The 70,861-nt window shown below is 50.2% G+C and overlaps 1 protein-coding gene and 2 pseudogenes across 1 annotated transcript; 2 read left to right on the top strand and 1 right to left on the bottom strand.

The window, feature by feature from the left end:
* The first annotated feature begins 21,977 nt into the window (after positions 1 to 21,977).
* On the top strand, positions 21,978 to 25,457 carry LOC139585673 (serine/threonine-protein kinase pim-1-like). The gene is made up of 6 exons (XM_071418510.1): positions 21,978 to 22,032; positions 22,717 to 23,534; positions 23,660 to 23,710; positions 23,914 to 24,280; positions 24,926 to 25,102; positions 25,351 to 25,457. The coding sequence occupies exons 1-6, from the start codon at positions 21,978 to 21,980 to the stop codon at positions 25,455 to 25,457; spliced, it is 1,575 nt and encodes a 524-aa protein (XP_071274611.1).
* Positions 25,458 to 41,349: 15,892 nt separating this feature from the next.
* On the top strand, positions 41,350 to 43,340 carry LOC139585663 (zinc finger protein 501-like; annotated as a pseudogene).
* A 4,060-nt stretch (positions 43,341 to 47,400) lies between these two features.
* Positions 47,401 to 69,684, bottom strand: LOC139585672 (synaptonemal complex protein 1-like; annotated as a pseudogene).
* Between the last annotated feature and the right edge of the window lie 1,177 nt (positions 69,685 to 70,861).

Here is a 70,861-nt window from a genome sequence, read left to right as displayed (position 1 = left end):
AATTGAGAAGTCTTAAACCCCCGATTCTCCTCTGCCTTCAGTAAGGTGTTTTTGTGCTGAAGGAAATGACTTCAATGAGAAAATAATTTCAGCAGGGAGTGAGACCTTCTGGCAGAGACCAAGTGTTGCCAGCAGTTGCTCCAGGTGCTGCTGCCAACAGCCCCTGCAGGAAGGACCACAGCCCCCAATGCACGTGGGCTTTGGCTCCCTGTGGCACAGAAGCCCCCCGGGGGCACAGGTCTCTGGGGCAGGAGATGGGCACCAGCGCTGCCAGGGCTCGGGGGGTGGCAGCTCTGCTTGGGCAGGGACTCTGCCACACCTGCTGATGTCAGCACTCCCTGGGCCCCAGGGGTCAGAGCAGCATTCATGCCCTGGCCCACACGTTCCCTGTCCATGTAATACACCCAGGTTTAGGATGGCCACCAGCTGGGACGTGTCCCAAGGAGGCTGTGCCAGCTTCTCTGGAAGGTCCTGTGACCTTCCCAGCGCGGCTGCGTCGGCAGCCCTGGGGCTCCTTCTGCTGCCCTGAGCCCCCAGAGCCGGGCAGAATTTGCTGATGGTCTGAGCCGGTCCTAAAGACCCTGTTGGGCTGTCTTAGACACCTGGTGCCAGGGATTCCTTCCAAGCTGGGCCACTTGGGCAGGGCTGGGGGCAGCCCCAGGGCAGAAGGCAGTGTGTGCAAGGGCCCTGGCTGGCACACTGCGGCACGCTCACCGTGCCATGGAACGGAACCCGGTGACCAAGGCCCCTTTGTGACACGTGGGAAATAGAAGCTTGCCCGGCTGCTGGGAGCACGCAACGGGGCAGAACAGGACAGAGCCGTGCCGTGAGGAGCCCCTGCACAGCGCACTCGTTCCCGTCTGACCCGCAGCCTTTGCGAGGCCTTATTCCTGCAGCTGAGCTCCAGGCCAGGCCACAGGACTTGGTGACGCGTGGCCTTGCCGAGACTTCTCTTCTGCAGGTGCTCTCGAGGGCAGGGTGTGGGACTTGGTGCCCCAGAGGCATCTCCCATCCCTGCCACCAGTGCCCTCGAGGCCCGAGCACAATCGTTGACAGGAGTCTCCTGTCCTTGTGGCAGGAGACCACGAGACCAGAGTGCAGGACTTGCTGTCCTGTAGCCTTGCCCAGGCTTCTGTCTTGAAGGTGCCTTCCAGGCACAACTGCAGGACTTGCTGACTCGGAGCTTTTCCCAGGCATCTCTCCTGCAAGTAGCCACAAATCCAGGCACTAACATGGAGCAGAGACCCCTGAGAGCGCCCAAGGTGGCCTGGGGGGAAGAGGAGGAAGAAGGCCCTGCAGCTGCCCCAGCACAGGAGACCAAAGAGGTGCTGCCATTTGAGCTGCCGCAGGAGGGTGAGTGGCAGAGCTGGGCCACAGGCTTGGTGCCTGCAGCCAGCTTGGCGCCTTTGCATCCCATCCCATCCCATCCCATCCCATCCCATCCCATCCCATCCCATCCCATCCCATCCCATGCCATCCCCTGGGCCATGCCCATGGACAGGACAAAAAAGGGGCCGGGCAGACACCCCGCAGAGGCTGTGCTCCATCCCCTGGGGCATCCCGGGGCTCTCCCTGCCTGGGCAGCGCAGGGCTGGGCCGTGTGTTCTCCGGCCTCTCCCGCAGCCCCTCAGCTCTGGCTGCGCTCGCTCTTTGCCAGGTGCAGCCCTGGAGCGCACACAAGAGCAGGAGCCCGCCCGTGGCCTCTTCCGCAGAACAGCGCAGGTAGCTGCAGCCATCCCCACCTGGGCTGGGCCTGCTGGCACCGCACTTGCAGCATTGCCTGCAACATGCCTGGCTTCTTGCCCTTCTCCTACAGCTGGTTTGCAAATTCATCCAGAAAATTCGGGCGGAAGAGACCAGCACCATGGGCACTGGGCTCAGAGCCTATTCGCACATCTTCAAAACCAAGACCAGTGCTGCTCTGCTGGATATGCTCGTAGAGGAGGGCTTTTCCAAGCCAAAGCAAGTAAGCAGCCTGTGGCCAGGCTTTGATCCTGCCAGGAATTGCTTGCTCTCCCAAGCCATGCCTGCTGCTCACTGCAACTCTTGGAGGCCATGGCAGCGTGGTGGCAAGGGAAGCACTTGTCTGGAGAAGCTGGGGACATTCCTCCCTCTGGCAGCTTTCCAAGTCTCCCCGTGCCTTCTCCAGGTGCCTGCCATGGTCAGGTACATCCACCAGTGGCTCCTGGCCAATCAGTTTGCTGAGCACAGGCTGAACAGGAGCCTGCTGGATCTGACGGAAGCACAGCCCGCTGACGTAGTCGTGACGCTCCTGCGCGTGGCCCCGTCCTGTGACAGGTATGGGGCCCACGTGCCCAGAGGGGCTCAGGGCTCCCCAGCCCATCCGCCTGTACAGCCTGGCCCAGGTTGTACAGGTTGTAGCCTGGCGTGAGCAACAGACAGTTCCAGGGCCCTCTGGCTGCTCCCTTTGCCAGCCCTGGCACGTCAGGCCCCGAGCCTGCTGCCATGCTCCCTCGCTGCCCCTCAGGGGCCTGTCCCCACAGGCCTGGGCTGCCTGGCTGCTGCTGGCCAGTGGCATTGGGCAGAGGCAGAGCTGGCAGCCAGCTCAGCTCCCCACTGCTGCCCAGGCCCCGCTGCTGTGTCTGAGACCCCCCTGAGACAGAGCTCTAACCCCACAGAGCTGCTTTCACCATGTGGAAGAGCATCATGTGCTCGCCCAGGACTGCAGAGCCGGCGCTGCTGATACTGCTGCACGTGCTGGGGAGCTGGCCCAAGCACAGCACGGGCACCGCCGATGGGGACAAAACGGGTGTCTTTGGCCTGGCTGTGAGTTTCTCTAACTGGCCTTTGCTGGCCCCAAGGCCGCCTCTCCATCCCCCTTCCCCCAGTGCATCTCCCTGCCGCAGGCCCTGGCTTGAAACCTGGCCCAGGGGCAGCTCCAGGCCCAGCAGCTGGAACCTGGGGACACTTTCTCAGTTGTGTCCCTGATAGGGATCTCTTCAAAGTACAAGAAACTTCAGAGTTTCAATAGAACTGAGTTCTTGATGGTTTTGTGACATCACTGAGGGGGTGGTGGCATCACAGAACTGTCTGTGATGTCACAGAGCTGGCTGTGACATCACAGAGCAGGATATGAAGGCACAGAGCAGAGTCTGCATTAGAGGGTGGCTGTGTGGCATCAGAGAGTGGGTTGTGACATCACCTGGTGGCTCTGTGACATCATAGAGCAGGCGGTGACATCACAGGGTGACATTGTGACATCACAGCACTGCTGTATGACATCACAAGGTGACGTAGAGTTAACTCTGTGACATCACATGGGCAGTGTGACATCACAGAGGCTGTATGACATCACTGTGATAGCTGTGTGCCATCACAGGGGCTTTGTGACATCACAGGGTTTGTGTGACATCACAGGGGCTGTGTGAGGTCCCTGGGGAGGTCACTCTGCCCCGGCCCCCTCACAGTTCCCCCCAGAGCAGTCCAACCCTGCTCGTGCACAGTGGGGTCCCCTGTCCCCCCGGGTCCCCCCGCCCCCGGCCCCACAGCCTCCCCCAGAGGATTTTCCACGAGATCGACCCCAGAGCCTGACACGGGGACGGGGGGCCGGGGCCCTGGGGGTGGCACAGGGGGACAGGGACCCCCCGGCAGCGTCCCCGTGTCCCCCAGGGTTAGAGCCTGGGCCAGGGCTCCCTCACCCTGCTACCAACGAGGCCTTGAGAGCGCTGAAAAAATCCCCAGCAAGGGAGCAGCAAAAACCAGATTTAATCTTAAGGGACAGCACCACAGAGTTCCTTGGCAAGAGTCACTCTGCTCCTTACTGGACACTTCAGGCACACCAGGGAAACAAAGCAACCAGAAAACCAAACAGAATCCAGGCAATCAAACCAGAAATTAACCGAGAACTGTCCCTGTGTGTGTGTGTGTGACACAAGGACAGTGAGGACAAGGATAAAAGGAATACGGCGTAAAAGCTTAACAGAGCTCAAACTTAACAGGACTTAACTTTAACTGATACTTTCAACCTCACAATTTAGCAAAAGAGCAGAGCGTAACAGCATTTAACCTAATTTAAATCTATGACTTTGCAATTTAACAGAGGAATAACGCTTTACAATATTTAACTTAGCTTATAATTATATTAAAGGTAACAACTTAGCAACTAAGAACAACTCTTAGCAGCACGTAACTTCACTTAGACCTTGTGATTTAAGCTTCCCTACAGGCCTGACTGACTCAGCTATCCAAGGCACTCCAAGCCCTCAGAGAGCAGCATTTCTGCCACATTTCCCCAGCACAGGCACTCCTGTGTGCACACAGCCACAAAGAGTCAGTGCAAGGCACCTGGGAGCAATTCCCCAGAGGGCAGGGAATGCTCACTGCTGATGCTTTGGCATCTCCCCAGCAGGCAAAGGGTTGAGCCTGGAGGAGTGGGGGGATCGGCCCAGGCTCTGTGCTTGTTCAGGATCCCCGAGTGCAGCAAACGGGAGAGTTCCCGGCTCGGAGAGGCCCCACTCAGAGGGAGTCACTGGCCCAGGAGAGCTCCAAGGGCTCCTTTTGGAGCGCTGTTTGCAGGGCCCCAAGAGAGGGGCTTCAGTCCCAGCAATGGCTCATCCTGGCCGCACTGGGCACCAACAGCTTTCTTTGGCAGGGTGAGAACAGGGATCTTGTGCCACTGAGGGAACAAAACCAGTTCCCAGGGCTGCTGCTAAAGGAACCAGGAGCTGGTTGGGCAGCAGCAGTGCCTGGAGCAGACAGTGTTTGTGATGAGCTGCAGAGGAGCTGAGCCCAGGGGCTGTTGGCCAAGGTCGAGGCCCAAGGAGCATTTCTCAGCTGGCAGGGCGGCCTGAGAAGGGCAGGGGGGAATGCACCAGCACAGGGCCATGGAACCAAGGGACCATTGTGACACTGTGGGGCCCTGTGACAGCAATGGACCATTGTGACACTGTGGGGCCTCAAGGAACCAAGGGACCATTGTGACACGGGTGGGCCTAATGGAACCAAGGGGACGGTACTGACATTGTGTGGCTCCATGGAATGTAGGGATCATTGTGACACTGAGAGGCCTCATTGAACCAAGGGTCCATTGTGACACCAGGGGGCCTCATGGCACCATGGAGACCATTATGACACTTTGGGGTGTCATGGAACCAAGGGGCCATTGTGAGACTGCAAGACTCCATGGAAGCTAAGGTTCATTGGGACATTGCAAGGCCTCATGGAACCATGAAAAGACAATTAAGACACTTTACAGCCTCATGGAACCAAGGGGCCATAGTGACACTGAGAGGCACCATGGAATCATGGAGACCATTGTGTCCCTGGGGGTCCCCACAGAACCAAGAGGACCATTGTGATATTGTGGGGCCTTGTGAAACCAAGAGGCCTTTGTGACACTGCAGGGCTGCATGGAACCAAAGCTCCAGGGCGACACAGAGTGGCCTCCTGTCATCAATGGTCCATTGTGACACTGTGGAGCCAGAGGAGACCATTGTGACACAGCAAAGCCCCAGGGTCCAAAGGTCCATTGTGACATTGCAGGGCTCATGGAACAGAGGAGTCACACGACATTGTGGGGCCTGGGGAACCACGGAGACCATTGTGACACTGCAAGGCCTCATGGAATCCTTGGGACCATTGTGACACTGCGGGGCCTTATGACACCTGGGGGCCACTGTGACATTGTGGGACCCCATCGAACCTGGGGGCCAGTGTGACACTGCAGGTCTTCTTGTAATCAAGGGGCCACTGTGACACTGCTGGAACCCATGGAATCAAGTCACCATTATGACACTGCGGGGCCCCATGGGTCCAAGGCACCATTGTGACACTCTGGAGCCCCATAAAACCAAGGGAACACAGAACAGCTCTGGCTGGTTTGGCCTCCCATGGGCTGCCTTACTGCTCCAAGGGACCTTTGCATGTTGAGGGTCACTTCTCATCTGCTGCTGAAACACTGGGGGTCTGTCCTTTCCTTCCCAATAGATATGAACTGTCCTTCTGCTCCAGGCATCCTGGCCAGAATTGGGATTTCACCTCCAAATTTCCTTCAGCCCAGGGATTGTTCCCATAGGAATATTGCCAGGACAAGTCTGTCTAGCAGTGGTTTCACAATGGTCACCTCTCATCTGTCTCCAAAACACTGGGGGAGGCTCCATGCTGTTCTTCCCATGGGAAAGAACTGTCCTGTTTCTCCAGGTGCCCATGGCCGAGATTGGGTTTCCACCTCCAAAATTCCCTAAATCCAAAATCTGCTATTACTGACAAGTCTGGCTGGCCTTGGCCTACTGAGGCTCTCACCTGCCTTCCAAACCGTGGAGCTCTGTGCTTTCCTTCCTATGGAAAAGAACTGTCCTTCTCAGCCAGGTGCCCATGGCCACAATTGGGATTTCACCTCCAACATTGCCTGTTGTGACAGACTGGAGGAGATTGTTGGCTCCAAACATTTTGTGTGGGGGGGAGGAAGGGGCAGGTCCGGCCTTGCCCTGCCCTGTATGCCCAGCCCTGCCCTGCCCTGTGACCCCAATGCCCCCAGGGGCCTCCAGTGGGTTTACGGTTTCTACCTGAACCGCGGCACACTGAACCCCCAGCACCGCCGTCCGAGCCTGGGCACTGGGGCCCTCTTGGCTCTACTCAGTGCTGCTGCTGTACTCGGGGCACCCCAAACCCCAGTAGGGACCCGTGTCCCCCCACTCCAGGGATTGTGCGCGACTCACACTGCCCCGATCCTCCCCGCACCCGGAGCTCCGTTCGGGGTTTGCGTGCCAACTCACCAATTCGTCTGCCACCCTCAGCATGTCCTGAGGGCGCCTACCAAGCCTGAAGGGGGAAGGCCGACCCCTTGCCTGCCACTCACATTTCTATTCCTCCCACGCCCGGAGGGGGCCCACCTTATCCCCCTGGGAGGTGTCTCACACACTCAGGCTTCTCCTGCTTCCCTCCGTTTCTGGCCGCTCCCCTCGCAGGAGTCCGGAACCGCGGTACTCGGAGGCCCACAGCTGCTTCGGGGCTCCAAGCTGCCGGGCCCTGTCTCACACACACTTCTTTCGCTTGCCTCATACTCCTGACACCGCCTTTACTTACCCATGCTCCTCCACACTCTTTGCTCCTAGGCTGCTGCCGACCGCCCCAGATAGGGCCAGATATCCCGCAGGCCCTCAGTCCTCTTCGGGTGTGGCCTGTCCCGGACCAGTCCCCAAGACTGTTATGAATGGCCCGTGAGCAGCTCTTTAGTGATTTCAGCTTTACTGGAAACAGTCTAGGCAGGGGACCCATGGGGTGTGCGCACACCACCACTCCTCCCCAGACGGCGTGGAGGAGGAGGAGGTCAGCTCCGTCCTCCAGCAGAGTTGGGTCTGCTTTCCTCACAAGAGTCTCTGAGTAGACACCTGTTGGTTTCAGGTTCATAATATTTATACTGCTCGTGTCTCGCTCTGGTTAGGTTGATGAAAGCAAAAAGTTGTGACCAGGGTCTTTGACATTGTCTTATGTTCTCTTTGTTTAGAGGTGGTATTTTGATTCTGTATTTGCATGGTGGTTGGTTGTTCTAGGGGTTTTTGTTATGTAATCCTTTTCTTCTAAGTCTTATTTTCATATTTGAGAGTTTCATATTTGCTTATTAGCTGACGTAATCATCTTCTTTATGGTCTCGGGTGGTTTGCTATTTTAGATGAGAGTGGGAGCACTGGGGTTAACACCCAACAGTAAGGGGATTTACATGATTATAAAAACCTTTAAAAAAAAATTAAATCTAACACCGGCACTTTACATAACTAGAAATCATTAAACAAACAATCTATACCTATCATTGGAACTTTCTATTAACTCCTTTAACAATGTATTCTCTACAACACTCTGGGAGGTTGTGGAACCAAGGGGATCATTGTGGCACTGTTGGGGCCCATGGAACCAAGGGGCCAGAGTGCAAACAAGAGGCCATTGTGAGCCTGTGGGGTGTAACAGCCCAGAACACTGAAATGCTGCAGGTAACCAAAGGCTCCTTTACTCGAGTTTGGTGCACAGGAGGAACACCAGCCAGATATTCTCAAGAGGTCAAAATGACACAAAATTCTACTGGCAAAGTGCAAAAAACCAAGAAACTTTGGAAGAAGATTTAATGCAACATCCAATTACACAGAAAACACTTATCATAGCAGTGACTTCACTAACTTAGCTCATTTAACCTAGAAATTATTGAACACGTAAGCTGCTGAGGTACCCAAAAAATGTTGCATATAAAGAGCATTAGAAGGAGAAGAGAGAGAGAGACAGAAAGACAGAAGCTCTATAGAAAGACACACATATGACTATCAGTTCCTAGGGTTCCAGTGTGGGTGAGACACAAACCCCAGGAGAAGGCAGAGTCCATACCAGGGGCTGACCTTGTGCTCCGTGTTTTTAAGCCCCCGGGCCTTTGTGGGCCTCCCCCCAGGTGGGATTTCTGATGGCTCAGGCAATCAGGGCTGGGTTAGCGCTGTCCCCACTGTGTGACTGATTGACAGCTCATCCCACGGTGTCTCAGGACATTGATCTCATCCAGCCTCTGACAGTGACCATGGTGACACCGCGGAACCTCATGGAACCGTGGGTCGGTTGTGACCAGGTGGGTCCAAGGACACCACGGTGACACTGGGGAACCTCATGGGAACAAGTGGCCATTGTGACGCTGTGGGTCCCCATGGAAACAAGGGAACATGGAACAGGCTGATGCCTTCAGTTTTAGCTGTCATATCTCCAGATTCTGTACTGCATTAGTCTGTAACTCTGGACTTCATACAAAGTGTTAGCAAGTTCTCTTCACAGTGTAGTCAGACAAAACAATCCTTTTCCAGCCCCAGAACCAGATGCTGTTGCAGCTTCAGGCCCCAAAAGTGCAAACAATAGCAAATTGAGGAGAGCAAACTGGGAGGATGGGACTGCATCACCTGAGGCTGTAATTGGACATTTAACCCCAATATTTAAATGGACCAAACCTTATAAAAGTGGGAAAACTCCTGACCAGTCATCCATTTTGAGTGCAGCCTTGGCTGGGCTCTTGTCCTGCTCAAGGGGAATCCTTTGAAGGCCTTTTAATAAATCCCTACTTTATTCCTTTAACTCTGCCCAGCCTCTGTTCCAGGGAGCCTCTCCAGGCATCAAGCTGATCAGTGCCCAGAGAGCAAAGGATTGCTCAGGAAGTCTCCCTCACCCTCGGACAGTCCCATCTGACCAGGGCAAAAATCCAGTGGGGAGGAGAACATTATCCTGGGCCCTGGAAGGTGTGTTCTGCCTTTGCTTTGCACTTCCTTTCCTTGGACATTTGTGACATCCACTTTGAGGAACTGAGGCTCATGGAGTTGCCACCAAATCTCCCATGGGGCTCCTCAGAGTGCACAAAGCCCAAAGGAGCTGCACCTCGACCAGAATTAGCTTCAAGAATTAGTTTTGTCAGGAGTGGAATTAATGAAAAAGATTTCAATGAGCAATTACCTCAAATTATTTTTTTCCCCCATTTTCAAGATTTTCTCTCCTTAATTTTCTTTTCATAAGAAGCAATATAACATTATTTTCTAATTGATATTGAAGCAGGGTGTTCCCTAAGGAAGTCTTGATTGGTAGGAAAGGTCTTCCTTGAGGTCAGGCACTGCCTCTATGGATAAAACTTTGCTTCTCACATTTTCAATATTGCCATTTCTCTCCTGGGCCTCCGGGCACCTGCATCCCTTTTCACCTTCTAGAAGGCAGTAATTTGCGTCTCAGCTGCTTTTATTTTTTGGGACAGGAATGATGTTTTCTGTGGTGGCAAAACAGCAGCCAAAGCCTGACAAACTGAATCCTGACCTGAGCCGACAGAAGCCATGAGAAAGCTGACAACTCTTTGTGAGAACAGAGCTGTGCAGCAGTGAAAAACAACTTGTTTTTCCTGAGAAAGAGCTCTAGGACTGTGCAAAACAACCGACTTTCCCTGAAAAAGAGCTCTAGGACTGTGATAAACGCTAGCCACCTGCATAAACTGTTTTTTCACTCTTAGATAGAAAAATGCAAACTATCTCTCACAAACAACTTTTCCTGCACTTACACACCAGGGGTTTGAGTGACCAATCAATCACCTATGGGTAAACAATCTCCAAACACATTCTGCACATCAGCCCAACACAGGAGAAGCAAATGAGATAAGCATTGTTTTCCTTTTTCTCTGAGGCTTCTCAGCTTCCCAGGAGAAAAATCGTGGGCGGAGGGATTTTTTCAGAGAATGTGAATGCCCCAGTGTTAGAGATGAGTAATGAGATGGTTGGCTCTCCCAATTAAAGGGTGAACATGGTAAGTATGTTAAGAGAAGTTGTACAGATGTAGAGTTCTGTTACTGCAATGTGTCCCCCCCGCCCAGCATTGTTATCCCGGGATGATCTTGGTAGTGCGGGCATTTGGGGAGGGGCAGATTGTTCCTAAGAGGCACGGCTTAGCAACAGCTGAGCTCCAATCCAGTTCCAGGAAAGCAGTCTGCACCAATGGACAGCGACCAAGAGTCAAGAGACAGCCTTTGGGAGGAGCTAGGGCTGCCTGTTGCAACAGCAAGGATATAAAAGGGAGAGCAGCCCTTGTGTGGATGAGCCAGCCACGTGGTTACCAGCCACAAAGTGGGGGAGGCTCCCAGCACTGTCACTTTTTCCTTATTTAGTCCCTTTGTTGTAAGTTTTGTTAAGTTTTTAATAGACCTTTCAAAATTTTGAGACGTGAACAGTCATTTCTCACAGGGAGAAAAGGTTTTAAAAGAAAGGGGTTTTTTTAAATTATTTTTTTTCTTTAAAACCCAGGCCATGCCGACTTCTCTCACAGTGAACCACAGCCTTTCTCACCACCTGCACAGCCACCCCCTACTCAACCCATTCCCCCTGGACTCTGCACAACTCCCAACACACCATTTGTCTGGGGGAAAGCACAGACTGTGTCAAGGCAGCAGAGCCCAGACCTGGCCTGACTTCCCCAGACCACTGGAAAGGAGGAAATCCAGACCCACGGACACACACACACAGACACAGAGCAAAGCTTTGCTCAAAGGGTTTATTGACTATTGATTGATTATTCTTCAGGGGAAATGGCCCAGGGCTCAAAGGGTTCAGGGGGTTCCTGCAGGGATGATCATCTCCTCATGCCACTGGAGAGGAAAAAGGACACTGGTCCTTGCAAGCCTAAAAGACAAAGCCCAGAAGGTGACCTCTGGAGCCCACTGGGCCATGTCTGGGCTTTGTCCCCAGCCCTGTCCCTGCAGGCACGGCTCACCTAGGCATCCAGAGAGGCAGCCAGGCGCTTCTGCCGCAGGAGAGCCCGCAGCTCTTCAGCCACAGGGGGCTGGGGACAAAGGCAGCGTTAGAGACACACTGGGGGCACTGGGCTGCACTGGGAGGCAGGGGAGAGCAGGGGCGCCTTGGGGAAGGGGCTGTGGGGGCAATGGGGTGCAGGAGCTGCTGTGCTGCTGCCCAGAAGCACTGGGCCCTTGGCCAAGAGGCACAGCTGGGGCAGGGGCTGCGTCCTGGCTCATCCAGGGGCTCCTGGGCTGACAGGGATGGGAATGCAGCAGGGCCCTGGGCAAAGGCTTCCCTGGGGAGCAGCCCTGGGCCAGGGCACTGTCTGGGCTGTCAGGAGGGGTGCACTGGGCTCTGCTGGGACAGACTGGGATGGCCTGGGCTGTGCTGGCCAGGCAAGGGGAGGCTCTGACAGCGGCAGAACTCGTGGTACCCACCAGAGGCGTCTCCAGGACCGCGACATTGTCTAAATCCAACTGCAGAGAGACCAGGAGACCTCGCTGGTCACTGGGATGTCCCCGGTGCCAGCAAGGGATGGGGGGACACCCCTGCCCCCCAATGCCCTGAGGGGATGCCCTCCCATGCCAGCAGCCCACTCACCTCCCGCAGATCATCTTGGGTTCCTTCCAGGAGTGCCTGGAAAGGAGAACAAAGGCTGGGTCTGGACCGGACCTTGTGGGGCTGGGGGGGACACGGGTGCAGGGAGCAGGGCACAGGCAGAGGGATGGGAATTCAGGGCCTCCAAGGAGATCTGTTTGAGGTGGGGGGAGACCCAAAGACACTGATCTGGGGTCACTTGAGGGCCCAGGGGACAGGGCTGGGGCTGTGGAAGGAACAGGGTGTGAGGTACAGGGGGGGAGAAAGGAATTGAGGTGTAGGGACATGGGAGTGCAAGGGAGGGGCTTGGTGGGGACAGAAGAATGAGGACAGGTGGGGACAAAACCAACGGGACTGGGAGATCATTGGAGTATGGGGAGTGAGTCAGGGAATTCTATAGGAGGACCCTGCTGCAGTGGCCAGGAAGAAAGGCAAAGGATTTAGGGGGGACATGGAAGCAAAGGGCTCAGGAATGGTCAGTGGGAGGGCGTTTGGGGACTGTGAATAGGACACAGAGTAGGGACCAAAAGGGTGGGAAGGGAGGCCAGAAAGGAGGGCAGGATGTGGGGACAGCGTTTGGCTGGTGCCTCACCTTGGCCTGTGCCGGGGGGCACAGCAGGATGGAGAAGAGCAGGGCCACGCTGAGCACAGCCACCTTCATCTTCCTCTGGCTCTGGGCAGCGCTGCCTGAGGCTGCAGCAGGTGAGGAGCACCTTTATCCCTGCCGGGACTCCTCCCTGCACCCTCCCTGCCAGCCCCCAGGCCAAAGCCCGGCTTGGCACAGCCCCCAGCCCTGGCCACAAGCCCAGCCCTGGCACAGAGTCCACCCCACCCCACCTGTGGCACGGATCCAGCCCCCTTGCCCGGCATCCCTCCAGCTTCCTGCACGGGGCAGCTGCCCCTGGAAGGGCCCAGGCACCTGGGGGGCCAAGGGGGGCAGGCAGGGAGCCAAAGGCACCTGGGGACCCTGTGGGGACAGCCCCCAGTCCAACACAATCCATCCTCCAACAGCCCCCAGTGCCAGATCCCCCATCTCCTGCTGCCCCTCCCCTCCCAGAGCTTTCCCTGGGGGACACCCCAGAGCTGAGCACGGCCCCAAACCCAACATGTGGGAGAACAAGGGGAACAAGGGACATGGGATCAGGTGGCTGATTGGCATCTCAGTCACTGCAGACACTGGGGAGCACTGGGCAATGCTGAGCACCTGCAGACAAGGCTGAGGCCTGGGGAATGCCTCAGGAGTGACAATTCCCACATCCACACAACCCGATAGCCCTTTCCCTGCAGATGCCAAACCCCACCAAGCTCCATGCCCACAGCCCTGTCCGAGGGGAATATGCCCTGCCCTGCCCCTCATCCTGTCACACCTGCAGCCACCGAGCCCTCCCAGAGCACCTGGGTCATGGCCTTGGCTCTGGGCCCAGGCCAGCACTGGCCCTGAGCAGGATGTGCCCATCCCAGGGACATGGGGAAGTGGGCACCTGTCCCCAGGCAGCCACTCAGAGCTAATTGGGGTAACAGAGGTGCCCTGTGAGGAGGAGGGGTGTTGGTGCCCTGCCAGCCTCTCTGACAAGCCCTGTTTACCCAGGCCCTGAGGCACCAGGAGCACATTCAGACATCTTGGGCTTCCAGGAAGGAAAATCCACAGTGAAGTGGTTCCTGAGAGCTGTCCATGGCTGTGAATCCTGTTTGACATTCCAGGGCATTAGTGAAGGGTTCTGCACATCTCTTTCCCCAGGGACAATGTGCATCCATCAGAGAAGTGTTATGGCCCAGCTGGGAAAATATTTCAGGCCACTGCCTTGATTGTTTGCTCTGGAACTCACCCAAGGAGGCGCAGGGCCCATGGGGGAAAATTTTCCTCAGGGGTTTTGCTGCTTTGTGCCCTTGGAGGAGAGACCAGAGTGTCCTCGTGGGGGATTCTTGACCAGATGGACAAGAGCTGGGATATCATTGGTTTTCTGAGGTCACCTTGGAGAGAAATTGAGGAAGTGTCTGCAGGACCCTCAACAGTGAATGAATGGATGAAGGAGATTCTCACTGTCCTGACCCACTATCCAGCAAAACCACAGCCAAGGGAAGAGGCCTGGTGGAATCAGGGGGGAAGGAGACCTTGTTGAGCCTGGTGCACACTGGGCACTGTGGGGTGATCCCCTGCTGGTGTCCCAGCTGTCAGTGCAATACCACTGCTCTGATAAGACTGGGTCCTTAAGAAACAAAAGAAGTGTTCAAGCTCAGGGGAGGAGGGGATCTGGTCGCACTTCTCTTCTCTGGCAGTTTCTCTCCCAGGGGGGACATTACATGAGAATTGGGATGCGGTAAAGGACAGGGCTGAGGGCAGCTGCTCCCTCTCTCTCTGGGCTTCGCAGGAGGACGCTGGGAGCTGCTGCCTGGGAAAAGGAATTGGTTGCTGCGGGTGGCCAGAGCAGCTTCCCCAGGCAGGCGCTGTCAGGCGCCTGCAGCACCGAAAGCGTCTCCACTTGGGGCTGCCTTGACAACTGCCCCAGCCCAGCAGACGCCTGAGCCCGGATGGTGCAATCAAAGCCTCACCAGAGGGACGAGAGGACTCCTCGCAGAGCAGATCCAGCCAGGTTTAGTAAGGGAAAATCCAAGGGCCCAGCTGAAGTGAGGGGGAAGAGGGAAACAGGAGCAAGCAGGAACACAACCTCTGCTGAAGGGAACCAGAGGCAAAGAGCCAGGAGCAGGGCTGGGGCCAGGGTATATAACTGGAGGAAGGCAGGAGGGCTCAGGGTACAAATTATCCAATGGGGAAGGGAGTCAGGGCTGGAGTTAAGGTGGGGTGACACGGGACGCACCAATGGGGGAGCAGAGTGGGAGGGGTCTCTCAGGAAAGCCAATGGAGGAACGGGGAGTACAGAACATTCTGGAACTGGGGGACGAGCAGCAGTCAATTCATAAAAGCACATTCACATAAACAAGCAAAGAACCATGGGGAATTGCACCAGTCTCTCACCTTAACTTAAACAGTGGTGTTCTCCAATGACATCCCAGGTTCGTCTTCTCCATGCCAATGTCTCACATCTCCCCCTTTTTTATTTATTAAATAAACATTTCCCAGTCTTTTGTGAATTCTTTTCTTAAAACACATCAGTGCTGCTCAAACGATAACAACTATGAGAAGGACGCACAATAAACTTTTAAGAATGGGGGCACCCACACAGGGAGGCTCCACTGCATGAGCGTTTTGTCCATCATGTCCACAACTTTATTTTCAGTAAGAAGAGTCTTCATTTGCTCTTGCATTTGTTTGATGGTGGCCTGGATCGATGTGCTTTTCCATGACAGGTTAAAACAACAAAGTCCTTTGAAATCTTCACAACCATGGCCATGGGAGAGCAGCAGGAAGTCGATGGCCGCTCTGTTCTGAAGGGTGGCATGTCTGGTGGTTTCCTCGTCTGCTAGAAGGTCTGATAAGGCAGCGGATGTAGCCTTGGTCTGCTTACTAAGCCAGCACTCCAGGTGAGAAAGCTCACCGAGGGCCTTCGAGCTGCAACCCATGCTACAAAGATGGAAACAGTGACCCTCTTCGTCTTGCCCCAATTATAAAGTTGGCCATCACAATTTTGATTGAATTGGGAGTACGATCTTTTCTGGGGCGCCAATTGAGTTTCTTGTTTCCAATTTTTAATTTGGGTAGTGTTTGGGCTGAGGGTAGTAAGCTGGCCAAGACTGCAGGGGCCCCCTTTGATCTTCGAGGGGATCCCTGCCCACACCCTGTCACCACAGATGAGAAACACTCCCTTGGGAAGCACTCTGGGAAACGGAGAGGACTTAGATAATGTTTTGGCAGTATAATTGCACCAGTCAACATCATTGTATCTCTTATCATTTGGTGATCTATCTTTTCTCACTATCATCTGTGGTTTAGATTTCTCATGCCAATTTTGTTGGGGTGGCTTGTCGAAAAAGTTGACACAAGAAGTCGCTTTGAGGAGCCTGGTAGGTCTAGTTCTTGGAGGTCCTGTGGTGCATGGGGTAAGATCTTCATCCACTCGTCCCAGGTGTCTACCAGGGTGGGCTTCTTACCTGCACAGGGATATTCATTTGGTGACAGGGGGATTCCCACCAGACATGTAGACAGCGGGTCTTTTGCAGCTCCCATGGCCGTGCAAAAGTTATCCTGCTTGAGAGATTTCCCCAGTGTGACCCATAGGTTTTCTGTTGGTTGTGGCACGACCCATCCAACTGCTGTTTGGATGCACAGGAGCACAGTGACGGTGGCAGCAGCTGTTAAGGTATTTCGGGGTGTCCTGGGAGTGGCCATCTGGTCCTCCAGTGAGTCAGGTATCGACTGTTTGAGCACTGATGGAAACATGAAGTTAGTTAGTGTTCAAGTTAGTTGTCACTGTAATTTTCTTCGTTTTTAGTCAAGTTAGTTAGTTGTCAAGTTAGTTGTCACTGTAATTTTCTTCGTTTTGTCCCTATGGTAGCGAGGGCGAGGGATTGGCAATTGGGGCAGGTGGAGATAATTGCCTTGGCTTGGTCTCTGGAAATCTTAAATTGACCTACTAAAGCTGGAGCATTCTGAGGGAAGAATGCATGGCTTAGACGAGCCTGTTGAAAGACATGTGGTGCAGCGGGGGAAATGTGGGTGGCACTTGCTGCCATTGCTAACAAGTCTGCTCTCCGCTTGCCCTCAGTGATGTATCTTGGCAGCTCTGTGTGCAACCGGACATGCAGAACGTGATAAGGTTGCTCTCTGTGGGAGATGAACCAAATTAATTCAGAGAGCAAGCTGTAGAATTTTTTATTTTGGACTTCCTTGATCAGGGCACGCTCTGCCCGCTCTGCTATCCCAGTGACATATGCAGAACCTGTGACTGAATTGAAGGGTTGTTGGAATGTTCGAAACGCCCTCACAGCTGCAGCAAGTTCTGCAGTCTGGGGGGAACCTTCAACAACCTGGATATCAGACTCCCACTTCTGGGTGTCCAGGTCCCTCCAGGTGAACACTGACTGGTGAGATTTGCCTGAACCGTCAGTGAACACCGTGATAGCATTTTTGAGTGGTGTTTTACTTTTATCTGATTTTGGGGCCAAATGCAGTGAATCTTTAAAAAGTCTGTGTTCAGGATAATGACTTGAAATTTTTCTGGGATAGCTGTTGAATGAAATTTGCAGATGTTCATTTGTTTGTAGTAGAGAATCCAATGGTTCCAAAGTATAAGGGAGGTAAATGCACACCGGATCACAAGCTGCGAGAGTCCGGAGGCAATGCCGGCCTTTAATAATAAGTTTGGCTACAAGTTCTGGTGGGGTGGTAAATGTTTGATGTGGTTGGTGCAGCAGAAAAAGCCACTCGATGATGATGAGTGGGGTTTTTGAAGTATCATCCCACTGAAAGAGCAGCACATGGAAGTTTGGGCACTTACCAAAAATACCGAGGCTGAGGGGAAGGGACCGGTCTGTCCGATGTGCCTGGCGGTGTTTGATGGCGCTGGCGACTCTCTGCAAAGCCTCCCAGGCTTCTGGCGTTAGCGAGCGTGGGGAAGCCAGGTCGCCGTCTCCTCGTAGAAGGTCGAAGAGCGGTGCCAGTTCTTCTGTGGTGAGGCCCAGGAGAGGTCAGATCCACGTGATGACGCCGCACAGCTGTTGCGTGTCTCTTAATGTCTGGGGGTGCTCGTTGATGGACAGAGTTTGAGGCACGACGGTCCTTCCTGTGATTAAAAACCCGAGGTACTTCCATGGGCTCCATAGCTGGATTTTTTCCTGAGCTATCTGAAACCCCGCACTTTTGACAGCTGCGACAGTTTTGGAAAGTGCTGCGTCTGAGTAAGACTTGGTGGAAGCACAGATTAGTACGTCATCCATGTAATGTAGGTGTGAGACTCTGTCCAAAGTTTCTCTCATCTGCCTCACAATCGTCATTGGGGACCACTGAAGAAAAGCCCCTTGTCTGAAGTTTCTGGCCCTGGTGGAGAAAGTTACATGCCATGGGCCCCGAGACCTGAGCACAGCTGCTGGCATTGCTAAGCTATTGTTCACAGGTGTGTTTGCTGTATGCTACACTGAACCCAATGAAAGGAAGAAGGGGGCCCCTTGCCTTTTTGCAACAATAGCCTTGGAAGTTGTCCCACCTCTCGGCCTGGCTGGACTCCTCCTGAGTTTTGGGTGGTCCCCCACAGAAGACCCCTCACTTGTCTTACAACGGCCGTGACAGACAGACTGAGATGTACAAGGCCTGTCCATCAAAGACCGAGACATGAAATCCCTATGTGAAAAGGCCCCCCCACACTCTTTCCAAGGACTGGCACTGAGACCCCTAACCTGGGGGAGGTGTGTGGGGGAGGCAAGCTAACCAAAGCAAGATGGATGTTGCAGGTGCAAGCAGTGGACCAAGAAGACAATGGCTCTCACCCACTGCAGAGAACATGGACTGTGTGTACCCTTCTCTAAATACCATTTTTTCCCCCAAAAATACAATAGATTACCTTTGATTCAGTTTCATGTTTTACCCCTTCCCCCATCAACAAAAAGAGTATAATAAGAGTTCGGATGAACTGCAACCCTGAGATCTCCCCAGACGTGACCTGGTGAACTCCATTGGCTGGACATCAAAGGACTGTGCCTTTTCTACGTTTGGTAGCTCTATACCTTCCTTTCTCTTCCTCCCTCTTTTTCCCTTTTCCCCAATTCCTCCCCAATGCATTTTCTTGTGGTTATTCAATAAAGGTACATTTCTTTTGATTATCACTGCAGCCCCCTGTACCGTGCCGGTGTTTTTTGCACTCTGAGATCAACCCACAAACCATCACAAAACCCGTTCGTAAGGATGGATTGTGACACTTGCATACATACTATAGAACCCTTCTATCAAACCTTAAAAATTCTCTACAAATTCATTTCCAACATTACTGGGTCTGGCACCGCCCAGATCTGGTGTTTGCTGCCACCTCCAGTGCCCAGATCTGGAAATTCCCTTGTTCTGGCAGAGCCAAGTCCAGCAATTTTCTGGTAAAGAAAGCCAAAATCTGGCAATTTCCCACTGCTGACACTGGCAATGCCAAGATCTGGTGTTTGCTGCCACCGCCCGTACCCCAGTCTGGACATTTATCGGTTCTAACACAGCCCAAGTGCAGCAGTTTTTTGGAAAAAGAAGACAAAACGCAGCAATTTCCTGGTGCCAAGACTGTCACCACCCAGACCTGGTGTTTGATGGCACCACCCATGCCCAGATCTGAACATTTCCCTGTGCCACCACAGCCCAAGTCCAGCAATTGGCTGGCAAAGAAAGCCAAAACCAGGCAAATACCTGGTGCCTACACTACTCCGATCTCGTGTGTGCTGACACCGCCAGTGCCCAGATCCGGAATTTTTCAGATGCCTGCACAGCACAATTCCAGCAGTTTGCTGGCACAGAAAGGTCACATCTGGCAATTTCCCAGTGCTGGCACAACCCAAATGCAGCCATTTTCTGGCAAAGAAAGCCAAAACCCGGCAGCTTCCCGGTGCTGCCACCAGCACCACTGTCTCTGTCTCTCTGGGAGCCTCTCAGGAACCCTGGGCCAGTCCCGAGTCGGCAGACACCGGGGGCAGCCCCGACACGGCCGACAGCGGGGAGACACTCTCTGTGCCCCGAGGGTACTGAGGGCACCTGGGCTGGCCGCCTTTGCAGCACAAGAGACACCAGAGACAGCGGTAGAAGAGAAAGGGCCGACTCTTAGCAGGGGTTAATCCAAGGTTTTATTCCAGGTGTCCCAAAGGAGCCCCTACACCTCAGGGGCCTCCTGCCCAGAGCCCGGGAGATGTGCCAAGGTTACATTTAAAGGGAGGTGGAAAGCCAAAGTAGAGAACATTTGACTAACCAAGAAGTGACCCTAAGGGATGGGTCCTGGGGGATGGACATTTAGGACAGCGTATGGGGCAAGGCTTGGGGGGCTGACCCCTGGCCTCTGGCTGATCACTCGACATCCTGGACCGAAGCTTCTAGAGGGAGGGGATGGGATGCTGAGTGATTGACAGAGAGCCAGGGTGGGGATTTCGGGATGATCTCAGCAAGGGCAAAGGATTACACAGGGAAAGGGAGGGGGGTACCATCTGGGATGAACCATTTGGGAAAAATATGGGGATTCAAAACCTAAACTATCACAAAGTATTACAATGTATGAAAACACACTACAACACACCACGCAGATCTGGTGCCTGCTGCGCAAGTGCCCAGATCCGGAAATTTCCCAGTGCTGGCACAGCCCAAGTCCAGCAATTTGCTGGCACAGAAAACCAAAATCCGGCAATTTCCTGATACCAATACAGGCGCCCAGACCTGGTGTTTGCTGCCACTGCCAGTGCTCACATCTGGATATTTCCCCGTTCTGGCAGAGCCAAGTCCAGCAATTTTCTGGCAAAGAAAGCCAAAATCTGGCAATTCCCTGCTACCATCATTGGCAATGCCAAGATCCGGTGTTTGCTGGCACCACCAGTGCCCAGATGCGGGAATTTCCCAGTGCCGGCACAGCCCGAGTCAAGGAATTTTCTGGTAAAGAAAGCCAAAACCTTGCAAACACCTGGTGCTGGCCCCACCCAGATCTGGTGTTTGCTGGCACTGCCAGTGCTCAGATCCAGCAGTTTCCCAGGGGCAGCACAGCCCAAGTCCAGCAGTTTGCTGGCACAGAAAGACAAAACCTGGCAATTTTCTGGTGTCAGCACCGGCACCACCCAGATCTGCGGTGAGCTGGCACCGCCAGTGCCCAGATCTGGCAATTTCCCTGTGCCAGCACAGCCCAAATGCAGCAATTGTCTGGCAAAGAAAGCCAAAACCCGGCACCTCCCAGATCTGGTGTGTTGGGGTTGGTTTAAAAGAAGAAGGAGACCTTGGCTTAAGGCTGTGGGAAAACCCTCTTTAGTTGGGGTCAGCAGGAGCTCCCGCCCATAATCCTCTTGTTCAGTTATGCAGATTGTTACTAGAAAGTTCTGAGTTCTCTTTGCTACCATTGGTTACATATTACTGCAAAAATTGTAATATTCATAATCCTTCCTTCCTCTTGGATCCTTCCCTCAGATCCCACCTTAACCCCTCCCCATATATAAATGTATAAATATCCCTGCAGGACCCTGGGCCCAGGCTTTTTTCTGCTTTGCTCTGTGTACTGTGCACGCCGTCCTGTTTGTTGTGTTTGCCTTCATTAAAGTTGTGTTTCCAGACAAGCAGATGAAAGCAGTCTCTGTCTGTAAAGTGGCCAGAGCTGGTTCTCAGGGAAACCACTGGCCAATGGTCCGGACGAGGACCAGAAGGTTTCACTGGTGTTTGCTGGCACCGCCAGCGCCCAGAGCTGGAAATTTCCCTATTCTGACACAGCCCAGGAGCAGCAATTTGCTGGCACAGAATTCCAAAACCCGGCCACTTTCTGCTACTGGCTCTGGCACTGCCCACATCTTGTGTTTGCTGTGCCAGTACCCAGATTTGGAAATTTCCCGGTGCCAGCAGAGCCCAAATCCGGCAGATTTCTGTCGCTGCCAACGACACCACCCAGATCTGGTGTTTGCTGGCAGTGCCAGCACCCAGATCTGAAAACTTCCTGGTGCCAGCACAGCCCAAGTGCAGTGATTTGCTGGCACAGAAAGCCAAAAGTTGGAAATTTCCAGGTTCTGGCTCCAGCACCATCCAGATCTGGTGTTTGCTGGGACTGACAGTGCCCAGATTTGGAAATTTCCCAGTGCCTTCACAGCCCAGGTCCAGCAATTTGGTTTTAGCTAGCTTAGGCAGAGAAGTTCCTGGGACTGGGACTTTCCTTTTTCTTGGAACTGTTGAAACCTGCTCTGGACTGAAAACCCAGAAAAACACCTGCAGCTCACACCTGTGGCCCACCGAGGTCTGGGACGCTGCATTCCAGCACCAGAGGGACTTAGAAGAGACCGAGTGAGCCAACTACAACCCACAAAAAGGATTTTCTGAATTTGCCATCCCTTCAGCACTGTCAGAGGTTTCATTTAATATTATTCATTTTTCATGCTTGGGAATATTTTACTTGATAAATAAACTGGGGTTTTATTACTTTTCCCAAGGGAAGTCTTTTTCTGAACTAGTAGGGGGAGAGGCCACTGGAACTTGATTTCTAGATGGACCCCTTTTGGAGGTTTCCTCCCAAAATTTGCCCTAAACCAGCACAAACAGTCACAATGGAAACTTCACCAGTGGCACAACACCCCAGCCCACCAGGAAAAGAAAGGACATGTAAAGTTCTCCAAACATTTGTCCTGCTTTGCTGCAAAAGTCCTGCTGCAGACACTGTGCAGTGTGGAAAGCCAAGAGAAGCTGCAGCTGGTGGCAAATCTTGGGACAGAAGCTTGACCTTGTTCTCCAGGAGAGATTCTTGGCAAGAGCAGACAGGAGAAGATTCCTGGAAAACTGAAACAGCTTTCCAGAAGGGAAATGTAAATGAAAGAAACAATCCAAGATGTTTTCCTTTATTTATTTCTATGCTCCCCTTTTCCATGTTGCACTACTTCTCCATCCCAGTAATTCCAGATGCACTGCACCTCTAAGATCAGTGGCTTAGTGATTTTTAGACACTCTAAAATACCATGAGCCACACAGAGTTTCCCTTCCCCTGTTTTTACTGGAAGGCAACACTGGAGATGTAAGTGCAGTGCTGGGCTCAGGTAGGAATCCTAGCCCAAGGGAAGGTGTCCCGCCAGTGTTTGCCCCTCAGCCAGGCCAATGCAGAGCAGCAAGCGAGGGCATTGCTGTGCCAGTGTGCAGGAGTCAGGGCTCTGCACCTGGGCTCAAGGCTGCAAAGTTCCCGTGTTTGGACAGACTCAGGGGCTGTGCCCGGGGCGCGCGGGGCTCGAACGTGGGGCTCGTGGGGCGAGCGGGGAACGGAAACGGGGACGAACGGCCCCGGTGCTTCAGTTGCAGCGGCGGCAGCGGCGGCAGCAGCAGCGGCGGCAGCAGCGGCAGAAGCAGAAAAGCAGATATTCTATAACGATCTTTCTCTTTCTATCCTTCTTTCTCTGTCTCTCTTTCTTGGTCTTTCTCTCTTTCTTTCTCTGTGTCTCCCTTTCCCGCCGTCGGGCACCCTTCTCCCGGGGTCCCTTGCCCGGCGTCCCTCTCCTCTCCCCGCCTCCCTCTCCTCTCCCCGCCTCCCTCTCCCCCTGCCGGGCCGGGCCATGCCCCCGGCCCGCCCCCGGCCCCGGGCGGGGCTGCCCCGTGCCCGGCCCCGCCCGTCCCGCCGCGGTCTCGCCTCCGCCCGGCTCTGGCCCTACTGGCGGTGGCGCTGCTGGGCGGGCATCAGTGCCGTGTGCGGGGGCGGCATCGCCGCCCTTTGCCTCCGCCTGGCCCGAGCCCGGCCCCGGCCCCGAGGCAGGCTCCAGCCCCGAGCCCGGCCCCGGCCCCGGCCCCTCCCGGGGCCCGCGGAGGACACAGGCGGCGCGGCCGCTGCCGCCGCCTCCGCTGCGGCTTCCCCGGCCCGAGCTCCGCCGCTCGGCAGCGCGGCCGCCGGCCCCGAGCCTCCCGTGCCGCGTTGCGAGGAGCGAAGGCCTGGGCATGGCCGGCCCGGGGCGGCTGAGGGGCGCTCGGGGGCCGTTGCTGGCCCCGGGCCGAGCGCTGACAGCCGCGTCCCGCCCGCAGGGACGGCGCCCGAGGCCCTGCAGGAGCGCTACCGCCTGGGTTCGCTGCTGGGGCGCGGAGGATTCGGCAGCGTCTTCGCGGCCACGCGGCTCTCGGACGGCGCCCCGGTGAGCGGCGGGGCCGGCGGCGGGCGCAGGACGAGGGGGCGGAGGAGGAGGAGGAGGAGGAGGAGGAGGATGGGGCTGGGCAGGGCGGGCGGCGAGCTGAGCCCGCTGCTGTCCTTGGCTTGCAGGTGGCCATCAAGAGGGTGCCACGGAACCGCGTCCGGCACTGGGGCGAGCTGGTGAGTGAGCGGGGCCAGCGGCAGCAGCCGGGGCTGCCGGGCGGGGATGAGCCGAGGCCCGGCACGGTGGAAGCCGCCAGGACGCCTCGAGGGGGAGCGGGCGTGGGCGCAGCGCAGGGCGCAGAGCATCCCGGGCTGGCTCAGGGCTTCCCCAGGCCTGGCACGGCATCGGCCCCACTGAGGGCATCGTGCTCCTCCCGCAGCCCGACGGCAGCAGGGCCCCGCTGGAGATCGTGCTGCAGGCCAAGGTCTCCACTGGCTTCCCCGGCGTGGTGCAGCTCCTGGAGTGGTTCGAGCTGCCCAACCACATCGTGATGGTGATGGAGCGGCCAGAGCGGTGTCAGGACCTGCATCGTGTCATTCGGGCACGGCGGTTCGTGCCCGAGGAGGTGGCGCGGGAGCTGTTCCGCCAGGTGCTGGAGGCCGTGCGGCACTGCACCAGCTGCGGGGTCCTGCACCGCGACATCAAGCCAGAGAACATCGTGCTTGACCTGGCCACCGGGCAGGCCAAACTGATTGACTTTGGCTGTGGCACCTACCTGCAAGAGACAGCCTACACCCACTTTGCAGGTGAGCCCACGTAAGGGTGTACTCCTGGTCCCGGGATCTCATGGCCCAACATCTCCCAGCCCAAGCTGGCTGTGGCAGCGGGGATTCTCCCTTTTGCTGCCAGTCAGGGGACTGAGTCTTCAGCTGAGTTGCTTTAGAGCGGGGCTGGGTGGGGAGCCATCTTCCAGCCCTGCTGGCAGCCTTTGCCAGCCACTCTGCCCAGGACTGGGGCTGGGCTGGGGCAGCCAGCCCGACCAAAACCCCCGTGGGTGGGGGTAGCAGAGAGGGGGGCGGAACCTGTGCCCCAGCCAGTTTGGTGTGCAGGCGAGAGGAAGGGCTTGCACTGCTCCACTCGCCCTGTTTGCCTTGGCTTCCTAATATTTTTGGGGCAATGCAGGCAGGGAGGATAAGGGCATGTTTTCCCCAGCACAGAGAGGGTTTTTCCTTTGCTTGTCATGGTCAGGCTTAGCCAGGGCTTCCTCTGCCCTCTTCTGACACCAGTGACTTCTTTTCCAAGCCTAAGTTTGTGCACAAGTCCCAGGTGCTGGCGAGAGGGCAGTGGTCACCCTGTGTGCCACTGATGCAGCCCCCGCAGGCCCAGGGATGGTGGGGCCAGGCTCTGGGAGCAGCAGCATCCCCCTGCTGAACTCCATCTGTATTCCATAGGAACACCATCCTACAGCCCCCCGGAATGGAACGACTTTGGCTGGTACCATGGCGAGGCAGCAACGATCTGGTCCCTGGGCATCCTGCTGCACCAGATGGTCTGCGGGGAGCACCCTTTCAGGAGGGGCCGGAACCTCAGCTGGGGCCAGCTCCCGCTGCCACAAGGGCTCTCTCAAGGTGGATCCTCTTCTCTGGGCACGGGGGGAATCCCAGTGCTGGGAGCCAGCAGCGGGCTCGTGAGCATCCCGCTCTGGCAGCTGCTGAGGAGGTGGCACATGTCCTGCTCTCCTCCAAAACAGGGAATTGATGGGAAAGTTTAGGTCCAGCCCTGAGTGCATCCAGCAAGGCCTGGGCATGGCAATAGTGGGGCAAAGCAGACAGGAGCCTTCTCTGGCTGACCGGCACTTTCTGCTTTCTCTGCCCAGAGTGCAAAGATCTGATCAGGTGGTGTTTATCCGTGAACTCCTTGGAAAGACCCACATTAGAAGACCTGTTCTGTGATCCTTGGGTGCAGGATATTCCTCGGCCGTAGAAGAAGGGAGAGAGCCACAGGCACACTTTCATCCAGGGCCCTGGTAAGTTGCAGCTCCACACATGCCTTGGCAATCAGAAGCAAAGGAACCCAGACCTTTTTGTGCTGCCTGTGTCACTGCACAGGGTCATGGGATGGGCACACTCAGCCCTTGTGCTGCAGCTGAGCTGCTCTGCCCAGCACTGGTGGCCGCCATCCAAGCTGGTTTTGCTTGTGCTGGTTCCCTGACAGCTGGGGCCCTGGGCAGAGCCCTGAGAGCCTGGTCTGCCCCCAGGGAAGGAGCAGGAGCCCCTGGAGAAGCTGTACCGGGTGGGGATGCTGCTGCTGCTGCTGCTGCTGCTGCTGCTGCTGCTGCTGCTGCTGCTGCTGCTGGAGACAGCCAGGATGGCACCAAGGATGAGAAGCTCTTCCTCAGCCTGGCCACTGGAGGCTGAAGGTGATGGACTTTGATTCTGGCACCTTCTTCAAAGCCGAACTCCACAGGGAATTTGCAGGTGAGTCCCCACGCGGGGAAATGCTGCCAGATTTGGGCATGGCCCAGCCTGGCTGGGAAGCAAAGGTTCCCCCTTTGCTGGGGCAGATGCAACTCATTCTTCAGTCGCTGCCCAGCTGCTTTTGGCAGGGCTGGGGCATGGGCTGGGCTGGGTACGAAATGGGAGTGGGCTCCTGGCCCTGCCAACAGCCCCCAGCAGCCACCGTGGCCTGGGCTGGGGCTGGGGCTGGGGCAGCCAGCCCGACACAAACAAAGCCCCATGCTGGGAGCAGAGGTGGGACTCCAGAAGCTGTGCAGGGGCTGCTTTGCTCTGCAGGGTGGAAGTGAGAAAGTGTGGGCTTCCCTCAGCCATGGCTGGGTTTTTCCCTACCATGTAGGAGTTGGGCCTTCCTCAAGGCCCTGACAGAGATAAGATTTTTTCCCGTTTTTCTTGTTTTCCCTTTTTGTCTCCAATCTCTTTTCAAGAATGTGTTGTTTGTTTTTCCAGAGGAAGCGTTCCAGGTGGTCCAGTGTGGATGGGGAAGTGCTTGGGAGCAGCTGTGGCGTGGATGGGCGGTGGCCTTGGAGAAGGCTGAGGCCATGGTTTGGGAGCAGCTTTTCTTGCAGCCGTGGCTGGCGTGAGGTGGGTGCCTGTGTGCTTGGCAGGGTGGGATCAGAGCTTTTGGGAGATGGCAGCGAGCACAGGAGCATCCTGCTCTGGGCAGCTGCTGAGGGCTGGATGTGCCGTGGCTGGCTGCAGGCTGGGCACATGTCCTGCCCTCCTGCTCTGCTGCCAAAGGCAGCAGGGATGGGCAGCTCTGGGCACAGCTCTGGGCACAGCCAGCATGGCCTGGGCCCCGCAGGCCTTGGCACAAGGGCACAGGAGCCCTCAGCTGACGGGCACTTTCTGCTTTCTCTCCTTGCAGCCGGGCTCTGCGGCTGCTGAGGCTGCTCTGGGCTCTGCCAGGGCTCTGCTGGGCTCAGCCCTGGGCCCAGCTGGGCTGGCTCTGCCCTCCCATTGCTCTGACAGCTTTGCATCAGACGAGCCCCTTGCGAGCACAGCGCCTGAGCTTTCTGCTTTGGCAGCTGAGTGAGACTCTGCTGCAGGCCCAGAGATTGCAGCTGGGGACACACATCCAATTGGCAAGAACCCAAACCCTCCACAGTCCCAGCTGAACGCCTGGATCTGCACAGGGTGTTTGTCTGTCCCATTCTTCCTTCTTGATTGGCTGGAATTGTGCAATTGCACTTTCTTCCTCCTCTAGAAGTGCCTGAGTGGGCCAAAGGTGGCGAGTGGGCCGTGTTCCTGAGGCAGTGCAGTCTGGAGCTGATGGATGGAGAATTGCCCTTCTGCACTGCCAAACCAGAGCAAAAAGCCCTAAGTGGCACTTTGTGTCTCTAAGAAATCCCTGACAGTTTCAAAGGGAATGTGCAGCTCCTTGCCAGGCTGAGAAGGAAGGGCATCTTCTAAAGGATTTGGGCTTTGACAGAGTTTCCATTCCCAGTCCTGCTTGGAGCAGGAAGGGCACAAAGCAATTTCCTCTTGCTTTGAGCAAAATTTCAAATGGCAATGTTGGAAACAAAGCCCAGAATCTTTTCAAAGGCTGCTGAGGTCAGTAAGATGGATCCATGCCATCAGCACATTTACAATGTAAATAACTGAGTTCCCCTTTAAAAAAGATCATTTACCTCTTAATGCAAAGTTTCAGAACTTTTTCACTAACACTTGGGTTTTGTTTTCATCTTTCACATTTTATATAGTTTTTTTTCTTTTGCCTTTTTTTCCTTTAAATAGAAAACATGTCCTACAAAAGGAGTGTCCTTTGCTCCTGGTTCCTGTGTGGAGCAGCTCCCTTGCTGCTGGCTGAGCTGCTCAGGCAGAGCCCGGCAGCTCCTGGCCCTGCAGGGCTGAGGCTTTTCCCCGTTGCTGGGCACAGACTGATGGAGCAGCACTGCTGAACACGGGCACACACAGAGGGCCCAGCAGCAGCTGCCTTTGGCCACCTGAGGCTCCAAGGCCCAACCTCTGAGCAGCCAGGGCTGGAAGAGACTGGCAGCATCTGATCCCTGACTCTGGGCCAGGGCTGCACAAATGACCCCACAGCAGCGGCAGCAGCAGCAGCAGCAGCAGCAGCAGCAGCAGATGGAGCTGACTTTCAGCACAGCCCCTGGCCCTGTTCCCTCCCGTGTGCAGCGGTGTCAGAGCAGCCTGAGGCACCTGGGAGCCCCCAGTGCCAGCAGGGATTTGAGATGGCAGCCCTGGGCTCCTGGAGGCTGTGCAAGGAACGGAGCTGGGCACTCCCTGTCCATGGGGAGCTTGCAGATGGAAAAGGCTGCTGTGCCCAGGCAGCTCCAAGGGCACAGAAAGGAGGCTCTGGAGCACTGGATCTGTGCCAGTGCCACAGTCCTGGGCAGCAGCCAGCCAGCCCTGGGGGAACAGAGGGCACAGCAAGAGGGACAGAAGCAGGCAAGGGCAGAGACTGGGAAGAGCCAGGCCCGCGAGCAGGAACAGCTGCTCCATTGCACTCTTGGAGAAAGCTCTTGGCTGCTTCAAAGCGCTGGAAGGCGTGAAGGGCAGAGAGGAGGCCACAGCAAACAATGCTCCTGTTTGCACAGCCTCCCCTCTGCGTGTCCCAGAAGGAATTGCATGGACTGGATTCGTCTCTCCGAGTGCTCTCGTTCAGCATGAGCAGCTCAGCACCAGGAGCTGAAGGAGCTGAAGCCTCAGGCCACAGGAGCTGGGCAAGAGGGAACTTCTGGAGCAAAGTAATGCTGCTGAAATAGCTCCAGCTGAATGCAGCGGATATCATCATGGAATCACAGAATCCTTTCTGTTGGAAAAGCCCTCTGAGCTCACCCAGTGCAGCCGCTCAGCCAGCAGTGCCAAGCCCAGCACTAAAGCACGTCCCTGAAGTGCCAAGGCCTGCACAGCAGCCCTGAGTGAGGCCTGGACAGCAGGCCCTGAGCCAAAGGTGGCCTCTGGATGAACCTTCCAAGCAAAGGTTATCTTTGTATCTGCTCCCTGCTGAGATCTGCATGGTCATTAGCACTGTGATAGATGTAGCCACTCCTTAGTGAAACATGGATGGACCTTTGTGTATTTAGAAGCCAGACAAGGCCATGAAATCTGACATCTGGCCTTGTGTGGGGCTAAAGGATCAAAGTCAGCTGCCTTGGCTCCTCCTTGAGGCCTGGCCAGGCTTTGGGAGGGAGCAAAGAGGAGGATGAAAGCAGATGTTGGCACACTAGCAGTGCTGTCAGTTTGTTCATGCAGCACTGCCAGAGCTGGGCCCTCTCCCAGCGGGCTTGGAGCCTCAGCTGGGGCTGGAGGCACCTGCAGGAATTGCCAGTGCCCAGGAGTGGCTCTGCAGCCCTTGGCTGTGACAGCTTCCCCAGCTGCTGTGTGCATCTGGGGGATGGCAAAGGCTGAGGGTAAATGCTGCTGCATCTTTCTTAATCACTGCAGGCAATCTTTGGTGGGGATGATTGGGTGCATTGCTGAGCTGCTCCTTTTGTGATTCTTTGCTGCTCTGAACTGCAGGAAATGACACTGATTCCTTCAGTTGGAGTCTGTGTCTTTGGTGCTGACTTTGGCCACTGGTCAAACCAAACTGGCCCAGTCTGGCCAGATCCCAACCAAATGTCACTTGTTCAATGTCAATGTGAGGCATCAGTGCCATCAGAAATTCCCAGATGGGAAGCCCTTCCCTGGAGTTCCCTGGCTCTGGAGTGGGCTGAGGTGGGAGCCCCGTGGGAGCAGTGGGGCAGTCGGGTAAAAGAAGCTGCAGCCCTGGATGTCTTCAAATGCATCCAAAAACTGCACATGGAAAAGGAAAAGGACTTGTGGGTTTGGGCAGACAAAGATGAATTTGTTAAGAGTCCAATGGAAACAGCACCTTCAGAAGGAACAATTATTGTTGGAATGCTCCCACATGGAGCAAGAGCAGAAGGTTTTAATCTTGAGCTCAGCTGCATTTGTGCCAGTGAAATATCAATATACTACATAACTATATGTATTTATTGTATAATAAGACCTTAATATATATATTATAGATATATTATAGATATATGTCTGTATCTATCTGTCTATATGTATATCAATATGTATATCTACATATGAAATAATAATAATGTGAAATAGTGCTGACAATACTAATTTGGTAGCTTTGGCTGCTCAAGAATGTAACTCTAAATACCCTACAGAACAGGATTGGCCAGGACCCTACTGTCAGTGGTCAACTTTGTGAGATTGTATACAATGTAAAAAGGAGGAAGGGAGGAAATTGGCTATTTCCCCAGGGTTTGGTGATACTGTGATGCAGAGGGCTTTGTCTGTTGCTGTGAAAAATACAGTGATGAAGCCTGCAGGGTTTTTCATGTAGCAGACTATGCACAAGCTGCAGGATTGGTTGAACGGGTGAAGGGGTTGTTAAAAGAGCAGTTGATAAAATGAGGAGATGGGAACCTTTGCCCATGGAGAACCCATCTCCCTGATGTGCTCCATGCCCTTAACAATGGCCCACGGGGGAAATGGAAACCCCCTGGCTGTGCACGGCTGCCCCCAATTTGCAAATCCAACCATGGGCAGTGAGACTTGGACTGCCTGGGAAATTGTTCTGGCTGTGATGGCCCCTGGCAGGGCCAGCCCAGAGGCTGCAGGGCTGGGCCTTCATGCATTGGAATTAATGAGGAGAAATTCAAAGCAAATGAAAGCCATCAATACTGAAACAGGAATTCAGATTCCTCCAGGACACTTTGCTTTGGTAACTGCTCCCTTGGAGCTTGGCCTTGCAAAGTGTTCATGTCATGGCAGGAGGAATTGATGCAGAATATCCAGGAGAAATTACAGTAATTCTGTGAAACAATAGTGACCAGGATTGGATTATTCAACCCCATGACAGGGTAGCACAATTATCAATTTTGCAATTTTGAGAACGATTGTGAAAAAAGGAGCTCCAGCTCCAATCCCCACCGTTTGTGGAGATAAAGGGTTTGGATGCAGCCGTCCTAATAATGGAGCCAGAGTGTGGGTCCGGAGGCCAAATGGCCCTCCCGAGGCAGCTGAAGGAGCAGCTCCTGGGAAAGACAACTCTGAGTCCTGAAAGCTGGGCAGGAACAATGGGAATGTGTCCCTGCAGCCAAGGATTGTGTGTGAGAACAAGTAGATCTGACAGGATATTGTTTTACACATGCTGCCAGACCAAATCTCCCTGTTTGCCCCAAGGGCCCCTTTGGCAAATGCTCTGATCCACGGGGCTCCATGGGAAGGCTGCTGTGACACTGAGGGACTTGCACAGGAATTGCATCCAGGAGCCTGGGAGCCCCTCAGGGACTGGGACCCGGCCCCTTCCAGCCAGAGGGGAAAGGGCCCCCCAAGCCTTGTTAGCCCCAGACAACATGGTAAAGCTGAACAGCAAAGGGCCTGGGGGCATTATTCTGGAATTCAAAAGGTGCCAGCTCCATGGACAACAGAATTCTTGTTCCTAACTCCAAGGAGATTGAGAAAAAAGAATGAAGAACGGTGTCACTGAAGTACTACTGATGTGTGTAAGGTGTACCTTGATAGTCAGCCAGAATCTTTGTCTGCCACAAACACCTCTAGTGTTTGACCAAGGGGTTAGTCATCAAAATGTAATGATGAGTTCTGATGGATTGCTGAGCTTATCCTTTTGTAATTCTTTGCTAATGATGATGTGCTTTGCTGAGCTTATCCTTTTGTAATGCTTTGCAGCTGTGCATGATATAAATGCCACAATTCCTTCAGTTGGTGTCTGTGTCTTTGGTAGTGACCCTGCCCACTGGTGAAACAGGGCCCCCTCTTGCCTAAGTGTTAGCTGGGAAGGCAAAAAGCCTCCCTCCAAAATTGCCCCCTTGCTCCTTGTTCCCCCCCTTCATAGCCTGAGCATGATGTGCTCTGGTCTGGGCTGTGCCCGGGGTCAGCTGGGGTCACCTGTCCTGGCTGTGTCCCCTGCCAAGCTCCCCCGCAGCCCCAGCCCTCCCCAGCGTGGCTGGACGAGGGGCAGGACAGGCCTTGGCTGTGCTGCAGCTCAGCAAGAACAAAACCATCTCTGCGTGCTCAGCGCTGTGCTCAGCACCCGGCCCAGCAGTGTCTCAGTGCCAGGGGCTGTGCCCTCAGTGCCTGCCAGGGCTTTCCATGGCAACTGCCAGGCCAGGTGCCCCAGGTGTCCCCCCCAGTGCCGGTTGCCATGGAAACAGTGCCCAGCCCTGCCCCTTTCTGTCTGGCTGACCTGGCCTTTGGCCCTGGCAGTGCCCTTGGCTGCTGGTTCCTGGTGCCTGAGCGGCCAGCGCGGCACAGGGCAGGTGGCCATGGCACAGCCCCCAGCAAGGGATCCCCTCTGGCTCTGGGCACTGACACCAGCCCTGAGCAAGGGGCCCAGGCCAGCTTTCCATGCCCACCAACCATCACAACGGCTCCGGGCATTGCTTGCCATGGCACCAAACCAAGGAACGGGTCCCCGTGGCCGTTGCCATGGCACCTGCTGGCACCAACCAGTGTCACTGCAATTGTGCCTGGAACAGCCCTGGCACCGCTTTGTCCTCAGGGTTGCCATGGCAGCCCAGGGCAGCAGCAGCTCTGCAGGCAAGGGGCCATGGAGCCTGGCTGCAGAAATGGCTCCTGGGGCTGCTTTCCAAGGAAACCTGAACTGATGGCGGTTGCCATGGCACCCTAACCCAGCACTGGGGTCCCTGCAGTGTCCATGGCAACAGCCCCTTGCAATGGCCCACTGCCTGTTGGGATGATGATCCACCCTCACAGCTGGCCCAGGGCAGGGCTGGAGTGCTCTTGGTGCCACCTTGGGCTTGGCACACACTTGAGGAGGATGTCTGTTTGCAATGGGGAAACTCAGGAGTTTTAGATGGCTTCAAAACTCAAAGAAGGAAAATCCCTCTTTGCCTGAGTGCAGCCACTTCTCCAAGCAAAGCAGCTCCCAGGTGAGTGAGGAGAGACACCATGGGCTTGGGGAATGTGGAGCAAGGTTGTCCACACTGGCTCAGAGCTCAAGGCACAGCTTCTCTGAGCAGGCCAGACCTCCTTAGGACAGTCCCTGCATCAATATCAGTCACTGAATGCTGCAATCACTTCTTGTGTAATGGGAACAGCAATAAAAGACAGCCTTTAAAATAGGAATACATATTTCCTAGAAGCTCTTTGAACTATTTCTCCATAACTATTTCTCCATAACCCTCCTAATGAACTGCACTGGAGCAGAGGGAAATCAAGGCAGAGCCATGGTTTGTCAGGACTTGCTTGATCCTCATGAGCCTCACTGTGCATTTGGAGCTGAGCCCTTGAACCTCAGGGCCTGGGAGGAGATTGCACAAACCTTGCCAGGAGTCAGAGTCAGAGGAAACACCCAAAGTGTCTCCAGGCATTCATGGCTCCCACTGAGGTCCCTGTCCAACACAGGCTCCTCATGGACTCCTTGGAGGAGAGAATTGGTGGCCAGGATGGCACAAAAACCTCTCAGACACTCAGTGTGGAAAGGAAAATCCAAAGTACCTTCAACACCTTGAGTGTCTCAGAGCATGAATGAGCCCCACTGAATGTCAGTACAAAGCTCTCCAGGGACTCACTAACGCAGATAATTGGGGCCATGATTGCACAAAGCTCTCCCAGAGTCTGGATCCAAGGGGAAACACCAAGTACCTTAAAAGAACTGAAGTACCTTGAAGCATTCATGAGCCCCACTGAGTGGTGTTACTGACAGAGCCTCTGCAGGGACTAATTACAGCAGGTAATTGGAGGCCATGATTGCACAAAGCTCTCAGAGACTGCAAGGCCAAAGGCAAACCCCAAGTCCTTTGAAAAAGCTGCAGCCCCTGCAGGGAGCATTCAGGAGCCGCCAGGGCCATTGCTGAGCAAGGCTCCCCAGGGACTCCTTGCAGCAGATCCTTGAGGCCCCTGGGATGTGGGCTAGGGGGGGATGCAGAGGGCAGCACAAGGGGCTGGCAGTGCCCAGCCTGGCTGGGGCTGGGCCAGGAGGCCCCAGGGCCTCAGCACAAGGTGTCTCCTCCCAGCCCTTGCTGGCACAGACCCTGCTGTGCCCCAGGGCACCAAGCCTTGGCTTCTCTTTGTCCCCAGCTGCCATCAGTGCCTCCAGTTCTCTGCTCTGCCTGGGGCCTGGGGACACTTTCTCTGTCGTGTCCCTCAGTGGGAGCCACTACAAGTCCCAGAAACTTTGGAGTTGGATTGTGACTTGGAGTTCTGCAGAGGCTTCTTCAGCTCCCTCTCAGGGCCTGATGTTCAGGGCCTCAGCACAAAGCCCCAGAGGGTCCTAAAGTCCTTGTGCTGTGTCTGTGCTGCTGAGCTGGGCCGGGCTCCTGGCCCAGAGGCAGCTCCTGGCAAGGGCAGCAGAGCTGCAGAGAGACAGCTCTGGGCAGGAGCAGCTCCTGTGCACAGCCCAGCAGGGCTGGGGCACTGCCTGCAGCCAGCCCGGGCACAGCACAGAGGCACAGAGAGCTTCAAGCAGGCAGGGCTGGGAAGGGGCTGGGAAGGGCCTGGGGCACAATCACTGCCAGCCCTTGGCACAGCAACCTCTGGCTGCAGGACAATGCAGCTGCAGCTCCTGCACTGAGCTCCTAAAGCTGCAACATCCCAATGCCTGCAGACTCTGCGAGTGCATCTCTGAGCATTTCTGCTGCAGGGGAGCTGAAATGCTCATGAAGCTCTCACATGCTGATCAGTCACAGAATATTTCCAAGACAAGGATTTTGATTGAAATTAGGCAATTTCCTAAGACTTTGTCTTCAGATTCCTACTACTGGAGAGTGGCAGGGAAGGGGGAATAATTATTAAAGAATGATTATGAATTATTAGTTCTGAATTTTGGCAAGTGGTGCCTGAGATCACCAAACTGTTCCTTTTAGTGACCAGCAGGCTCACAGGAGATCCCTAATGTGCCTTCAGCCACTGTGCCCATGGACAGCAGCCGCAGCAGCTTTGCTGGAGCCATCAGGCTCAGTCTGAGCTGTCCTTTCTCCAAGCTGCAAAGAGAAGCTGCCCCCAGGCAGTGCCCTGCAAACAGGCAGGGTTCTGTCAGGCCAAGGAGAGTGCACAGAGCTTTGGGCTCTGTGAGTGCTGGCACAGAGAGATCAGGCACAGGGAAACCCCTGCAGGAGGAAAATCTCCAGGAAGCAGAGAGAGGATCAGGGAAGGAGAGAAAACAGAACCCAGCAATGCTGTGGCAGGGAGAGTTGAGAGATGTGCACAGGATCCCCTGCAGTGCAGCCCCTGCCTCTGAACAAGCCCCCTCCCTCCTGTGCCCCAGCCAAGCCTCTGCCCTCAGGCCCGGGGCTCCAAGGTGTGCAGCCCCTCCTGTGCAGGCAGAGCTGCAGCAGAGCCGTGGGGCAGCTCTGCAGGCCCAGGCCCAGTTCCCTCTGCAGAGCACAGGGCTGGGAGCAGCTGCCCGGCCCTGGGGGCTCTGGAGGGGCACAGCTGGCTCAGGGTGACGCTGTCCCCAGGGCCCGGCTCTGGGCAATGCTGTCAGGGCAGCCAGGGAAGGAGCTGCATCTCCCTTCAGCCAATGCCAGCAGAAGGACACTTGCAAGTCCCTCTGACATTTCAGTCCAGGCTGGGAGCTTCACCCCAGCGTGCAAACCTGTCCTAGAGCATCTCTGAGTGATAACATCCATGGGCAAAGGCAGAGGTGTTGTGACACTGAAAATGCTGCTGGGCTGGTGGAATGAGCAACGTGAGTCCTTGGCTACAGAAGTGGAGCTGGGCTGTGCTGGATCCATCTGCTCTCACAGTACCCGGGCGTTTGTAAGAGAAACGTGGGAGTGTGAACATCCTCCAGCTGAGAAAAGTGAAAGCCCAGAGGAACTGCAAACAGAATGAAGTGACAGATCATCTGCCCCCAGCCTCCACTCATTATCTTGCCTCAGGGAAATCACTCTGTTCTACCAGAGGGCAGCAGAAATGCTCAGGGTTTCTGATATCCAAGAGTACCAGGAAGTCCATGGAAGGAGCTTAAAAAGAAAACATCAGAACTCTGAAACACAAGAGCAGGTCCGTGTGTGTTACAAAGGAGGGTGTGTGGGAAATGGCTTTGATTTTGGTTACAGGTATCTCCTCTAACCCTTCACTGTCCTTTTCTCCATGAACAGGTGCCCATGTGCAGCCACAGCAAATGTCCAACAGCAGCTGCATCAGCCACTTCCTCCTGCTGGCATTGGCAGAGCCGGGGCAGCTGCAGCTCCTGCACTTCTGCCTCTTGCTGGGCATCTCCCTGGCTGCCCTCCTGGGCAACGGCCTCATCATCAGCGCCGTAGCCTGCGGCCACCCCCTGCACACGCCCATGTTCTTCTTCCTGCTCAGCCTGGCCCTCCCTGACCTGGGCTCCATCTGCACCACTGTGCCCAGAGCCATGCACAATTCCCTCTGGGACTCCAGCACCATCTCCTACACTGGATGTGCTGCACAGGTCTTTTTCTTTTTGTTCTTTATCACAGCAGAGCTTTCATTCCTGACCCTCACGTGCTCCGACTGCTACGTGTCCATCTGCAAAGCCCTGCACCACGGGACCCTGCTGGGCAGCAGAGCTTGTGCCCACATGGCAGCAGCTGCCTGGGCCAGGGACTTTCTCACTGCTCTGCTGCACATGGCCAATACATTTTCCCTGCCCCTGTGCCATGGCAATGCCCTGGGCCAGTTCTTCTGTGAAATCCCCCAGATCCTCAACTTCCAACCCCAGGGAACTTGGGCTTCTTGCTGTTTGTGCCTGTTTATCATTTGGCTGTTCTGTGTTCCTTGTTTTCTCCTATATGCAGACCTTCAGGCCATGCTGAGCATCCCCTCAGAGCAGGGACAGCACAAAGCCTTTTCCACCTGCCTCCCTCCCCTGGCTGTACCTCTGTTTATCAGTACTGCAGTGTTTGCCTGTTGTTGCAGGCTCCCAGCCAGGTCATAATTAGCATTGTCTCCATGATTGCAGAAGGCTGATCCATGGCTTTATTCTACTATATTATATCATAGCCTACTGTACTTATTAAGGAACTCCTCCCCTTACAGACAGTGCGATACAGCTTTGCCCTAATTGCTCAATCCCTGCAAACACCATGCAGTGGCCAGGCAGAGCTGTCAGCAAAGGAAGGGCCCAGCCAGGTGGGGCAGCCGGGGGATGCCCACAGCCTGCAGGGACAGAGGCGCAGGGCAGGGACACCGTGGGACAGCCTGGGCTGCACAGGGCACAGGGATGGGCAGCAGCTGCAAGACAGCCCTGCCAGAGCCAGCTTGGGCAGCACTTTGGCCATGGCTGCTGGGCCTGGGGCCAGGAGGGGACAAGTGACCCTTGCAGGCCTGGGGCCTCATTGCCTCCTTGTCCCTGCTCAGCAGCCTGGCAGGGGCCGCCCCACGCTCCTGCCCCTGGCATTGCACATCCCCACATGCCAGTGCCCATCCCGGGAAGAGCCCTGAGCCAGGAGGGAGGGACAGGATCTGCCTGGCCAGGCCCTGGGGCTCAGGCCTTGGCCCTTTGCATTCCTCAAACACATCCAGGTGTGCTCAGCACCAGAGACACCTTTGCCTTGCTTGTGCCCACCTGGCATCACTGCCTGCAGTGTTCTGCTCTAGCTGGAACCTGAGGACACTTTCTCAGCTGTGTCCCTGACAGGGATCTCTTCAAAGTACATGAAACTTCAGTGTTTTATTATAGCTGAGTTCTTGAGGGTTTTGTGACATCACTGAGGGGGTGGTGACATCACAGAACTGGCTGTGACATCACAGAGCTGGCTGTGACGTCACAGAGCAGGATATGAGGCCATAGAGCAGAGTCTGCCATCACAGAGGGTGGCTCTGTGGCACGAGAGAGTGGGTTGTGACATCACCTGGTGGCTGTGTGACATCATAGAGCAGGCTGTGACGTCACAAAACAGATTGTGACATGACAGGATGACTTTGGGATATCAGTCTTCTGTGATTTCACAGCACTGCTGTATGACATCACAAGGTGACATAGAGTTGGCTCTGTGACATCACAGGGGCAGCGTGACATCACAGGGAAAGTGTGACATCACAGGGGCAATAATAGTGACAATAGCAAAAAGAAGAATTAATAATGGTAATAAAAACCCTACCATGCTTATACTTGGTTTGCATGGCCAGGTTTTGGTAAGGGGAGCTCGAGGAGCACCTTCTGTGAGAGGCTGCTGGAAGCAGCTGCTCCTCTGTGTCCCACAGAGTCAATTCCAGCCAGCTCCAGGATGCACCGGCCGCTGGCCAAGGCTGGGCCACTTGGAAATGGTGGTAACACCTTTGGGGCAAGAGATTTAGGAAAATGGGTGATGGTGTAGGTGTAACTGTGAGCAGGGAAGAGCAGGGTGAGAACACGTGAGAGGAACAACTCTGCACACCCCAGGGCAGGGCAGGAGGAGGGGCAGGAGCTGCTCCAGGGGCTGGAGCTGATTGCCCTGAGATTCCCTGGGCAGCCCCTGGGGAGGCAGCTGGGCCCCTGCAGCCCATGGAGGGCCCGGAGAGCAGAGATGCACCTGTAGCGCCTGGAGGAGCCCGTGCTGGAGCAGGGGGTGCCTGAGCAGGGGCTGGGACCCCATGAGAAACCTGTGCTGGAGCAGGGACCCAGCAGGGACCTGCAAAGCCGTGGAGAGAGGAGCCCACGCTGGAGCAGGGTCCTGGCAGGACTTGTGAGCCCCTGGGAGAGTGAGGCAGCTGCAGCAGTTTGTGAAGAGCTGCTGTCCGTGAGATGAACTCACCCTGCAGAAGTTCATGGAGAAGTGTCTCAGGAGGGACCCCTGGCACAGCAGGGGAACGACTCCTCTCCCCGAGCAGCAGAGAAACAACGGGTGATGAACGGAGCAGAGCCCCCAGTGCCTGTCTGCCTGCACCACTGGGGGAGGAGCAGAGCTGGGAAGGAGGGAGGAACAGGCAGAAGGTGTTTGTGAAGCTTTATTTTACTTCTCACTATCCTGCCCTGATCTGGATAGAAATAAATTCAATTAATACCTGTAATTTCAAAAATGTTTTGCCTATGATGGCATTTGCTGAATGATCTGTCCCAGTCCTTAACTCAAGCCATGAAGCCTTCATTCTGTTTTTTCTCCTGTCCATCTCTGGAGGGGAGTGAGAGAGCAGCTTTGGTGGGTGCCTGGCATCCAGGCAGGGCCAAATGGCTACATGTTTCTCTTTTCTTTTTACTCTTTTTCCTTTCCCCTTTCCTTTTTCCTTTCCTTTCCTTTCCTTTCCTTTCCTTTCCTTTCCTTTCCTTTCCTTTCCTTTCCTTTCTTTTCCTTTTTCCTTTCCTTTCCTTTCCTTTCCTTTCCTTTCCTTTCCTTTCCTTTCCTTTCCTTTTTCCTTTTTCTCTCTCATTCTTTCTTTCCTGTTCTTTTGTTCTTTCCAGAGGTCACAGTGCAGAGGTTGAGTGGGGCTTTGATGGAGGGAGTGGAGGTGGCGGGGAGTAGCGGGGACAGGAGGCACAGGGCTGTGGCACAGGCACCCGAGGGGCCCGGGCAGCTGGCAGGGGGCAAGGCCTGTCCCCCTGGGCCAGCAGCAGCCCCGTGCCCTGCCCAAGGCGCTGCCAGCAGGGGCTGGGCCCCAGAGGCAGGGGCAGAGCCCAGCCCCGGGGGCGGCGTTTGTGCCCCGAGCCCCGTCCAGCCCAGCCTGCCCCGAGTGCGCAGCGAGCGCTGGCACGGCTGCCCTGGACAGCGTGGCCTGCTGGGGACACTGAGAGCTGCCCCGCTGTGACCCTGCCCTGGGCACTGCACAGGCACCAACCCAACCCCAGCCAGCAGCACCCCTGGGCACGGCCCAGGCACTGGAGAGCATCACAGCCAGCCCTGCTGCTGCTGGGGATGTCCCAGGCACCAGAGCCCATCCCAGCCCCGCTGCTGCTGGGGATGTCCCAGGCACCAGAGCCCATCCCAGCCCTGCTGCTGCTGGGGATGTCCCAGGCACCAGAGCCCATCCCAGCCCCGCTGCTGCTGGGGATGTCCCAGGCACCAGAGCCCATCCCAGCCCCGCTGCTGCTGGGGATGTCCCAGGCACCAGAACCCATCCCAGCCCCGCTGCTGCTGGGCATGTCCCGGGCACCAGAGCCCATCCCAGCCCCGCTGCTGCTGGGGATGTCCCAGGCACCAGAGCCCATCCCAGCCCTGTTCCTGGGATGTCACAGCCCCTACAAGTGTACCAGGTGTGGGAAGAGCTTCTCCCAGAGGTCAGCCTTGACCCAACACCAATGCAGCCAGCACTGAGGGAAGCCCTGCCAGTGCCCCCAGTGTGGGAAGAGCTCCGTGCGCTGCTCCAGCTCCATCCCCACGGGAGGATCCGCGCTGGATTATCCCCAGTGACCCCGGTGGGCAGAGCCCCGGTGATCCGTGGTGCCGGTGATCCCTGGTGGGAAGACACCTGGCTGGGGGCTCCACATCCTCCTGGCTCCTCATGGCCTGGGTCTTCTTTTCACATTTCTTCATTCTTTCAAAACACTCAAAACCTGGGTAAAAGTAAAGATGTTGAACTAAGATGGGGCTAGAGAAGTGGGGGGCTGTTCCAGAGGTGTGGGGGATGCTGGGTCCGAGGGAGCTGAGAGTTCCTGGGAAGGACTTGGGGCTTGCTCAGGGCTTTGGGGACACGAGGCTGAGCGGCTCCGGGTGCTTTGGAAGATGCTGGTGGAGATTCTGGGGCTGCTGATCAAGGACCTCCCGGCCTGGAACTGTCCCTGTGTCCCCTTGTCCCGCTTCCTGGTGTCCCCTGTAGCGGATACCCGCCTCCCTGCTGTCACTCCCCTTTCCTCCGCCCATTCCCGTGTCACCCCACTCCCAGTCCCGTCCTGCTCCATTCCCAGTATGGACCCCATTCCCTGCCCCCATTCCCCATTCCCTATCCCCATCCCCCATTCCCATTTCTCATTCCCATTCCCTGTCCCCATTCCCATTCCCATTCCTCATTCCCATTCCCTGTCCCCATTCCCCATTCCCATTCCCGGTCCCCATTCCCATTCCCATTCCCTGTCCTCATTCCATTCCCCATTCCCCGTCCCCATCCCCCATCCCCCATTCCCTGTCCCCATTCCCCATTCCCGATTCCCTGTCCCCATCCCCCATTCCCTATCCTCATTCCCATTCCCTGTCCCCATTCCCCATTCCCTGTCCGCATTCCCCATCTCCCATCCCCATTCCCCGTCCCCATTCCCCGTCCTCATTCCCTATTCCCTGTCCCCATTCCCATTCCCCATTCCCTCTCCCCGGACGCCGCCGCCATCGCTCCGGCTCCCCTCGGCCCTCACGTGACCGCGCAAATCCCGCCCTGCTCCCGCCCACCAATCCCAGCGCGCGATCGCTCCCAAATTTGCATAACCACGACCTCAGATTAGGCCCCGCCCCCGCCGGCTGCAGCCGCGTCCGGGCGCTGTTTGCTCCCAGTTCCGTCCCAGTGCTCCCAGTAAGAGCGGGACCGGCAGGGAGAGCGCTCCCAGTTCCCGCCCGCTGCTCTCACCATCGTTCCCAGTGCTCCCAGTAAGAGCGGGACCGGCAGGGAGAGCGCTCCCAGTTCCTGCCCGCTGCTCTCACCATCGTTCCCAGTGCTCCCAGTATCGCTCCCAGTGCCGGGCGTGGCGGGGCCGCTTTGGAACCCCCACAGGGCAGAGCGCGGCTGCTTTTGGGTGCCGGCACTGCCCGGGCCGGGCTGGGAGCGGAGGAGGAGCGGGAGGGAAAGGAGGGACAGAGGAGGAGGAAAAGGAAAGGGAAAGAGAGAGAGAGGAGCGGGAAGAAGAGGAAGAGGAGGGCCAGAGGAGGAGGAAGAGGAGCAGCGGGAGGAGGAGCCGCAGCACCAACCCCACGCGGTTCCCCCGCTCGGGCCGCGGCTGCCCCGGTTCCGCCCCCTCCGGAAGCCGCAGGTGGGAGGGGAGGGGGAGTCGCCCCAAATCCATGGCGGAGAGGGGCGATCCCGGTGCAGAGGGACCCCCGGCAGCCTGGAGGGGTCGGGGAGGCCGGGGATGAGCGGGGTCCGGGCCCCCCGAGGCTGAAAGGGGCGCTGACTTCTCCAGCTGCACTTGGGCACCGGGACCATCAAACCCGACACGCTCAGCCCTTGTTTTGCCCCCCAAACCAGGATTTCCCATTCCCAAACCTTGGCCAGGTGGAGGAGGAGGCTGCGAGGAGGAAGAAGATGCCCCAGGACACCCAGGCAGGTGAGGAGGAAGTCAGTGCCCCTTTCCCCCTCTCTCCTGCTCCATCTCCCAGCCCAGCACGGCCCCCGGCTGCAGGACAGCCCCACTGCTGATGCTGTCCAGCCAGGGATGCACTGGGGGGATCTCCTTCCCCTTCCCTGTGGCACGGAGGCAAATCCCATCCTCTCCTTGTCCTTCCTCCCCCAGGGAAGGAGCTGAGCATGGAGAGCAGGGAGGACAAATCCCCACAGCAGAACCTGGTGGCTGAGGCCGTTTGGAGTGGCTCCAGGGCACAGGAATCCAACGGGGAGGAAAAGTCCCAGAGATCCCACACAAGGAGGGGCTGCAAACGCAGATCACGGGGATCCGAGGAGGAAAGACCCACCTTGGGCCGGGAAGGTGACCACAGGTCAGAGTTGGGGGTCCCTGAGGAGCTTCAGGATGGGGAGAAGCCCCACGAGTGCTCGGAATGTGGGGAGAGCTTCAGGTGGAGCTCCCGCCTGAACTCCCACATGGGAATCCACACCAGGGAGAGGCCCTATGAGTGTGGGCAGTGTGGGAAGAGCTTCAGCCACAACTCCAACCTGATCCACCACCAGCGCGTCCACACCGGGAGAGGCCCTACGGATGTCCTGAGTGTGGGAAGAGCTTCAGAGCCAGATCCAGCCTGATTTTCCACCAGAGGAGCCACACGGGGAACGGCCCTACGAGTGTGATGAATGCAGCAAGAGGTTTCAGATCAGCTCCAATCTCCTCCATCACCAGCGCACTCACACAGAGGAGAGGCCCTTCCGATGCCCCGACTGCGGGAAGGGCTTCAGGGACAAGTGCAGCCTCCTCAGGCACCAGCTCATCCACTCCGGGGAGAGGCCCTACGAGTGTCCCAGGTGTGGGAAGAGCTTCAAGACCAGCTATGAAGTGACTGCCCACCAGAGGAGCCACACGGGGGAACGGCCCTACGAGCGTGGGGAGTGTGGGAAGAGCTTCAGGACGAGCGCCCACCTGAGTGCCCACCAGCGCATCCACAGCGGGGAGAGGCCCTATGAGTGTGCCTGGTGTGGGAAGAGCTTCTCCCAGGGGTCAGCCTTGACCCAACACCAATGCATCCAGCTGTTGTGTTGTCTGTATAAGTTGGACTGTTCTGTTCCCCCTATCATGCAATGGTTCTGCCCTGGTTCTCCCTTTCCTCCTTTATGCTGCCAGTTATCCCAACTCCTCCCCAGTTGTCTTGGAGATTAATGTACCCTTTCTCAAATCCCTCCCCGGTGCCCTGTTCATCACTCGGCGCTCCCACCCTTCTCTCTAGAACTCTCTAGAAACTTTCAGCTGGAGCGTCGAGTGATTGGCTCAGGGGCCGGGGCCCCACCCTCAAGTTATCCCCATTGGGGTTTTCCCTAAGTCAATCTTTTGTATCCCACTCCCCTCTGAAACCCTATTCGTCCAAGGACTGACTCCTCCCCTGTGTCCCTCCCTCCTTATGAGCTGTTGCAACTTCCCCCTCGCTCTCTTTGGTTGCTGGTTTCCCCTGGGACCCAATAAACCTGGATTCATCACAGCTGGAGAGCGCTCTCTCATTTCTGCTGACTGTAGCCATAAGCCAAGCCACGTCCTGCCACAAGGTAACACTGCTGTCACGGCACAGAGCGTTTGCCTTAGGTGCTGTCCCGAACCACGGAGATCGGGATAGTGCCCCCCTACTGCTAGCGGTGCTGGACAGCCGGCCGGGACGTCCGAGAAGGACAATCAATCAATCTTCCTCCAGCTGGACCGCTTCATCCAGCACTGAGGGAAGCTGTGGGAGTGCTCCCAGGGCGGGAAGAGCTTTGTGTGCTGCTCCAGCTCCACAGCTCCATTCCTCATTGGAGGATCAGCACTGGATGATCCCCAGTGACCCCGTTGGGCAGAGCCCTGGTGATCCGTGGTGCTGCTGATTTGTGTTAGGAAGACACCTGGCTGGCTCCTGGCTCCCCGTGAGCACCTGGACACACCCACAGACCAACATCAGAAATCCATTGTGGAGAGCTGTCGCCCTGACTTTTGAAGATTTTTCTAGGCCTTCTGATGTTTACATTCTTGTAGCAAACTTTCTCACATACTTCCTGTAAATAACTTATTGTTTTGCATTCTTTTATGGAGGAGAAGAAATTTGATGGACTGTTGGTTTGTCCAGTGTCATTGGAGAGGTGGCACTGTCACCCTCCAATCCACTGTCACTTTTGGAAAACTATAAATGTTGGAGTCAGGAAATAAACTTCCCTTTTTTCCCCTTGAGAACAGTGGTGTGTGCGCTCATGTTGTTTCATGTCCTATAGCGACATGGAGCAGATTTGTCGACTTCTGACCCCAGAAAAATCTCACTTCTTGTGTCTTCCTGGTGGCATCAAGTAACGCTGGGTGGCCTTGGAGGTCTTCTCCAATACAAATCCATCATTTTAATTCTCTCTGCCCCACAGGCATCTTCTACAACCAAATCGGGTCAGACTGGGGCAAAACCCATGATTTTGGAGACAGTGGGGTTGGAAACCCCTCCAAAAAAGGTTCTTCCCACCCACCCAAGCACGTGGATGCTCTTCTGGCAGGGACACATAAATCCTTTTGGTTTTGCCTTCAAACACAAAGGTTTCTGTTCATACCTTTGAAAGCCCTGAAATTGGGGTAAAAATCAAGACATTGAACTAAGGCTTGGATAGGAACACGTGGGGACACAGCCCTGGGTGGGGACCTGAGTTGGAAGTGGCCATGGACAGGGACATGGGGGGACACAGCCATGGATGGTGACATGAGAGGACATGATCATGGATGGGGACATGAACTGGGACAGCATCAAGGCCACCACCTGTGCCACCACAGTGCCACCAGCACCTTCATCTCATCCATAGCGCTGCCTGATGCAGTTCCTGTCACCACGTCCCCCCTGCCACCATTGTGGTGTCCCAGACGAATGTCACCACCCACCAGGGCAGGATGGGACCTTGTTCAGCTGGTGACAAGTGGCCCAGGAGAGAGTGACAGCCACCAGGGTGTCCCAGGGCCACCGTGCTCAGGGGACCCCAACCGCCCCTGGGGACAGGGCAAGGGTCAGTGTCACCCACAGGGGCCATGTGGGCCCATGCTGGGTGTCACTGGAGGCGTCCTGGTGGCAGCATCCCCACAGGTGTGGTGACATTGTCCCCTGGTGTGTGTCCTGGTGGCATCCTGTCCCTTACATGTTGATGACTCAAGTTACATCATCCTTGTTCTCCTCCCCAGTTCTAGAATGTTCCCCACTCCCGCTTTCCTATTGGTTCCCGTTGCCTGCAGCTCCTCCCCTGAAGCCCAGTTGGTTGCTGCCCTTTTGTCCCGCCTTTGCACCACCCTTGTTCCCTCTGCCCATTGGCCCTCAGGCCCAAAGTGCGCTGGTGTTTGCAGGGGTCCCAGGACGAGGGAAGAGACGAGAATCTTGACTCCATGTTTCAGAAGGCTGATTTATTATTGATGATATATATTATCTTAAAAGAAAATGATATATTAAAACTATACTAAAAGAATTGAAGAGAGGATTTCATCAGAAGGCAAGCAGGGAATAGAAAAGAATGACAACAAAAGCTCATGACTCTCAGAGAGTCCGGGCCAGCTGACTGTGACTGGCCATTAATTAGAAACAACTAACATGGACCAATCAAAGATGCACCTGTTGCATTCCACAGCAGCAGATAATTCTTGTTTTTCTTTTGCTGTGAGGCTTCTGAGCTTCTCAGTTTCAGAAAATATCATGGCGACACCAAAGCTCCCCCTCCCTTGTCCCATATAAAAGCCTGGACCCTGCTTTGTTCTTGGTTCTTGGTGCCTGGACCCCTCGGGTGTGTTGGCCCATAAAGCACCCCTGGAACTCCAAGCAGGGATCCCCTCCCGCCTGTTTTCCCCCCGAGCTGCAATCGCCATCGGCCTGGTGCTCGCTGAGCCATCCCTTTCCTAGAGGAGACGCCCTGGGGAAGGCAGTGCCTGGTGCTGGGGATGGGCACTGGGGACTGCTTTGGGCTGGGGAGACTGAACTTCCTTCCAGGGGCTTCTCTGGGGCAGGGCTTGGATTTGGCCTGGAAACAGAGGGAAGGTTCCAGGAGGGTTTTGTTCCTGCCCAGAGCCGAGGCCTTTCCTGTTCCTCATCCTGCCCTGGCAGCGAGGGCTTGGGGAGCACCAGAAAGGGGCAGAGACGCAGCTGGGACAGTGACCTGACTTGACCCCAGGGCATTCCCAGACCATGTGGAAGAAGAATCAGTCTGGAAAGAGGGGGAAGAAGCAGAAAGGGGGGGATGCTGGCAGTGATGGCATTTGTGTCCCCAGGTCACCATTGCCTGGGCTGGAGCCCTGCTCACCTGGGCACGGATGAACACCCACCTGCCCGTGGGAAGCAGGGAATGAATTCCTGGTTTTGCTTCCTTGCACAGCTTTTCCTTCCCCCATGGACCTGTCTGAGTCTGAGCCCAGGAGTTTGGGCTCTTTGTCTCTTTCACTGCCTGGATTCTCCCCATGGGGTGCTCCCAGGAACTGGGCCTGAGGCCAGAGAAGGAGACAGGAGAGATGGAGCTGTGCACTGTGGCCATGGCAACAAGCAGGGCACCCTCAGCCCATAAATAAAATCAGGCACAGAAACGGGCAGATGGGATTTTACACCCTTCCCTGCTGTTTGCATTTCCTGCAAGCTTTCTGCAGTGTTGCTGGCAATATTTTTGTACTTTTTCAGGTGATTTACACAGCACCTCACAGGACACACTCACGGGATCAGGAGAATTCTGTGATATCCCATGGATTCATGTCCCTAGGATATACCAAGGCTCTAGTTGATTAGTTACTGTTTGAGTCCAGAAGTGGGCAGTACAAACTTCCATTTTTCACTTTCAAGTGCTCATGGGGAAAGCACAGCAGATTCTTCCAGATCTTTGCACAATATTTGTTAGCTACGTACAATAACAAATCTCATTTACATCGCTGCTCAACAGCTCAACATAAGGAACCCAAACTACTGGCCTATCCCTAAGACTACACAAAAAGAAGAAAACAAATCTATTTTGCTTCCCACTTCACCTGCATTTGGGATTTTTGATTTTGCATTATATTTTAACATGTACTTGTAGTTTTCTTGTTATGTCTAGGCTCTGAAGTAGGGTTTGTCGCTGTTGTGAAACCAAGATTAATCAAGGATTAATACAGAAATAGATGTTCTAATCTATCCTTACACTTCTGCTGGTCCCTAGGAAAGCTGGTGGGTGATTTCTGTCTGTGTTCAAATATTTAAAGCAATAACAAATAGTCCCATACTTGATATTTCAGATAAACAATTGAATGGCATCTGAACATTGTTTTCACAATCTTATACTGTGCATCTTTTACTCCTTGTGAAGCTGAAATCTTTTTAAATACAAGCAATTCTACTGCAATTTTAGAAGTTTCAAAACCATTTTAACATACTGAAAACAAAACAGTCTAAAAAGACAGGTCTAACAGCCATTAAAATGCAGGAAAAAGCAAGAGGACTTCAGGTAAAAGAACATACATTGAACAGCAACATTTCTTCCACTATGTATTTATGTGTTAAGAAAAATGGAGTAAATTTAAAAGAACAGAAGTTCTTTAAAACCAGACTTTCTAATGCCAGAAACAGCTTTGAAACAACTTTCTATGCAGTTCTATTTATTTCAAAATTTAAAATTGGCCAATTTTTGTCCCAACATTTTGAAGCACAAGGGAGCAAAGGTGGAAAAGGCTCTGCAGGGGTTGCAGTTATAGATCTATAAAGTTCATATGTGTGAAGGAATGAACACAGTATTGAACACACTGAGTATGACAGAAAAATGCAACAAAGCACTAACTCTGAGAGAAAAACAACCCTGCAAGCAATGCCAGGGCGCTGGGTATTTCTGCATTTCAAGCAAAGAACTTTACAACATCTTTAATTTTCCTTTTCCTGTCCATTTTGGAGAGCGCAGCCCAGCCCGCCTCGCGCATTCTCCTCATGGTTTTGAGTTTCAGAGCAGAGCCTGGAGATTTCACACTGGATGGAGCTGGGGTCTAGGAAGGAAAATAAAGCCATCCTTTAGTTTCTGTAAACAATCTGATTAACTGCTTGCTTTAATCTTAGGAAAGGCTAACATACCTTTTTTGGTGCTGTGGAATGTAATTGTGAAGCTTGTGGAAAATCTTTGTACAAATTTTTAAACATTTCTTCTTCCGAGACTATGCTCTAATAAATGAAAAAGTTACTTACTCACACTATATTAAAAACTACTTTTTCTTTCCCCCTAAGGATATTAAACTATGAAAAATAAAAAAAATTAAGATGTCATTATGAGGCAAAACAGTTCAATAAAAAGCATGTTAATTATGTACATACAATTCCAGAAAGAACCAATCAATTAAAAATATACACATAAATATTGGCTTGAATGTGGAAGCCCAAACTGTTTATTTTCATTCTCAGAGCCAGCAGTGAGCACAAAGAAGTGCTCAGCACAGGATTTGCTCTCTGACTCTTACCAGGAGGTCAGTGTGCTCAGAGCTGTCTGACTGAGTGTCCAGCTGCACAAGCACTTTCTGCTTTTTCCTGCTGCTCTGCTCTGAAGGCAGGTTTGTGCTTCTTCCACTGTGCATTTTATCCATTGGAGGAGTCTTTATAGCATATGTCTGGGAAAGAAAATGTTTCTATTTTTAGATTTTATTTTATGGGGCAAGAATGGAATCTAAAGCCCAACTCAGGAGCCAGTTTACAGTCTGAGTGTCCAAGAATTCACCTGAGAGAAATGGTGGAACTCTTCTCTTTCCATCCAAACATGAAGCAATGACCCAAACAAAGTGGGGTGGGGTGGAAATAGCATTTTTTATATTATTTTTGTTGCCAAATGAGGAGAATGAAGGGGAAGCTATGGAAGAGCTGAGTTTCATGGCACATTGTATTTCAGTTCTTCATGCTTATCTGCAGAAATTCAGGTTATTCTGAACTGTAGCCACTACATGTGGACCATATCAAACATCAAAGAAAATGGGAACAAACAAAACTGCAGGGAAAGGCTTTCAGAGAAAGATTGATAGCTATATCAAGATTGGTGTTACTTAAAATAGTCTTTTCACTAGAAGTTAAACTGAGAAGCATTGAATGGTCCAGTGCAGTCCTTTTTCAGACAGATAACATCAAAGTGGTGCTGGATTCCATTGCTCCAATATGAAACCCACAAGTGAACTCCTGACAGGGAAGAAGGGTAAGTTCTGCAGTCAGGACTACTTTGACACTTTGACCATTTTTACAGCTAGATCAGCTTTGTTCTCTTCCATAGAGGAAAAGTGCCTTTACAAATGGACACGTTTAAGACTAAGTAAAACAATTCCAGAGACATAAAAAAATCAACAACTGAGCAAGAAAAATTACACAGTGGGAGCCCTTCCAGAAACTGCTGTCTAATATCTCCATGGAATGGTAGGACCCTTTAAAATCCCTTCTTATCCCAGGGGAAAAAAAATCACCTACAGAGAAGTAAGAAATACAGGCAGAAAAATGCAACAAGAAAAATTCACTGTTAGGAGTTACAAAACTTCAGTGTTGGACTGCCCAAGGGGCTTCCTGCACTGAAGGAGATATTTTTTATTTTTATCTTTTTTATTTTAGGAATATAATTTGGAGACTTTCTATTTTTACATGAGTAGATTCACTGTATAGATCTAAACAAGGTTTAGGAGTCTCAGGAACATAAATTTTTATTTTCTATAATTTAAAAAGTTTGAAGTCCAAAGCATTCCAGTGTCTTTTGTTGAATGCAAATAAATTATCATGGCACTTCAATTGATTCTACACATATAAACACTACCAAATTCTAAAAGCAATTAAAAAGTTGAAGTTACCTTGTGTTTCTTTTCACTTTCAGGAATCATACTGTGAGAGTGCTCTTTTACAAGATTCTCCTACAAAAGAGTTATGTGAGAGCAAGGAAATATTTCTTTGAATTCAGTTGTTAAAAATCTTCTTGGTGTAATTACAGAGCACAGTCTATAATCACAGACTGTTACAAAGCTCACACAAAAATAGGACCAGGTTTAGCACAACCTCAGCATTCAAAAGTCACTGAAAAAACCCCTACAGTTTAGGGAACTTTTTTACTTTAGCTAGTTAAAGTTAACTAAAATAAAGGAGAGTTTTGTTTTGTTGTTAATTTATATATAATCTATAATCACAGAGTGTTATACAGTTCACACAAATATATGACCAGGTTTAGCACAACCCCAGCATTCAAAAGTCCCTGTTTTTCTGTTCAGTTTCATTTCTTATCCAACTCCTCCCACAGCACAAGCCCAGGCCACACCTCTCACCCCCACTGCTCAGTGAATAAAAAACTCCACCTTCTCTTCAATTTCTGCTTTCAGTTGTTCCTTAAGGGAGGCCAGTTCACTTTTCAAACATGACAGCTCATTTTCCTACAAACCATTAAATAAAGGACAGGGTTAACTATGCACAGCCCAGAAAAAAGAAAACAGTCCCAAGTGAGACAGTAATTAACAGGGACACTCATTAGATACACAAGAGAATTCTATTTGCTTTTCAGCCCTATACTTGAAGCTTTGCTTTAGCTTGTTTAAAAAAGACTGAAGCACTATAAGAAACAGGAACTTGATCAGAAATGTTCAAGGTAAGACCTTAAAACACTTGGGAGAACACGGCTGAGAGGGCACAATCGAAATATTTAAAACAAAAGTTTCCTATTCCAAGTGGGAAGTCAGAGCATGACACACTATCTGCAAGAGCAGACACAAACACACTGCTACTCCAATTCATTTCTAGAAACATTTGGAGTTTTTAGTGCCCAGAATAAGATCTGCTGCAGCAGCTTGGGTGGGACTGCTACTGGTAAAAATTAAAACCACACTGGAAAAGTTCCCAGAGAACTGTCTCTGGTGGGAAAGACCCCAGAGCACAGCAGGAAAAAGAAACTCTCTAAGCAACCTGAAAAAAGATTTTTAGAAGTCACAAACTGACTGAAGATCACATCTTTTGTCTCTCTGTGCTGTCGCTGGGCAAGAGGCAGGGATTGGGAAAAAAGGTGTTTTAAAGGTTTATTTTAATTCTCATTACCCATTTTTAATTCTATTAATAATAAAAATTGTGATGCTATTTAAGTTCGAATCTGCTTTACCCTCAAAGTGTTTTTCTCCTAATCCTTATCTCAACTTGAATTTTTCTTTCCCCTCCTCTGCTCAACTACAGCAGAGAAAAATGAGTGAATGGTTTTTGTTGTGTGTGCCTGGCCCTTAGCCAGTATAAAACCACTCCACAAGGACATCAGCCCCTTCACTGAATTATTGAACATTGGAAAGTACTCCTTACCAGTGCTCTTGCTGATGAGAACTGCTTTTGCTGTTTCATTTTATAGACTTTTAACTCTGCATCTTTTTCTTCAACCATTTTATCATATTCATTCTGGGTTAAAAAAACCAAACCAACAACAAACTCAAAACATGTGACTAAATGTTACAATTATAGAGTTATCCAGTCTTAAAACATCATTTTTTTCAAACCAGGCTCTTAAGATTCAGAAAGAAAAGATTCATTGATGCTTCTGCAGAAACTGTAAACCAGAAAATGCTCAATTCAAGTATTATTTTGTGGACTGGCAGAGAGTGCTTGATTTCTGTGCAGCAATATGTGCTCAGGACTAAGAGCCAGCTGTGCCATCTTTATTAATGTATCTGCTAAAGATATTGAAAAATAGAGGAACAGAAAGGAAAACTAAAATGTGTCAGCTAAACTGCTGACAGTCACTAAGGCATCTCAGAGAAAGAGCCAAACTGATACTGAAAAATATTGCACTCAGATGGTATCAAAGGAAGCCTGAACTGAAAAAAATCTAAAAATCCCAGAAGTTTGGATGAATGGAATTTATCTGCCCATAGGAATCTTTTGAAAATCTTCAAATGAATTTGATTTTAGATGATGCAAAGTCCAGCATGTGTTCAGCTTCCTTTTCCCAGATTCAGGCCTGTTTCTGCTTTGGAAAGGTCATGAACGTGGTATCACAAGTTATAAACATGCTGTTAACATGGTATCACACACTGCAAACCACAGCAAGCAGGAAAATCTCTTCCCTTGTGCTTTTCCATCAGTGCCATCATCTCAGTTATCTTGTGCTGACATCTGGCATCAGTTTCTCTCTGTATCATTGCTGTTTCATCACAAAGCAACCTCATCTTTTCTACCTGTCAGTAATAAATTGCATTTCATTCATCAACATAACCATATATTTCTTTTTAATCTTAATTTCTTCTTTCCCCTGTGGGTGCAAAGTTTGCAGTCCCACTTGGGCTTTATTTGCTTTTCAGATCCCTTTCAAATCCCTCATCTTTTCTGCAGATTGTTAAAATGGGCAGGATCAAAGGTACAGCCATGGCAGGCAAGTTCACTTCAAACCAAAAGGCCATTTCAAGCACTCTGCCCTAACATTTCTTAGCATTGCCATCAAAAAAAAAAGTGTGGGCAGAAAAATACTAATATGGGAGAAGTTATAATCTAATTTAACTATGCTGACTTTATACCAAGGGTGGAATTTCTTTGAACTATATCTTGAAAGCAAGAAGTTTTAATGGAGTTCTTATTTTCAAAGACATATTCAAATACGTCAGCCTAAGCACCTCATGTACTGAAGCTTTGCTCACAGGCATAGACAAATTCCATTTATGTCTGAAATGGAAGAGCAAGGACTCTGGCCAATAAAGCTTCAGAAAAACATTTTTAATTAAAAAAAATTAAATTGCAGTAAAAATTAACACCTCTCACCTCTTCACGAAGTTTATTTTCATTTCCTTTTCTTGTTTCTATGTCTTTTTGATAGATGTCAACTGCTTCCTTATGTTGCTTGTTCATATTTTCCATCTCTAACTGCAATTTATTCACCTTTTGAGAATGCAGAATTGCTGCTGTTATTTGTTTAGGAATTACTGTGTTAATGATTTTTTCTTACCTCTTGTTTTTGAGCACAAACACACTGTTACTGTTCAGGTATATGAATAAAGTGTTTCCTATTTAAAAGTTCAGCTTTTTTTTTAATAAAGAGTTGAACTTTGGCCTGAAGTGAGTTGGAAAATACTCAAAGAAAGAATGGCAACAGCCCAGTGGGGAAGACTGCCCTAAGCAGTCACCCTAAATGCTGTGAATGCCTCAGAAAAAAACAAATACAGATGGAGATTTGATTCCCTCTCTTGTAAATCTGTATCAGATTTTCACAGCTTTTATGGTACATTTTTCTCCCAGCTGTGCATCTTGATTACAGTTTTTCCTTTTAAGGTTATCATATGAATATCCTCAAAAAAGTCCACTTTTCTTCAAGTGCAGTACCCAAAGCTGGACACAATATTCCCATCAGAGGGATTACCACTGCAGAACAGCCTTAAAAAAGTAATATATATATATACATATATGTATATGTCTTTTAAATGCTTTTCTGTTACAATGAGGTTGCTGAACCCTGTTCAGTCCACTATCAACAAAAGAAAAAAAAAAAGGAACAGATTAGAAACATCATTAATTGCAATGTGAATCCATCTCTTAAATGTCCAACAGTCAGTGCCCAATGATTAAAAATGGAAGCATCTTCTAAAAACTGTGAGCTCATTCCTGCAAAGTCTGTATCCCAGATCCCAAAGCAGCTCAGAACGTATTGAACAAGTATTATCATTACTTACAGTGGCACTTAAAAACACTCACCTCATCTTCTACAGGATGTTATTTAAACCTACCTTCCCTTCATAAGTATTGCTTTTCTTGCTTTCTGCAGTAAGTTTCTTTTTCAGCACCTTATTCTGGTGAAATAAAACAAAACAAGCACTGTACCTTAATAAGTAAATAGAATTATGTAATGGTTTAACTGCATCAAGAAATTCCAGCTTTCATCAGGCAAATAACTCTCTGTTGTGCAGCTCAGGTTCCAGAACAATTCTTCAAACAAATGAATGTTCAACTCATTTCTGTGATAATTACTGTTTCTTCAGGACCTTAAGAAAGGCTCCTCCTGAGCAAGAGCAGGGAATAACAAATGAGGTGCAGAATGGGAATTACAACTAAGATGCTGCTGACAGAAGGTGTGAAGATGTCATGACAAAAAATACAAGTTCTTTATATTTACAGTGAAGTTACTACAGTTTGTGCCAGTGCAGAATTATTTTCTACAAGTGGTAACTGAGATACTTATTACAAGTACAAAAATAACACTATGCACTAAATGAAAAAGAGTAAAAGTTCATTAAAGGTATTATTTTTGTAATTGCTCTTTTCAAATTAAGGCACATTTAACAAATCAAGTGATTCCTGAGATGACTCCCTAATTTGCTCAGGGTTAGGATAAGAAAGGAGAATTTTTAAATTACATAGGTGTATCTAAAGACATCACAGCAGACACAAACCTGCTGAAAAGGCAACCCAAAATATAATGTGTTTATGTATTTGTGAAATGAAAATCTCTCCCCACCTCCTGCTGCAACTCTTCAATGCATTTGGTTTTATTTTCCACCTGCTGCTTTAAATTGTCCATCTGAAAGAGAGATTTCAGACATTCATTAGTAAGTTCTACAAATGACTCCCTGTGTGAGCAATTCCTGTAAATGTTCTCAAACCTGCACTTGCACCAGTCTGGTTTGTTCCAATGGGACTGCAACACCAGCTGACATGTTAGAATAATCAGAGTTTTAGGCATAAAGTACCACAAGATGTTAATTAATAGCAGTGAACCAGTTCCTTAGTGGTTATGGAATTAAGAAAGAAGAAGAAAAATACCCCAATATCTTCACAATTTAAAAATACACTTGTAGGAAGTTCCCTACATCCATGAAAAAATTAATTGTCCCAATTATTTTCTAGAATTTTGGTTTTCCTTTCTTGAAATTTCATTTTCAGTACTCTTTACCTGAAATGACAATTGTAAATCTTTGACTGTTACAATGAAATTTTGAAATTTGCTAAAAACCCCAGGTGGCTTTGAACCAATAGAAAGAAAAGTAAAAATGTTTGAATCTATTTAAGCTAAAACTCACACTACATATAAAAAGCTAATCCAGAGCCCATCCATCACTGTGTGGGTATATGAAAAATCAGAAAAGCAGGTTCTCTGTTTGCCTGAAAAGAACCAAATCTTTAATATGAAACTTGCAGCAAAGAGTGAAGATCCCCGTGACTGTGCTTGTCTTTTGAAATACCAGGGCTCAGCATGGGCACACACAATGGCACAGCTGGCAGCAGCTGAGAGAGAAGAAACCTCTGGCAGAGATCACATCCCCCAGGCAGAGCTTTGCAGAAAAATCCCAACACAGATTTTACATTTAATGCTGTCCTACAGGTTCTGTAAGATATTTGCATGACACAGGACATACATTTTCTTCTCTTTCATCCAGGGTACTTCTCATCTCTTCACCTGTCTTTGCCATTTTCTCCTTCCAAGACTCCAGTTCATTTCTAAGTGCCAAATTAACAAGCATTAGTAAATATTTCCTTCTTGCCTTTCACTTATTTTCAGTACTTCTAAGAAACCCTTCTTTTATTTTCTAAAAAGAGCTGCTAATGTTGATGGGAACTTCATAAGCTGCTCAATGAAAATGTTCTTAAAATGCAGCAGCATGCCCAGTAAGTCAATGTGTGAACTGTCCATACTTTTTTGAAGTAGGAAAAGATGTTCCAGCTAAGCCAAGGAAAATACATCCTCACCTGGACTATTGCAATGCAGCTGTGAAACATGGGAGCTGCCTGTCTATTGAACTGGTGATACAGAGAGTAACTCTTACCCAGTTTTGCCTTGTCACATTTAATCCATAACCTTCACCTTCCATTTTCATTGCCTTCTCACCTGAGGTGTCTAATGCACAACAAGACAGCTCCTACTATGTAACACAAAATGATGGCAAACACTGTTCCTGCAGCAATTGGTATTTCTAATCTGAGAAAATTTCTACTTGGCCAACAGCAATTCTCAATAGTTTCTGTTTAGCTATATAAGCTAGAAAAAACATGAATCAAAAAAAATCCCAGAAAGCAGCATTTGAACACAATTAACTATTTGAGTCTACTTCCTTTCACAATATCAGTTCTTAATATTTGTTTTTACTTGCCTTAGCTGGCTATTTGCCTCTTCTAGATTTTCAACTAACTGCTTTGTATTTTCTTCTTTTTTCTTACTATCCTAAATAAAGACCCATGTGTCAGCAAAGAAATAAAATTCAAAGCGACTTCTTAAAAAATTCAAAGACATCCAAAGCACACTGACCTGCCTTGCTCACAAGTGTAAATACACTTCCTTTCCAACTCAAACACAAAAAACAGCTCAGGTACTCTACAGACCCAAGTCATGTTGCAGCTCATCATCTAATTTGTAAAACTGAGTAATTTGTCAAATTGAGTATTGTCCTTTCATGAAACCTGGAAGTTTACAACTTGCCTCTTGTTGTTCTTGCAGTTTCTTGACTTCTGCAGCCACAGCATTTTTCTCTTGTGCTGTTTGTTCTTTCTCTAGTGAAAGCTTACTGAGATACACTGTTAGTTGTTCATTCCTTAACCTAATTTCAAACAAATGGCCAAGAGGAATAAGAAGATGCCTTTTGAAATCTCCTTTTAAATTAAACATACCCATTATCAAGTCTTATTCCATGCTGAAAGAAGTCCAGGCCTTTATCTACAAATATAAGCTTTGCAGCAGAGTCAGAGAGATGTAAAAAGGTGACAGAAGAAGGAAAGAAAATCAGAGTCAACTTTTATATAAATCTCATGGTTAGTGAAGATGATGTAGTTCAAAGCAAGATTAACCATGAATTCAGAAACTTTCTCTTCTTGTTAAATAAGTCAAAGAGATATGGAACAACTACATATGCCATAGAATACATACAAATGGAGAATGTGGAATTTAGAAATGTAAGTCTAGAATTAATGGCATATATGTAGTTCAAAAGTTTGATTAGAAAACAATCCTAGTTCATTTCACTGTGGATTAAAGCAACTCCACCAAAACTAATTAAATATTATATTTTCAAAATGGTCATACGCCTCTTGTTCAAGATCTGTTTTCAGAGTCACAAGCTGCTTTAAATAATCTTGTTCCTTCTCAGCTGTACTTGTCAGCTGTGCTTTCAAATCCTGGAATTCTTTCTGCAAAATGAAAAGGAGGAGTTTTGAGTATCCATGTGCAAACTCCAACTGCTGGAGGTTATCAGACATGAACTAAGAGCACAAGGCTTTCAGAAGAACCCAACAACATCCATGGCATGGATTATCCAGGTTGGATCTTTCCAGTCTCTGCTGGGATCTGGAAGTGCTGTGAGACAGTGAACTGTGACACCAGTGCTGTTCATGTCTGTCCCCTGCTGTGAGTTTAATTACCTGGGCTGCAAAATTAGGGTGGGACACTGCTCTGGGTGCTGTTTCTTATGCAGAAACTTGTGTCCAAGTCATGATGTGCAACTTCACTATTTCTAAAAACATGTTACTGTTGCCCTACTTCAGACCTCTCTCATCTGGAGAGCATTTTCATTGCTCTCTCCACATTTTTCTCTCTCTGCATATTTTCTACAGTAGCCTCAAGACTCTTCTTCAGTAAAAGTCCTCCAATTTGCCCATTTTAGAAAATGAGGGAAACTCAGTTCAGAACACTCAATGCACAGATTAGAACAACAAGCAAACACAGTGAAATGCACACCTGATTTCCCACTATCTTAACTTGAGTTGATATGGATTCTTGTTAGGCTTGTAAATCTAAAATCATAATGAAAAGAAACCTCTGTTCAGAGTGTATTTCATACAGCTGAGACTTCTGTGACAGAAAATGGGCCTGTGTCACAGTACAGCAGGGTTCACAGAGGCCAGAGCTAATTACCTGCCTGTAAGGAAGAACAAATGGGAAAACTTTATATCCAGAGGGAGTGGCATTTGAATGGGCATGAACAAAGAAGGAAATAACCAAAAACCTTGAGAAGGAAAACCAAAACCATGGGAGACAAGAAAAACCAAAAGCACAGGAGACAAGAAAAACAGTGGCAATAAAAAAGTTCTCCAAAGAAAACACTGAAATTGTGTGTGAGAAAGTTTAGTAGAAATGTTAAGGTAGACTAGATGGTGTTTATTTATGACATTTAAGATGCTTACAAAGCAAGAGGAATTTCATATGAAGAGCAAATGCCATGAGATTAATAAAATGAATATTTACCAGAGTTTCTGACAGCTCTTCAAGTTGCACTTCTTTATCACATTTTACTTTAGTCATCGCTTCTACAGCACATGGAATGTAAAATTAATGGAACAAAAATGATTTTTCAGATTTAGCAGGCAGTATAAAACATTTACCCCTTTGCAATACCCAGTTCTCAAAACTTGTTGGATTAAGTTAAGAAGCTGAAAAGCTAATTTATGACTTAATCTAAATGTAGACTTGAAAAAATGATTCAGACATTAGCAAATCTCTATCTGAAGAGAAACTAAATATTTATCTTAAATAAAATTTAGAGCCTTTCTATGTTTTCCACAATTATAACTTCAAATAACCATGGACTGTTAGACTAGAGTATTCTGCAAGTATTGATGCACCTGCATTGTTCCAGAAAAAAATCTGAACTGCTGAAGGTACCACATGGATATGCTGAGAAAGGAAACCAGTTGTTACTGACTTCCAAATGGTTTCTCTGTGCACATTGACAGTGCTGGTATTTTTTGCAAGTTCTCAGCAGCAAGGCAGAGCTCTCACTCTGGGGACTAAGGAGCACATCCCTAGAAAGCACAGGATATCACATTTATGATATTTAAAGACAACCCCTGCCAGCATCATTCCACTTCCAGCACGGGGAGGGTCCCAGAAACCTCAATGGGAGGGTTTTATCTCTGCTACAGAAGTCACTCCTGGCACCTGCAGTGCTGCTGCTCTTAGCTGGAAACCAAAATTACCTCCAGAAGAATTCATGCAGGAATGGTCTCACTATTGGAGCTCTGCACAGCACTGCCCTTTGGCTGCTGCCAGTACCAATGACCCCCAAAGAAAAGGGATCAGCTGAGTCAAAATAAATTCAGGCATTCCTGATAGGTACAGGTACTGTAAAATCATTTCTCCACCTACTAGAGACAGTCCATTTCCAGACAACAGCAGAAAGCATTTTTATTACTGCCTGGCTCATTTTCTGCCTTTCTACAAGCCTTACCCAGTTCAGCAGATTTCTTTTGGAGCTCCAAGGTAAGCAGCTTTGAATCATCTTCATATTTCTTTAATCTAAGAAAATGGTAAATTAAAAACCCCAAATGTAGGGTACAAAGCACTCACTGCATTTGAAACTTCAAGGACAATAAGACAAAGTCTTAGCACAAGCACTTTAAGAACATTTACCTTTCAACAGGCAGATGATCTATCTGCCTGCAGCACATATCAAATTACACTTTTACAACCTCAGAACAGTAGACATAAAAGTAAACAAATCTATACCTACAGAAATCTCTATTTCTTAAAGACAGAGTTATGAAAGTTGGAGGGGGCAAAAATTTACTTTTTATAGACCAGTATCAACTATCACCAACAAAAAAATTTACATTCAATTCTCTGCATTTAGACCACTGTGTGGAAAAAACCTCCAAATTTCAGCTTCATTTCCAATTGTTCTTGATTTTGTCATAGACTGCAACCTGTAAGATCACTCTTGGAATTGAAACTCATTAATTTACCTATTTTGCTCTTCTTGCAGCAAGCTTTTCAAATTGGCAACAGAAGTCTCAAACTCCTCTGTCAGGGCTGCAAGCAAAGCCTTCATTTTTTTACATTCTTCCTCCTGCTCTTCCTTTTCTCCAGTAACCTGAATTAATGTTTTCACTCTAGTCTGGAGCTCAGTTTCCAAGTTCTTTTGAGTAACCTTCAAGACATGATATCATTTCTAAACATGTTTTGCACAAACAGCTACAGCTGTTTCATGTCTAAAGTATCCATAATTATTTATGCAAATACTCCTCTAGTCTATTTCTACTGTAAAACTATAAGCAAGGGGTACCTCTGCCTTTTGCAATGACATTTTAGCCTCTTCCAGCTCTGCCCTCAAATGTTCTTTACTGACCTGGGATTCCTTTAACATTTCTTCATTATGTACTAAACAAAAAAAGATGTCAATATTTTAAAAAATAGGATATTTACTAAAAAGTACTGCTAAAAATGGAAAACTACATACATTTAAGAATTTAACAAAGACCAATGGTACTGACATCATATACTATAAAATAATAGATAAAATTTGAATATAGATGGCTTAAACATATTGAAAATCAAGTTCTGAAAAGTAAGTTTCCTCAGTGACATCTGCCTGACTGTAAATTTGCAAAACTGAAGCAACATATTTTCCCCTTGCAATCTTCCAAAGCTCTCAGTGCTTGACTCACCCTAAAAACGACCCTGCCAGTCCTGCTCCCACATGAGCAGCTCCTGCTCCAAACAAAAATAAGGCCTTCAAGGCCCCAAAATTCTGCTGCCAACCAGCAACAGAATAAAACTATCATGACCCTGTTTCCTATGCTTCTATAAACAATTACATATCATAAATAAACAATCATAAGCAATTACATTTAAATTCTATAAACAATTACATTTAAACACAGCAGGCAGAACTCTTACATTTTGCTTCCATTAAGTCAGCAATCTTATTTTGTGACGTCTGCAGCTGAGCCTTGATGTCTTTTATGACATCATCTTTTTCATCTCTCTCTATGGTGAGAGCTGAAATCTAGAAAAATGCAAGAAATATCATCATGAAGTCTGGAAAAGGGACAGATGCTAATTTTCATTTGTACCCCAGGTATGATAAGCAGACATTTTGCTGTCATTCAAGTTAGATTAGATAGATAGATAGATAGACAGACAGACAGATAGAAAATATTTGGCTAGATATAATCTTAGCCAAATATTGATCAAGTCACATTACTCTAAAGAAAAAAGTTCTCCAATTCAAAATCAAACCATAAATTCCAGTAGACTAAAGGTACTGAAAGATCACTAAACTTAGCAGAATTTGACTTAAATGCAGCTTCAGATGTTATTTTGTCTTTTTTACTAATACCCAGAAACACTTCTTGGCTCTTGCATTGCCCCTTTAGTCACAAACAAAGCTCTACATATGAGATGGTAAAATGAGCAAACCTGCTTTTCCTTTTGACTGACTTCCAGTTTGCATTCTTTTTCAAACTTGTCCACTTTTTCTGCTTCTTCTTTTACTTTTGAGATACAGTAACATCCACAGTTAACATTCTAGCTGAAATATACTCCAAGTTCAATACAACTTCCACTTTAAGATTGCTTGGAATTGTACAGCTGTACCTTTTGTTTCCCAAGAGTAATTGTTGAGGCAATGTTTGGTTTTATAATCAAAATACAAACAGAAAAGAGCATGTGAAAATGAAACAGGAACACACCAGGCTATACATACAGAGAGAGAGCATTTAGCTAAAGTTTCTGTAGCTATACACTAGTGCATTATCATTTAAATAAACCAACTATGTGAAATAAGCACTGATCTCTAGACTGTACTTCACAGACAAAACTTCAATGTTGAGTGACTGTTTGAAAAATAAAGTTCCAAATTTGGCCCAGTGGAACAGCAACAGAAGGGGCCAGGCAGTGAACAAAGGCTGCATGAATAAAAGAAGGGTCCCAGTGTCTCAGGGTGACCTGCTCACCATTCCAGCCCTTCACATCTGTCTGCCCTGGCCCTGCATGTGGAACACAAGCTATGAAGTACAAAATTGAGCCAGCTGCATAAACACAATAAACTGAATTCTCACATTTGAAACTCATTTCCAATCTGTCGTTCTCTGCTTGCACACGAAGCTCTTCAAATGCCGCTGTCAGTCTCTAAAAACAAAATTTAATATCTGAAGTTCAATACTGGAAACCCTGGAACTTCTCCAGGGGCTGCTGCCCACCTCAGCCATTCTGAGGAACCAGCAGGGAGGTGAAACAGAGCCCAGAAAGAAGCCAGAAGTTGTGGCAGTGACCCAGCACTAAGCACCCATCCCACAGATCACAGGGATCCACATCCCACACACTGCTGCACTTTCTCCATTGAATGTGTTTTATGGAACACAAAAATCATTCTTGAAAAGGGATTGAAAACCCAACTTCCTGCATCACACACGACATGATACCCACACATGATGGATACAAACAGTATCCCAACATAAACATGGAACTCAGCTCAGCTCACATAACTCACATTCCTTTCATCAAGCTCGGTCACTTACTTCTATGTTGCTATGAAGTTCCTCATACAATTGTATTGTTTCTGCCTTTTCCTGTTCATCTATCAAAGCAAGAACACATGAGAAAGTTTTTCTTTTGAACAAGAATGCCAGCTGTCCAAGTCATTATACTTAATCAGCATGAATTAAAAAAGGAATTACCAGCTCCATTCTTATTAAATAAGTCCTTATGAAACATGGTGCCAAAAGTTACAGAATTTAGGGAAAATGTGCATTTCATTGAAACATTAAGCAAGCTCAGCTTTTAAATTTCCTTCCTAAGATACTTTTTTCTGTGAAAAATGTAATTCTGGATCAGTTGATGTGACCATATTAATTATTACAGTATTAATGCTGTTGAATAATAATGTATCAACACTGTCAGTATTTCTAAACTGTAATCTAGGGTTTAGCACTGAATTTCTTCCTATCAGCAGATACCTATAACCACAGAGCTGCCATTAGAAAATTGCAACACTCCATGTCCATATTTTCCTTCTTTCACTTTTGTAATTGATACTATTTTTCCCCAAGAAAACAATTAAAAAGAGAACAGTAATAGAAACAGCTATCAAACAAGAACAGTACATCTATATACAAGTGTTTCTAGAATTAAGGCTAAAAAGAAATAGACACTTCTTAAGTATCCAGGATCAAGTTAGTAAAATTCTAATGATTATAATAACAATTCTAAATTGCATATAAAGTAGAACTTCCAATCAAGAACATATTTTAAAACCTCAAGAATTTAAACTTCATTAAGTTATCCAACTGTCTTGGCTTCTTCAGTTGCATGAGAAGAATTCCAGTTACTCATTATACCTTGGGGTTAAGACCTTTTCTCCCCATAAATGTGTGATGGCTGAAAACAGGAAATGTCAGCTCTGGAAATTTGTTAGAGAGTGCTGGGAATTTAGAGTAGATTCTACTGCCTAAAAACAGGCATGAAGGGTCACTTCTTCTGTCTTAATATATTCCCAGTGTGTGGATGGCCCTGCAAACCTTCACTGGGCTGAGCAGCCTTGAGGAGCCCTGCCCTGCTCTGGAGCGGCTGCCAGGGCCAGTCAGGGCTGTGGGCACTGCCTCAACCCTGGGTCACTGTTTGGGCACCCAAAGAGCTCCCAGGCTGGCACCTTTCAGCAAACAATTTCACTGGCTTCAAAAGCCCTCTGCATTCAGCATTACAAACCAAAAGTCTGTTAGACCTGGGGCTTCACTTCCAATTTTGTGAGCCACTTAAAATTCACTTTTCACTCTGAGAGCCACATCCAGTCGATCCCAACTGGAGAACTTCTCTGAACAGCACGAGAAATTTCTTCTTCTTTCTTCTGTTTGTGAATTTAGAGCAAGCTAGAAGTACATTTACTCTGATCAATAAAAGCTAAAAAAGCATTTACGTTTGCTGGTCTTCTCTGTGAAGCGAGTGCAGGTTTCCTTGAGCAGGTTACACAGATGCCTCGAAGCAGCAGCTCTAAAGGAGGGAAAAAATATCCTGTTTGCACAGGAGTGCACAGTACTTTGTGTGCCTAAGGAGTAACAATGGAAATGACCTTCAAAATTTAACAGCTACATAAAACTGCCCACATGGAAACTGATTCTTTCCACCACAAGAATATATACTTGGTTCTATTACTTACTCTTTCAAGAGATCTTTATTTTCACATATCTCATCTTCCAGTTTCAAATGGAGTTTTTCATTTTCAAACTAATTTCATAGGGAACAAATGCAAAAAGACACTGTTATTGAAAAATAGATTAGAAATGCACTTTGACTTCTCAAATCCCTCATGAAAATGTAATTTGGGGCATCAGTAGACAGAAGTCTGTTTTATCTGGTATTACATGCTGAGTCATCTTTTGCATGAAAGATGCAATCATTAATGAACAATAATTTAGCAGCAAATGAGACACAGGTATATTCTTCAGACAAACACATGGGACAGGTGCCTGCAACTTCTCAAAATAATCATTTTCTCAAGGCACAAACCAAACTGCAACAGTCTTTAAGATTTAATTGTATCAATAATAGTGTCATACTGAATCAGGAAGCGCTTACCTTTGTTTATTGAATGTACACTATACAATACTGGCCTGCAGTTCTTGAATGGCTTTATTCTGTGCTTCAATAGTCTTTTTATTTTCCTGGAGCTTTCTTTCTTTCTGGTTTAATTCAGTTTCCACAGTCAGTTTCTACTGCTTGATCTTCTCAGCCTCTTTGTAGAGTTTTGAGAACAATTCATTCATTGTTTCTGTATTCTATTGAAACAGGTTCCACAATTTAATCTCAAATACTATCTAATTAATAGTACATAATATCTAATGAATACTGTTGGAGATAATGTATTTATCTCTTAGAAACATCACAAGAGTAATATTTTTCTACAGATGGTGATAGAAGTTGATATATGATCAGGAGCCCAAGTTTATGCACAGGATGCACAAATCTTTGTGCATCCTCTATGTATGTATCAAAAGGCTTTACAGAGCACACAGGAGAAACAAATACAATGAAATATCCCAAACCCCCTTCAGACATCACCAAATAGATGGGCTTAAAGACATGGATAACTGCAGTCCACCAAAATCAATAAAAGTTTTGCCAGAATTATCAGTGAAGCCAAAATTCCTTCTAGCAGGTTCTTCACACCATTTCTGTCCTCTCCTTCTGACAGACACTGCTGAGTTAAGTAAAAGCAGCTTCAGAGACTCTGCCCAAGAGTACCTGTGATCTTGCCATGAACACACACAGAATCACAGAGTCACAGAATAATAAGGTTGGAAGAGACCTCTCAGATCATCGAGTCCAACCTCTGCCCCAACACCTGGGCTATAGCACCAAGTGCCATGTCCAGTCTTTTTATAAACACATCCAGAGATGGTGATTCTACCACCTCCCTGGGAAGAGCATTCCAGTGCTTCATTATTCTTTTGGTGAAAAATTTCCTCCAAATATCCAACCTATCCCTCCCCTGCTGTAGCCTGAGACTGTGTCCTCTGGTTCTGTCAGTGCTGCCCGGTGGAAGAGACCGACCCCACCTGGCTACAACCTCCCTTCAGGCAGTTGGAGAGAGCAATAAGGTCACCCCTAAGCCTCCTCTTCTCCAGGCTAAACAAGCCCAGCTCCTTCCAACGTTCCTCACAGGGCTTGTGCTCCAAACCCCTCAGCAGCCTTGTTGCCCTCCTCTGGATGTGCTCAAGCACCTCAACATCCTTCCTAAACTGAGGGCCCAGAACTGGACCCAGCACTCAAGGTGCAGCCTCACCAGTGCCCAGCACAGGGGCAGAATGACCTCCCTGCTCCTGCTGCCCACACCATTCCTGATGCAGGCCAGGAGCCATTGGCCTTCTTGGCCACCAGGGCACATTGCTGGCTCATATTCAACCGGCTGTCAGCAGCACCCCCAGGGCCCTTTCTGCCTCAACACTGTCCAGCCACCCTGTCCCCAGCTTGGAACGTTGTGGGGGATTTCTGTGGCCAAAATGTGGAACTCAGCACTTGGACTTATTGAACTTCATGCTGCTGCACTCTGCCCATCCATCCAACTGATCTAAGTCTCTCTGCAGAGCCTTCCTTCCTTCCTTCCTTCCTTCCTTCCTTCCTTCCTTCCTTCCTTCCTTCCTTCCTTCCTTCCTTCCTTCCTTCCTTCCTTCCTTCCTTCCTTCCTTCCTTCCTTCCTTCCTTCCTTCCTTCCTTCCTTCCTTCCTTCCTTCCTTCCTTCCTTCCTTCCTTCCTTCCTTCCTTCCTTCCAATAGATCACCACAAGCTCCCAGCTTAGTGTCCTCTGCAAATTTACTAATGAAGGACTCGATGCCCTCATCCCCGTCGTCTATAAAAACATTGAACAGAACTGGTCCCAGTACAGAGCCCTGAGGGACAGCACTGGTGCCTGGCTGCCAGCTGCATGCAGCACCATTCACCATCACTCTCTGGCCCGGCCATGCAGCCAGTTCTGAGCCCAGCACAGAGTGCTCCTGTCCAAGCCATGGGCTGCAGCTTCTCCAGGAGTGTGCTGGGGGAGACAGTGCCAAAGGCCCTGCTGGAGTCCAGATACACAACATCCACAGCCTTTCCTGCATGCACCAGGCGGTCACCTGGTCACAGAAGGAGACCAGGTTGGTCAGACATGCCCTACCCTTCGTAGAGCCACGCTGGCTGGGTCTGATAGCCTGGCCATCCTGTGAGTGCTGTGGGATAGCACTCAGTATGAACTGCTCCATTATCTCACCTGCTGGCACTGAGGCCAGGCTAACTGGCCTGTGATTACCAGGATCCTCCTTCCTACCTTTTTTGTAAATGGGTGTCACACTGGCCAGTGTCCAATCATCTGGAACCTCAGCAGTGAGCCACAACTCTTGATAAATGATGGAGAGAGGCTTGGCAAGCTCATCTGCCAGCTCCCTCCTCACCCTGGCATGGATCCCATCTGCACCCAGGGATTTACAAATATCCAAGTGTCCCAGCAGTTCTCTGCTCACACACAGAGCAGGAAGGAAAACCACCCCCCTTGTGCCCTTAGAACACCTTGAAAGTGTCCTACAAGCAGTGCTGGGCCAGTGGTCGAGGCAGGGAGAGCAACACACGAGCCCAAAGGGCCCTTTGGTTCACTTACAACACCCCAAACACCATCCTTGTTTTGGCTGCATCACAGTTTTGTTACAGTCCTGATGGTGCTTTAATAGCTTAGGATTAAAAAAGTCTAAAAAGTTGTCAGGGATATGAAAATCAGCAGGGAGAGTGCTAGAAATGTGTTTTATTTTGTGGTAGCAAAGAGTGTTTTGTAGCTGCAAAGTACAGAAGCTATTGCAAAAAAAAATGAGCTGGACTGAGTTGTGCTAAAGCAGAGATCTGCTGGTAAAGACACTGTCAAAAGAATCCAGTGCTTGAGGAAACCACTGAATTCATTGTTTTACAGATAAAACAAAGCCAGACAAGGCTGGAAACCACTGAATTCATTGTTTTACAGATAAAACAAAGCCAGACAAGGCAATGGGGATAATCTACTTCAGATTTCCAAAGAATACTCTGACTTCAACCCTTCTGCCCCTCAACAGAATATTCAGAACCAGTTCCACAAGGATACTTAAGTGTTTAAATCTTACTCTAATTAAAGCTCATGGACTTCACAGGCACTTCAAACAAAGAAAGAACAACAGCAATATTGCAGTCACCTTAATTTTTAAAGATTTGTTTCCAGGCATGTTCACTAAATCACAAATATCTCCTCTTAGTGATTCAGCTTTAAACAGGAGACAAAAAACATTATTCCCTTTTAACTACTTCCTTTAGCCCTGAAATATCTACTGAATGATGCTTTAGGCACTGTTTGGGAACAAATTCAAAAGACCCCAAGGAATTAGATGTGCAGAGTTGATACTTAGCTGACCTCTTCATCTACTTCAGAGCAAAGTTTCACTTGCTGTGAAATTGTATCTGAAACATGAAGAGATTTTGATCAATGTCTTTCTAAAAACTGTAACAGTGAAACTGTATTTAACAGTTACAGATATGAAACTGTGAGACTACTCATGAAAATTAAACCTTGACAAGATATAAAAATCTAAAGAAGGTGCATGGCAAATATTCCAATCGTACCTGAATCAGTGATTTCGCCACGGTTCGACACATCAAATGGCAGCTTAAAGTCATCATCTGAGCATCTGTTCAAACCCTGCACAAATTTAAACATTAGTTCCTTATGGGTACATTTGTAAAGAAGAATTATAAAATCCATAAAAAATCCCTACAGATGATGTGAAAATAGAATTGGTCATTAATAAAACAGCTGCCTACAAATTTCAAAGCCCAAGGTATTGGTAATGGCTTTGGAACTCACTTCTTCCTGCCCAGTGGTTGATCAAACTGTTGGTGTCCTGCAGTTTGATTTACAGACTGTGGCCAAAGGGGAGCTTTCAATGCAGGGAACTCAGCAGCTCCTGCCTGGCTGGGCCCTGGTGCATGGCAAAGGACTCAAGGACACAAATTACTTTTTTGGAGACCAGTAGTTGATAGTTCTTTCTTGCTTTGCTTCCAAGGGCACTTCTAAACTATATCTGATTATGTTTCAGCATGAAAATACCCTTTTACAAGGTTTTTAAGTCACAGAGGTTCATCCTGTAAACAGCTAACTCATCTTCTGTCAGAATGTCCCATTTGAATCTCAACATATTTCATAAGGAGCTTCAACATGAAAAAATAACTTGTTGAATTCCCATAACTCAGTGTGGGGACAGAACATTTTCACTGCACACCTGATCTGGTGAGACCAAGACACCAACACCAGTGCGAGCATCTGAGTGGGGCCTGTGGGAATCCATCAAATCAGAGGGGTTTGGGAAAGCTGCAAAAGGCAGCCTCAGAGACAGCAGAACTGTGATTAGAGCCAAGCAGGAGCCATGAGATAGGTCAGCAGAAAAATTATTTAAAAAGTAGAAAAGTAAGGGCAAATAGAACAATGGTCTGTGTATTAACGCTTGTCTAGAATAACTCCCTAAGTTACAGAAAAGTTTATCTAGCGAGATATTAGGAAGTTCTAAGCTTAATAATGGAGCTCTGTGCATTGTGTTTTAAGGCTTACAAGCAGCAGGTATTGTATTCAAAAAAGGCAAGCATTGTTTGAACCAAAGGTACCTGTGCTTACAGTGGTTGGATAGAACTACTGTCAATATGCTTTTGCTTTGTGTGATTGGTCAAAAAACTTTGAAAGTAAGTTGTAACATTAAGTTCTTTGTCTGCTGCCTGGGATGTGAGCTGCTGACATCTTCCCATTGTCATCACCATGTAATGAGACTGATGCTGGAAAAGAAAACAGCTCAAGGCAGTTCCTCAGCAGTCCCGTCCCGTTTGTGATTTGTACACAGACCCCGGCCGGCGATAGAGCCCTGCTCGCTCTCTGGGCTCAATTACCCACATCAAGCGCGGACTTACAGCACAGAGCAGATGCTCGAGAAGATGATTCCCTTCAGTTTTGATGGAAAACAACAACAAAAGTCTTTGAAATTCAAACCGAAGATGTCTGTGCATATGCCAGAAACGAGTAGGCAGGAGCCGTCTCGGCCCATGCAGGGGCAGGTGTGTGTGTGCTCCAGGCCGGGGCTGTGCCGGGCACTCCCCGGGCCCAGCACTGTCCCCCCCGCGGCCGAGCGCTCACCTGGGATCTGCCCGCAGACACCTGCCCAGCGCTCAGGCGCGGCGGCATGAACAATTTAAAGCGGTTTTCCTTCTCCATGGCTCCGATAAAAGGGCGGGCGGAGCGGCCCCAGCTCCCGGCGGCCGCTGAGGGCGGGCGCGAAGGGCGGGAAGCGGCAGCGGCCCCTCAGCGCGGGGGCGGGGGCGCCGCCTAGCGGAGCTCGCGGGGCACGGCCCGGGCACGGCCCGGCCGGACAGAGCGGCGGCCGCGGGGCCATCGGCGGGGCCATCGGCGGGGCCATCGGGCGGGGCCATCGGCGGGGCCATCGGCGGGGCCATCGGCGGGGCCATCGGCACCATCGGGGCCATCGGCGGGGTTTGCTCGTCGCCCGTGGACGCCAGAGAGGTCTCGGGGCAGCCCGGGGGCCCGGGCGGGTTGGCGATGTCGCCGTGGTCGCCGGCCGGGGGCAGCACAGCGGGACTTTGGCCGTCGCGGGGAAGGCGGGAGAGGTCTGAGGGGAAGGGGGGGTCCCGCCTGTACGGGGGGAGCTCAGTCCTCCTATGTGAAAAATGCGTATTTTATGATTGGCTTTTCGCAAATATTCAAATGAATATTATATGTGTTATGTCAGAAAGTTATGCTGTATTAATTTTCTTAAGTAGTGTGTTAAATCTAGTTTTGGGGTATTACGTAATGTCAAAATAGAAACTATGCTATGTGAGATACTTTTTTTTAAAAAGAAAGGACTTGCAGCGAGATAGCAGCCACAGGACACCTAAATCTTTCAGAGAAAGAGAATTTATTGCTTTCCTATCAGAGGAAACGAACTTCTTCCTGCCTGCTCAGCCCTGAAGACGCCGTCAGGATTCAGAGGAAGAAGTTGACACTGAACAGACTCCTCGGTTTGAATGGAATTTATGCATCATGTATGAGGTGTATGAATATGCAACAGGTTATTGTTTTTAAGGGTGAATCCTCTCTTAAAGTGTGTCTTTTTTCAGGCTTATTTTGCCCAGAAAAAGGTACCCAGATGTCCGTAACTCTTTGTTTGTATTGTCTCATATTGTCCTAATCCAAAATATCGAAGTTATTATTACTCTAATTATATTGCTCATTTTCTAACCATTTTATTACTATGAAACTTTTAAAGATTTAAAAAACAAGTGATTGGCGTTTTTCACATCCTGTGACCCCCCGGTGTTGTAAATGGCTCCCCCAGAAACATCAGTACATGGGATATTGTGTGTTGGGCGCTGTGTGAAAAACACCAATCACTTGTTTTTAAAAGTTTAAAATTTCAATAGTAAGTAAATTGTTATAAAAACAGTAATATAATTAAAGTAATAAAAATTTGGACAATTAGGATTTAGGAGAATACGAGACAATAAGAACAAAGAGTTACGGATGTCCAAGTACCTTTTTCTGGGCAA

This window comes from Agelaius tricolor, unplaced genomic scaffold (genome assembly GCF_023055355.1).
Source record: "Agelaius tricolor isolate 1412-34295 unplaced genomic scaffold, bAgeTri1.0.p SCAF_87, whole genome shotgun sequence".
In the NCBI taxonomy this organism is placed as follows: domain Eukaryota; kingdom Metazoa; phylum Chordata; class Aves; order Passeriformes; family Icteridae; genus Agelaius; species Agelaius tricolor.
The sequence above is the reverse complement of the archived record's forward strand: the minus strand, read 5'-3'. Positions and strand labels throughout refer to the sequence as shown.

Bases quoted from the DNA above. Each gene is read 5' to 3' on its own strand.
- LOC139585673 (XM_071418510.1), top strand. From the start codon at position 21,978: ATGGAAACTTCACCAGTGGCACAACACCCCAGCCCACCAGGAAAAGAA. The intron at 24,281-24,925 runs GTGAGCCCACGT...TGTATTCCATAG, and splicing joins AGCCTACACCCACTTTGCAG to GAACACCATCCTACAGCCCC. The intron at 25,103-25,350 runs GTGGATCCTCTT...TTCTCTGCCCAG, and splicing joins GCCACAAGGGCTCTCTCAAG to AGTGCAAAGATCTGATCAGG.